The sequence below is a fragment of the Amaranthus tricolor genome, chromosome 3 (genome assembly GCF_026212465.1).
Source record: "Amaranthus tricolor cultivar Red isolate AtriRed21 chromosome 3, ASM2621246v1, whole genome shotgun sequence".
Classification (NCBI taxonomy): domain Eukaryota; kingdom Viridiplantae; phylum Streptophyta; class Magnoliopsida; order Caryophyllales; family Amaranthaceae; genus Amaranthus; species Amaranthus tricolor.
Window position 1 is genome coordinate 10,165,632 of NC_080049.1, and position 69,420 is coordinate 10,235,051.

A 69,420-nucleotide genomic window follows, 5' to 3' on the forward strand; every position below is an offset into this window, starting at 1 on the left:
ATCATCGCCTTCGTTGATCATAGCGTCTACAAGAAGACATGTATTAAAATTAAAAAAAGTGATGACAATATTAATAAATATAGAAATGTTTTAAAATAAAAGAGATGAATTAATAATAGAAATGTTAATTGCATAGGGATAGAAGGATTTTGTTCTTTTGTTATTCAATAAAATAAAATTGCTTCAAGGAATGCGCCAACATGAATTTTGTTGTCTACCCCACTTTCCCACATATCCATAATTTTTCTCTATAAATAATCGTCGTATTTTTTAATTGTGTCATTACTTTTTTTATAAATATACGAATTTTATTTGATGAGCCATATGGAGAGTTGTGTGGTACTTCTCTGGGTGTGTTACAATGCACCATGGACCAACACATTAAAAGAGTTTTTATTTCTGCATTTGTTGAAAGGTGGTAGCTAAATAACAAAACCTTTAACATGCCTTAGGGGAGAAGACAATAATGTTGCAAGAGGTGCAACGAATGCATGGGCTAACCATAAGTGGTTTTTTTCCTGCCGAGTCGATTGAAATATGAGCCTTGGATCTAGGAAGCCTTTTTGGAGAGCATACGAATCAGCTGCGCAGGACATGAATGTTTACCAATGGGAACATTAACGTTAGTGAAGTCCTCAACACGTATAACGTCACAATCCATATGGGTGCAATTTAGAGCCTATAACAAGGCTATTGTAGGGTCAACACTATTGGTCAACAAGACAAATATTGATATGAAGCCTCACTTTATTTTGGCTATTGAGGAAGACGAGGGTGAGATTTCTTGAGGTAGTTACTATGGCATACTTATATCGCAAACTAGGTACGACTAGCAGGTCTAGATGCAAGACAACTGGAAGATTTCTGACACTACAAACTTGCATCTATAGTACTTCTTGGCCTTTAGTCCACATCCGTAGAATCCTTAGACGTTGCCAGTCCCACTGATTGTATTTATTCAGTACTATATAATAGTGAATTTGTATTGTACATTGTAAAATACAATAAAAAATACAAAAAAGGCATTATACAAAAAATACAAAAAATGAATAAAATGCCTTGCCTGACTTCATAATATAACAATGAAAATCATTGTGATCTTCAATGATTTTTGCTACAATCACTACAACCATGAAAATAATTGAGAAACCTTATTACTTTTCTTTATTGTAGTGAAGTTTTCTGGTTGCGTGTTATTTTCTGGTTTCATGTTATGTACAAAATCACCAAGAGTACCGTTGAAATTCTAGTGACCCTTAACCAAAGAATTGCGCAACAAAAATTTTAAATCATTCAACCAGTGTAGAGTAAACCATAATTTTTTCAAATTAGTTTAATTTTGATCGACAATCAACAAGGCTAAAATACAACGACAAATAGGATTAATACTTATAGATGTTAAGTGTCAGCCGAATCTACTCGAGTTTAATCATTCTTTCGGCTGTCCAACTCAACTGGTTTTGTGTTCACATCTGTCATTGACGATTCAGCCTCTAAATGCTCCTGTAAAGTTCAAAGAAGGAATTCAAATTTTCGGACAATCAAACAAATAGCATGTACAAATCGCAGTTAGTAGAAATTGGATTCAAGTACACATCAACCAGAGAATCAATCATGTGCGGATTTTACACAATTGTGAATTTGGGCTGTAAACCATCCATCCAGCATGACTGATCAGGTCACAACCACCAAGTTTCCTTTCTTTTTGTTCCATCGTATAATGAATATCATCAACAAGTGAAACAAGCAAACAAACAATGGGAAAACATTAATCCCAACATATGGAGTGTTATATGAACAAAAACAATCCAACATGAGAGAATGTCGATAACAAATATCATAATTTATCAGGTATTGTATTACTATTTTCAAACTAACAAAATCAGTTTCAGTAATAATCCGCATATATTTCCTCATTCTTTCAATTTAGCTATTATCATTAAGATATGCTTTTATCCCAATTTTTCATTTGATTTTTCACTTTTGTCATCAAGTCATTTCATCCTATCCTTTTTTTCCTTCAATGTCGCTCAAAGTTTCAACATTCTACTCCACTAACTAGATCTTTGTACATAACCAAACCGACGTGAAGAAATCTCACTCAATTTTGTATTCAATATTTGCAACTAAGACTATCTTTCATTGTCCTCATTTTGAAGCTATTCATTAGGGTATATTCACTAATCCTTCTTTTGATACCTATTTCAACTAACCTCATTTTTCAACAATTATCTTCACGGAAACTCAAAATTCTGACCTATAGTAGTGCTAGTCTTGTGGCGATGAAATATTCCTTTAACCATAACGGCACACATTAATCATGTAACATTCTAGTTGCAACTCTTCATTTGAGCCACCACCATTAAATCATATACTTAATATTTTGATCAATATCTCTATTCTTGTGAAATTTTAGGCTAATGTACTAGAAGCACTCAGGAGTTTCTTCATAACTAAATTTACAACACCTCATGCATGATCACGCGTTCCAAAACAATATTCCATTTACTCCATCATACTTCGACACTTTTCTAACTTTTTTTATTCTAATGCCTATCTACACATCTATACTTAGCAATGACCCTGATCAACATGTTCCTTAGAATATAAAACTTCACCTTGAATAGGTCTTGCTATCTCATCTTGATAAAGAGGTAAAAGAAAAGGCTTGATGTAGACTAATCACGATTTAAAATCATTAGTAGCTCTTCCCATATTCTCATATTGGTTTGTACTTGCTCAAACATATCTTGCACTATATTGATATATTGATGTAGCAAACCCTTTTTTTGCCATAACCCACCAAAGTACCTTTGTTACTTTGTCATACAATTTCTATAGATATACATCATTTTTTGTCTACTATTTCATCTTGGCATAATCCAAATTCATTTTCAGAAACAAATTCACATGTTCCTAAGTGATGTTCTATCAATCTCATGCATAGCTTCACGTTGTGGCTCGTGAAGTCATCGGCTTATTACTCAATACTGAAACAATCTTGCAAATCCCTTATTTATAGGTATTATAGTGCTTATCCTCTTTTCTTTATTTATCACAATACTCTTTACATAAGTTAATAAATCGATTCAATCTCATCCAAATTAAGCCTTTCCACTCATCAATAGATCCTCGATGGTAACAGAGTCAAGATCAAATGGCTTTTTTAATTTATCTTCAAAGCTCCAACCTCAACATTGTCCAATTGTCTTATAAACTCCATGATCTCTTACTTTATTTTCGTCAAGATGTCTCATGTCATCCCTGTTTGACCTCCTTTAAGTCATCTTATAAGTATCTTTCTCCCCTTATTTATAGGAAATAACACTTAAAACTAACTTATTCCCCAAATTTCTCCTAATATAGCAATTACTATTTTACCCCTTCATAAGCCCAATAACAGGTCATTACAATACCGATCGCCTGAAGTTCCACCTTGCCCTCAAGGTGGATAAAAATTAGCTTGGCCTTCCACAGTAAAAATTCCCCAATTCGTCCAAAGTCGAGAGCTTAAATTGATTTGGCCCACTTTTAAAAAGAAATTAAAAAGCCCATCAAACACCCAATTTCTCCCAACCTTCCTATTCTCGTTGACATCACAAATGATGTCATCGTCAGTATCATATTCAAAAATACAACACAAATTTTCCTTTCCCATAATAAACCCTAAATACCCATTTGCCCATTCTCTCCTCTTAAAACCCAAGAACCCTACAAGTATATCAGTTCTTTCGCTCCCCTCCTTCATCACTGAAATTCCTCCCACACCTGTCTGATAGCCTCCTGCTCTCCCCCTGACGCAGGTGAACCCAACAACCCAAAATTCAAAACCCCTGTGAACTCCTCCTTTCTTCTTCACTTCCCATTCTCCCTCCATAAAACCCAAATACCCTAAAATGATGACCCTTTCACACCAAAACCCTAGAATTCACCCTTCCATCTCAGATTTTATGCCCACCGTCGCTGGTCTTTTTGCCCCTGTCACCGCCGGCCAACACCAATCTCCGATGACCAGTTCCACCAGCCAAGCGAGTATGAGCCCCCTTCTATCTCCTCTAAAAAAACCCATATGCAAAACTTCCCTCACAGACCTCTCTCTCGCCGGTCAACGTACAACAATTCCCGGCCACATCTACACCGGTCAACCTCCATTTCTTCTCTGTCTTCTTTTTGTTACCGACAGGCCAGCAAGATTTTCCGGCGTTAACTACCACCGCCCCTAGGCTGCCTCCCTTCTCTTTTCTCCTCATTTCTTCTTTTCCCATGCGCATCTCTTTCTCAAACAACTCCACTGCCTCAGCCGCCTCCTCCCTCATCTTCTAGGCACCCCCAGTGCTACCGCCTTCTCCGATATCAACCTTGAATTTCTCATCAAATTTCTCTTCCTTTCCTTCCTCTTTTTCTCGGGTATTTTAGCGTTGTTTCCCTCCACCGCCGAAGACCTGGACGACCACCACTACCGCCTACACAACGACCCGTGTACCCATATTTAGTATTTTTTCCGTGTCTTCGTAGGTGCGCCAGTCGCCACCGCTTCGCCAACCTGCCTCCACCAAGGCTCCCGCGCCTGTACCTCTACTTTCCCTTTCTTAGCTTCAATTTTGAATCTCCATTATTCTCTTTTTCTTTAACTTTTTCTTTTTGTTGTCCCCTTCTACTGTCCTTTTTCTCATTCTAAGTTTGCTCCCCTTTTCTCATATGTTAGTTGGTCCTCACCTTCATTCAGATTTTTAACCTCCTTTCCCTAATTGTCGTCGATGCTACCAACCCATTCTCTTTTCTGGTTTCTCTAGTTTCTTTATACTTCATTTTCTCTCCCAGAACTCCAACCTCCTCTTCATCTGCTTCATGTTTTGCCACTTCTGTTTTATCATGGTAAACAATTATCATCAATTCATCCTTCTACCTTTGATTGAAGATGAACATTGAATACTCCTTGTGGCTACAATCATGTACCGAAAGTTCGGTTCCCTTTAATTGTTCATCACAAAACTCACACACTCCCTTTCCCCAGCTTTCATATATCTCCTTTGTAGAAGTTGGTTTAAATGAGTGAATGACATTTTCTTAGACAGCCTTCTTGCAAATCTCTGAGGGTGAAAATTCAGCCCCAAAGCCCCCAAAATATTCATCTAGATCAGTTATCTTTGTATTTTCTGGACTTGTGACATCTCCGGCGAGATTCCGATCACCGGAATCGTACCGCTCTGATACCATGTTTGCTATGAACTGATAAGTTGGACTAAAACAATAAGATAGAAATTGAAATGATAAAATGACAAAACAGTTTTTATACTATCAAAATGATGATTAAAGAAAGATTACAAAATAACAAAAGATAGATCAAACAATTCGAGAAGCTTGAGATCTCCTAAAATGAGTAAAACCCATCCAACAAGTGTATTACAATTTTCATGATTATAATGACTCTCTAATTCCTCTTATTTATAGGAAAACTAACACTTAAAACTAACTTATTCCTCAAATTACTTCTAATATAGCAATTATTATTTTACCCCTTCGTAAGCCCAATAACAGGTCATTGCATAAAACTTAAGGACAAACTACAGACTACAGCTGAACAATTTCTCATCTATGGTGTGTTTTGGAGAGCCAATACCAATTTTAGAAGATATTTAATCCATTAAAAATATAATGTAAAGCTTTCATAAATAGCGGTGTTACAACAAAGAAAAAGAGATTAGCCCAGCAAAGGAAAAGGGCAATGCCAAAGACAAAGTATGGAAAAACTTCCATTTGGCATCTACATGGGATGTTTGTGTATGCTTATTTAAGAATTTCACTTCTACATATATCTTTCCATGTCTACCGTAAACTGAGAGTTTATCATGCCTCAGAAAGTTATATGAGAACAGCACACTAAATTGCACAAACAAAATTGTAATCTTTTCAAACACATATCATGAACATCATTCTGTCACACAGATAAAGTAGTCTAAGCTAAAATCTTGATATCACAAAGACATCCAAGCAACATAACAAGTTTTCAATGTCTTGAGTTTATAGGAAAATAATGACTAACGTCCTTACTCCTTCAAAATCTCCACATCTCCACCAAAGAAAATCAGAATAAATCATAACTATTGAGCAGCTTTGAGCTTTAATATCTGTATGTAATTACCGCTATAGACATAAGATCAAAAGTACTGATTTCCCATGTTTTTTTAATCCAATAAGATGGTGAATTATGCATAACACATGAACAAACACAGAAAGTTCGGGGTAGCTAACAGGCTACTAATGGCTCACAACCTCACCTAGCGTATAACCAAAGTACCATTTAAGCATCTGTCAATCTTGAATGGTTTTGTATACACACAAATTACCATGTGATGATCCCAAATCAAGATAAAAGTAACATTTATGGAGACCACTAATGGTTGTTGTGGCGTACCTTATCAATAATCAAATATGGCTAAGCCTAGTTGAATCAAGTTTCATGCTTAGATTCTTCATATGTTAAATATTATAGTCTTTTATCCTATCATCTTCATCAATCCATTAGTTTCTAATGAATTTCGTATCAATCAAGTACATCTACATTGATACACCCATATACATTTCTTTTCTAATCCACCCCAACGTACATCTACATTGTTTACTGGCGATGTAAGAGATGACTTATTGGTTCAAGTAGTTGACCCTAATATTTTGGGATTAATGTTTTGGCATTGTTGCTGTTTAATTATGCAAAAAGAAAAAAAAATATATAACTTCCAAACTCCTCAAAGACTCAAAACAAATTTCCAAACTAAGACACATGAGCATCATTCAATATCACAAAAAAAAAATATTGATTAAAAGATTACAATGATCATTGGTTCCAAAAAGATCATTGTTACTTTCAAACTTCAGCTATAGTCTATGATCAAACAAATGAAGAATTTATGTCCCAAGACTAGTTTAGGCACCTATTAACTATAATCAAAATATATTATAGAGATAATAATTGGTGTATTCAAGTGAATAAAAGCTATTTGCTAGAGAACATAACTAGTATAGTTGGACCAAATACGTTGGACAATAACTAAAATACCTACAAGGGTTTCCTTGTCGATAGTAACCTCATTCCTTCTATATGAAGAGGGTTAAGAGTTGATTATACAGATACAAAAAAAAAAAAAAGAAAACCAAAAAAAGAAATCGTGTTGCCCATTATTCATGAGTTGGGCTATCCCTAAGAGCAAAGGAAATCGTTCATTTTTTGGTACAAGCATATGTTAGATTATATGCAGACTGATTAAAGATGCTAAAATCGAACCACTAATATCCTATAATAGCACTAGTGCCTAGTGATACACAAGAATACGCTTTGGAAAGTTCAATCTCATCTACCCAATCAAGCATCAAAGATTTTGATGTCTAAACATCCTCTATAAAATTCATATATTATTATACATGAGATATGAAGCATATCATGTTAAACAAATTGTTACAAATTCTGCGACTGGCATCTATATCTATGAACATAAAAAAACACTTCATACTAAACCAAAAAGATTAAACTTACCCCCGGATCATTACTTTTGCTGGACGTTCCTGGTTTGTAGGGACAAGCTGGAGGAACCCTTTCAGGTTTGACGTACTCCCACCCAAACAATCGATACACTCTTGCCTACAAAAAACCCCAATTTTGACCCATCAAAATTATGAAAATTGCATCGATATTGACCACCCACAGAAAATTTTAAAAAAAATTGAAATTAGTAGATAAACTTACCATGATGATATGAAACAAGAGAGGAAGAGCGTTAACAACTGGGATCAAGAAAAGGGGTAACAGACATGCCAAACAGACCTATTGATATGATTCGGAAAATGAATAAATAAAAACTCAGCAATAATAAGATGAATAAATATCAATGAAATGGAGAAAATTGTAAGAATTTTGCGACTGAAACAAATCTAATCAAAAATGGAAGGAAGAGTAGAGATAAAATTACCATCTCTGCAAATTGTAAAGCTAAAATTAACGAAATCGAATCACCGATGAGTAATATTGGGTGTTTAGGTCTAGGGAGAAGATGGTTTAGACGAAGAACTTCAAAAATAAGAGTATAATTCTACTTGTATTTCTGTAGTCAGCCATCCAACTTTGACGAAATTTCCTTTCGCGTGTTCTGAAATTGTCCAAATTTTTTAACAAAGTAACGCCAAAAGTAGTCAAATTTACCGAATCATCTCCATTAAATTTTCAGGAATATAAATAAAATATCACATTTTGTTAAAAAATAGAGAAAATATAAAGAGAAAAGCAATAAAAAAGCTTAATATTAAATTGTTGAACTGATAATTCAAGCAAGCGTGTATATTTATAATACAATATGTAACTATTTATTATTAGAATATATCTTCATAATTCTTAGAATATGATGTCAATATTTTGATTATATGCAAAATCATTGTAATTATTTAGTTTCCATAACTTAGGAATATATCTTGTATATATTGCATATTGATTTAATGACAAATCAAGTGAAAATCATTTCCAATATAGTATCATTGCCTAGGTTGTAATTTCCTTTTTTCCTCCTCTTCTCTTGGTTGTGCCGCCACCTCTTGGTTGTGTCGCCTCCTTCATTTGCCTTCCTTCCCTTTCTCTTCTCATGGCTTCTTCCACAAAATTACACCCGGCTACCCTTGTTACTAACATCAAAACTTGTGTTCCTATTCAACTTGATGATGGACTTAATCACAATACTTGGGTTACTCTTTTTCAACTTCAGTGTCGAGGTAATCTTGTCGACAATCATATTACTTCCAAGGACTCATTAAACACATCGGATGCTAAGGATTCCGAGCGGCAACGTCTCAATGATATTGTTCGCACATGGATTTATAGCACTATTAGTCCTTCTCTTCTTCCCTCTATTGTTCGTCCCAAAGATAGTGCTCTTGATGCTTGGAATCGCCTTGAAAACAATTTTCAAAACAATAGAACTTCCCGTATCCTTCATCTTGAATCCCAATTCAATAATCTCTCCCTTTCTAACTTTCCTCATGTAAAATCCTATTGCAATGAGCTCCAAAACCTTGCTACAACCCTTACTAATCTTGGCACCACTATCTCGGACAATCGATTAGCCCTTTAACTCCTTCATGGTTTATCTTCCGATTACTGTCCTTTCAAGTCCATGGTTCAACACATGAAACCTTTTCCCTCTTTTGACGATCTCCGCTCTATGTTGGACTTAGAAGAGCATTCATATGTTAAGAATAAAATTCCTCCTCAAGATTCGGCCCTTATTTCACAAAATTTGGAGAAATTTGAAAAATTGGACTCCCGGGGCACCACCACCACCCCCCACCGTGGTGGCCGCCGGCAGCCCAGGCGTGGTGGTCGGACCAACCGCAGCTACCAGCAGCCCCATGGTAGCCGTGGCTCATTCCAGCAGCAGCAGGTTCCTTTTCAATCACCAAGATCTTTTAGATCAGGCCCAATACCTCCAGGCCCAAACTCCAATTCATAGGCTCAATTCCCTTATCAAGGCTGGTATCCTTCTTCTTGGGTTGTTCCACCTTGCCCTCATCCTACACAACAGCATGCTCCTATGTCACGCCATATGCCACGGCCCAAATCTCATTCTGAGTGTGGCATACTTGGTCCACATCCAGCACAAAGTTTTTGTTCGGGCTCTTGCTTTTCAAATGGGTATTGTGCTACCGATATTGACCATGCAATGCATACTCTTTCTCTATCTTCTCCGGATGAACAATTTTATATGGATACCGGTGCTACGTCTTACATGACACATTCACAAGGTATTTTCTCTCACTATTCTCCTTTAAAGCATCATTTTAATAATGCTATTATTGTCAGAAATGGTGATTTGATTCCTATTCTTGGTCACGGTCATGTATCTATCCCTTCCCCTACTCAACAATTAAACCTAACAAATGTCCTTCATGCTCCTAAACTTATCAAAAACTCATTTCAGTCTGCAAATTTACTCATGATAATAATGTTTCTGTTGAATTTGATCCCTTCGGGTTTTCTGTGAAGGATTTGGCCACAGGGAGCATCATTCTTCGATCTAATTGCACTGGTGATTTATATCCATTCCAATCAACACATGGACTTTCCTCTTCATCTACCCCTTCATTAGCTTTCTCTGTTTTGTCTTCTAGCATATGGCATTCTCGCTTGGGTCATCCGGGCAAAGGAGCTCTAGAATCTTTATTTTCTTCTAGTTTGATCAAATATAATAAAAATCCGTTTTTTTGTCATTCTTGTCCTTTAGGAAAACATGTTAGACTTTCCTTTCCTAATTCTACTCATGTTAGTTCTCATCCCTTTGAAAGACTACATAGTGATTTATGGACTTCTCCTGTTTCAAGTCCGTCGGGTTATAAGTATTATGTTTTATTTCTTGATAATTACACAAATTAATTATGGACTTTTCCTTTGCTTCGCAAATCCTAAGTTTATGACATATTTTTCAATTTTTATACCTTTGTTCAAACTCAATTCGAGCTTAACATCAAATCTTTTCAATGTGATCATGGGGGCGAATTCGATAACAAATTATTTCATAAATTTTGTCTTGATCGGGGTATTGTTCTTCGTTTTTCTTGTCCTCATACATCTTCTCAAAATGGCAAATCGGAACGCAAAATACGTTCCATCAATAATATTGTTTGTACTTTGTTATGCCATGTGTCTCTTCCTCCCTCTTTTTGGCCTAACGCCTTAAATAGCGCTACTTATCTTCTCAATATTCTACCTTCCAAATTACTCCACCATCTAACTCCAACCCATTTACTTTATCATCAAACCCCCTCTTATACGCGGGTTTTTGGTTGTCTATGTTTTCCCTTATTTCCCGCCACCACTATTCATAAATTACAACCCCGCTCATCTCCATGTGTCTTTTTAGGTTACCCGTCCTCACATCGTGGATACAAATGCTATGATATCTCCTCCAATAAAATCATCATTTCTCGTCATGTCCTTTTTGACGAATCCACCTTTCCTTTTTCTCGTTCATCTCCTCCTCGTTACCAAGATTATGCTTTTCTTGAAGAAGGCTTTCCTTTGATCATCCTCACTGACAACGCCCAGCCCACATATACTAAACCACCTTGCTCCAGCCCACCTCCTCTTCATGGATCAATGTCTGGCCTAGTTACACAACCCACAGAAACTCCCTGCCCACTCCTTCTCCTTGAGTATCACCCCCTCCCCCCCCCCCCCCCCCCCCCTCTCCCTCGTCTGGTCCTGCTCCAAGCCTAGTTCCCACATCCCCACCCCAACACAGCTGAGTATCCTCACCCGACACCCTACACATCCTAGTACCCTTATCCCCTATTCTCCCAAGTTCACATTCTGACCCGAACCCAGCAACTGGGCCAGCCTCTCACGCCCCACTTTCCCCTACTTCTAATTCTCCTATTCCTACACACCAATTATCTACCTATCAACCCGGCATGACTACTCGTAGTCAACATGGTATTTTCAAACCTAATCCCAGATATTCTCAAGCCTTGACCGTCACCACTATTTCCCCTTACCTAAAAACCCAATACATGCTCTCCGTGACCCGAATTAGAAAAAGGCCATGCAAGAGGAATATGATGCTTTAATTGCGAATCATACTTGGGATCTTGTGCCTTGTCTAGCTCATGCTAATATGATCCGTTCTTTATGGATTTTTCGTGTTAAGACTAATTTTGATGGTTCTTTTGAGCGTTATAAGGCGCGTCTTGTTAGGAATGGGAAGTCTCAGCAAGAAGGTGTTGATTGTGATGAAACTTTTAGTCTGTTGATTAAGCCTGCTTTGATTCGATTAGTTTTGAGTATTGCTTTGTCTAAGTCTTGGTCTATTCACCAGCTTGATGTTAAAAATGCTTTCTTACATGGTAATTTACATGAGACCGTTTATATGCATCAACCTTTGGGTTTCCGTGACCCTGTGCACCCTGATTATGTTTGTCTTCTCCGAAAATCTTTATATGGGCTTAAATAGGCCCCCCGTGCTTGGTATCAACGCTTTGCTGATTTTGTTACTACCATTGGTTTCCGAAATAGCATTTGTGATAATTCTTTATTTGTGTATTCTCATGGATCGGATCTTGCTTATCTCCTCTTATATGTTGATGATATTATTCTCACTGCCTCGTCTGATTCCCTCCGTCAATCTCTAATGTCTAAACTGAGTTCTGAGTTTGCTATGAAGGATTCGGGTCCTATTCGTTATTTTTTGGGTATTGGTGTTATTCGTACTTCTACGGGGCTCTTTCTTTCTCAACGCAAATATGCTTCTGCAATTCTTGAGAAGGCAGGTATGTCTGATTCCAAGCCTGCTCCCACTCTTGTGGCTACTACTAGTAAGCTCAGTAATCATTCTGGATCTCCTTATGATAATCCCACCTTGTATTGTTGTTTGGCTGGTGCTGACATTTACTCGACCTGACATTTCCTATGTTGCTCAACAAGTTAGCCTCTTTATGCATGATCCTAAAGTTGAACACATGGCCGTTCTTCATCGTATTCTTTGGTATGTTCGAGGTACTATTGATCATGGTTTACAGCTTTATCAGTCCTCTGTTTCTTCTCTTTTGTCTTATACGGATGCGAATTAGGGTGGTTGTCCGGATACTCGACGGTCCACTTCTGGATATTGTGTGTGTTTGAGTGATAACTTGATCTCTTGGTCGTCCAAGCGCCAACCCACCGTTTCTAAGTCGAGTGCTGAAGTCGAGTATCGCGGTGTTGCTAATGTTGTCTCTGAAACTTGCTGTCTTCGCAATTTGCTTCTCGAGTTGAATTGTCCTATTCCTACTGCCACTCTTGTGTATTGTGACAATTTTAGTGCAGTTTACCTTTCCGGCAATCCTGTTAATCATCAGCGCACTAAACACATTGAAATGGATATTCATTTTGTTCGAGAGAAGGTCGAACGTGGTGATGTTCGCGTTCTTCATGTTCTTTCTCGGTTTCAAATTGCAGATATTATCACCAAAGGCCTTCCTAAAATTTTATTTGATGATTCTCGATCCAGTCTCAAAGTCCGCAAGCCTCCTCATTCGGCTGCGGGGGCATATTAGAATAATATCTTCATGATTCTTAGAATATTATGTCAATATTTTGATTATATGTAAAATCATTGTAATTATTTAGTTTCCATAACTTAGGAATATATCTTGTATATATTGCATATTGATTTAATGACAAATCAAGTAAAAATCATTTCCAATAGTTATATATTATTCCATCACTATTTACAACTACTCCTAGAGATAATGTTTGCTCTAATTAATGCATTCATACATTTCTAACACTCCCTTTGAATTATAGTTGGCAAAAGCTGGCCTGACCTGCTAACCTGATTTGAAATCGATTCGAAATTAGCGGGTTTGGGTTTAGATTTTTGACCCAATTAATTAAATGGGTAAATCGACCTGATCTGTTTATTAAATTGGTTAGGTTCAGTTTGAATATTTATGTAACATTTGGAAATTAATATTTTAAGACGAGTAAGTTTAAGAGAATTGTCAGTGCGAGAATGATCTTAAATACACATGACAAGAAAATATTCTCAATTTAATTTCTCTTCTTTTCCTTTTCAATTAAAAATAAAATAAAATAAAATAAAATAAAATAAAATAAAATAAAATAAACAAAACACATACAAATACCCAAAACCTTTCTCCCTCACTCACGTCGACAACCTAGAGAAAACAAGCCAAGAGCACCTTCCCTTCACGACATTCCTCTTTGAATTTTCAAACCCATATTTCTCTAAATTTCTACGAAGAAAACGTCAATGGCTGCTAGGGCATGACTGTTCTTCTTCCCTCTGATCTTCGAAGGACCTGCGTGCGAAATCAAATCATCTGAAATTTCCCTTCCTTGATCTTGAATTCTACCGATTTGGGGAAGGAATCGGTGAGTTTTGGTCCTGTTGATTACAACATCAAATTCAAGCCAAAAACAAGCATTGAATCTATTCTTTCTCGTTTCTTGTTATTGCTAACAAAAGGAGGCGACGTCATCGAGGAACCTTTCTAGTTGAGAGCTGTGAATCGATCACGGCTCTTTGAAGCGTCTTGTTGCTTGTCCATAGATCGGAACCAGTCGGGAATAATGGATTAGTGAAGGTGATTAGAGGTTCCAAGGATGTATATTGAGCTGAGCACTTAGGAATTTATTGTTTTGTATTAGGAATTTTGGATAAATGTAATTTTGATTTGGCTGTGTTGGTTATATCAAACTTGTAGAGAATTGTATGATTATCCTTTGCTTTAGTTTGATGTTTGTTTTGAGACATAGCTGAGTTAGTTACGTTATAGAGCTGGTGAACCCTTTACTCAAGTTTTAGAAGTGTGATTTCAGTTTCTTGGGAAATGAACCCCGTGATGACCCTTTTTACTCAGTCAATGGTAAGTCGGGTTGTTATAGTTGGTATCAGAGCGAAACGTGAATTGAGGACCTTTGGATGGGTAATAAAGTTGTAGGATCTATGTGAGGAGGAGAAAAGACATTAGGTGTACATTATTGATTTGGGTAGAAGTTAGTTGATGGGGTAACGTGAAGCGGACATTTTATTCAAGTATCGTTTTATGGTGTTTCATACGCTCATGTTTGTATGTATCTTCATAAGTTATGTATTGCTGTTAATACGTAAGATCTTTATTTGTTTGTGCACGTGCAGAAATGGATGAGTATCGTATGCCTCGACCCGAGAGTCGTGGGGAGAAAGTACAATTTGGGAACTCCCATGACTATGAGCGTACGGTCACGTCACGTGAGGCATCTCATGCGCGATCTGACCCTACTGAGACCTCCACACCTGTCGTTCCGGCTGCTATCACAGTCAAACAGTTTGAAACTATGCTAAAGATGTTCTACACGCAGCAGCAACAAAACTTACTTCTGAAACAGCAAGTGCTTCAGACTCTTAATGTCGGTTCTTCAAAGGGTAGTTCTGGGCACGATCTAGGGGCATCACAGTAAAGGGTATTCAGAGGTTGGCCTCTAGAAAGTATGACGGTAAGGGTCCTCCTACTAGACTAGACGATTGGATTTGAGAGATGGAGAAGATATTCACGATACTGAAGACTCCCGAGGATATGAGGGTAGACTTAGCGGTACATTACCTAACCGGTGACGCTGATACTTGGTGGGTCACCCATAGAGACGCTCATTTACCAGTTTCTTCCGCCATTACATCGGAGCATCCTTCTACCGTACCTCCTCTTCCTTGGAGCTTGTTTCTGTCAGCACTCCGTGAAGAGTTTTTCCCTCTACATCTTCAGCGGAAGATGTTCGATGAGTATTCTCGGCTTACGCAGGGAACCCAGACCGTTCACCAGTACTACGTCCGATTTATGGAATTAGCTAAGTACGTGGACGACATGAAGATTGGGGAGAGATTTAGGGCTTAGAGGTTCTTATCAGGATTGAGTCTAGATATCCGGGAACATATGAGGAACTTGGGGCACGAACATGTTAGAGATGTGTACCGTGATGCATGTGAGCCTGAACGCCTATGGGATGAGCGGAAGGCCACTCAACGGCTAAAGCGAGGTAGGAAGGACACCCATGAGATATCACAGAGTGTTAGGGGTCGAAGATATTCAGCACCTACTCAGTCACACCGGAAGCACCGATCTAGTTTTGGGAAATCGACGTCGAGCACACCCCAGGGTAACAGAGTCACAGAATGTTTCCATTGTGGGAAGAAAGGGCACAAGAGGGCTGAATGCTTTACGTTTTTACAAGAGCAAGGATTGATGAGGACTTCTCAGGGTTCAACGCAGAGACCGACCGGTAGTCATGCTAGTGTGGCTCAGGATAGACGGCAGGGTCGACCGCAAGCATCTCTTGGGTACGGTTCGTAGAGTCAGAAGTCCGCAATGGGAGGCTCTTCCAGATCATCTATTGGTGCACCAATCAGTGGCACCAAGGTTACAAGGAAGCTTATGGCTCTTAAGAGAGATGAAGCCGAGGTTACACCAGGAGTTGTGACGGGTACGTTCTTGGTCAACAACAAACCGGTATATGTTTTATTTGATTCTGGAGCATCTTATTCTTTCATTGCATCTTCGTGTATATCAAAGTTGTTTTTGTCTAGTTCGCTTGAGATAAGTAGTGAGTTTGCCCAACCATCGGGCGAGAGAATCTTATGTTAGCGAGTGTATAGGGATATACACTTAGACTTTATGGGAATAGATTTACGCGTAGATTTGATAGAGTTTCCTTTGGAGAATTTTGATGTTATCTTGGGAATAGATTGGCTGAGGAAGTACAAGGCGAGCATTGATTGTTGGTTGAAGAAAGTGTCTGTACGAGGGTCTAAAGGGCAGAGAGTGACCTTTAAGGGTTTTATGCCAAAGAATCACACTAAGATCATATCTGTTATCAAGCTGAAAACATATTTGAGAAGGAATTACCCTATGATTCTATGTCACGTGGTAGACACGACGATGAGCACACCCGAGATAGGAGACATATGTGTAGTATGTGAGTTTGAGGTTGTCTTTTCTTCTGAGATACCTGGATTACCACCTCCGAGAGCAGTTGATCTGACAATTGATCTTGTACCGGGCACGAGTCCTATATCGAAGGCTCCCTATCGCATGGCACCTAGAGAGACAGTAGAGTTAAAGGTGCAATTGCAAGAGTTGTTAGATATGGGTTATATACGCCCAAGTGTGTCTCCTTGGGGCGCACCCGTTCTCTTCGTCAAGAAGAAAGATGGGACCTTTAGACTATGTGTAGATTATCGAGAGCTTAATCGTGTGATAGTGAAGAACAAATATCCACTTCCTAGAATTGATGACTTGTTCGATCAGCTTAGAGGTGCAACGGTGTTCTCTAAGATCGATTTGAGGTCTGGCTATCATCAGTTAAACATCTCGCCAGAGGACATTCCTAAGACAGCCTTCAGGACGCGATATGGGCATTATGAGTCTACGGTCATGCCCTTTGGTTTGACCAATGCACCAGCGGCGTTCATGGCTCTAATGAATAACATCTTTACCCCGTATCTTGACCAGTTCGTTGTAGTTTTCATCGACGACATCTTAGTTTATTCCAAAGATGAGGATCAACATGCCGAACATTTGAGAGTCATATTACAGATTTTGAGAAAGCATAAGTTGTACGCCAAATTCACAAAGTGCGAATTTTGGCTACACAAGGTTTCCTTTCTTGGGCACGTAGTGTCTAGTAAAGGTATATCGGTAGATCCGGCGAAGGAGGAGGCGATTTCGACTTGGGCCATTCCAAGCAACCACACTCAAATTTTTGGTAAGTTGAACGGATTCTTAAGGCCTACACATGAGATTGATGGATGTCGTAACTGCATATTATATTGGATACTTGACATGCAAACATCTATATGAAGGTCCTAAAGGAGTAAACTTACCAATAAAGAATATACCTAGAGAAATGTTTTCCATAAAATTAAGGAAAATTTAATTTAAAAAATCCCACTTTTTGCTTGTTGTCTTTTAAAAATCTCACCTTTCGATTATTTTTTTAAAATCCGACCTTTATACTGTGTTTTCTTTTAAAGTACTGACATCATTAAGTTACTTGCAAAATTCAGCAGTAAACAAATGAAAAACCAAAAGGTCTCATTTTTAAAAGAAAACGCAGTATAAAGGTCGGTTTTTTAAAAAATAATCGAAAGGTGAAATTTTTAAAAGACAACAAGCAAAAGTTGAGATTTTTAAAATTAAATTTTCCTTAATTTTATGGAAAACATTTCTCTAGGTATATTCTTTATTGTTAAGTTTACTCCTTTAGGACCTTCATATAGATGTTTGCATGTCAAGTATCAAATATAATATGCAGTTACGACATCCATCAATCTCATGTGTAGGCCTTGAGAACCGTTCAACTTACCAAAAATTTGAGTGTGGTTGCATCAATTACTGGGAAATATGTTTTTCTATAATTAATTCCTTGAGAACCCTGCTCAGCAACGAGTATTGGAAGACATGGCGGAGCAAATAAAGAATTTGCAGGAACGAATCGAACCCCATAACGAGATACTGAAATCCCATGAATCTCAGGATAGGAACTCGGGGATGTCACGTTCCAGCAGAAGAAATAAGAAAAGAAGGGAGAGATCGAGGACACATACAAGCCTCAACAGAAGCGAATTCCAAAACGGGGAATCCAAAACCGCCTCTCGAGATGCCCGTGCTTACCTGGAAAACAAGAAGCAGAGGGCGTTCGAAAGTGTTCAATCATTGGTGGACAATAGGAGGGAAGAAAGGAAGAAAGCGCAACTCACGGGATCTAGCCATCCCACCAGCCCCGTCATAATGCCGCGGAATGAGACCGGCAAGAGTAGCCTCCCCGAAGATCTTATGCCAATAATCTCTCCGCTGGCTTCGGAGATACTGAATACTCCCAACCCCGGGAAAATAAAGATCCCAAATATGGCGGCCTTCGATGGAACATTCTGCCCCGAGGAACACTTGATGGCATACAAAAACTTGATGTTGCTGTACACCACCAACCCAGCATTGTGGTGCAAATTCTTCCCAATTACTCTCACAGGAGTAGCCTTGACGTGGTACACCTCTCTTCCAGGGAGAAGTATCCACACCTTTGCCCAATTAGAGAGCAAATTCCTGGGTCACTTTGTGGCATCCAGAAGGCAGGAGAAATCAAACTTCCATTTGCTTAGCATAACGCAACTGGAAGGGGAATCCATATCATCGTATCTGAGGAAATTCCATGAGACAGTGCTGGAGGTAACGGATTTGGAAGAATCAGTCGCCTTAAACGCCCTAATCAACGGAATGAAGGCTCAAAGGCTCAAGTTCCAGTTGGTCGAGATTCAAGTGAAGACATACGCGGAGGCCATGAAGCAGTGTCAAAGCTACGTCACGGCTTCCGAGATATGTCAGGCACATGACCCCAAAAAACGAAGGTCAGAAAAAAAGGATCCAATATCCTCCAATCATTCCTCAAGGAACAGAGAGGAACATGCGCTGCGTCGTCCAGAACCTCCCTCAGACATGGGAGCTCCACGATCCAGACATGTATATGTCGCTAAAGGGGAGTCCAGGACGCGGAATTTGCTAGATGGAGGTAATGATCCGATGTTCAACAAGAACAGGAAGGACATATTCTTCGCCATCCGGGATGAGTTACCAACTCCACCTCCTACTACCACCCCTTCCAATCGACGCAACTACAATCTGTGGTGTGATTACCACAAAGAACACGGCCACACTTTGGCCCAATGTTGCGAACTCAAGCGTATCCTACATCAACTAGCCGACGAGGGGGAGCTATCAAGGTTCATCAATCGAAAAGACTATGGCACGAGAGGCGATGCGGAAAGAAGGCCTTGGAACCAGAAAAGAAACGAGGCTAGGCGCGAAAGTTTCAACACACAAGGAACCATCAATATGATTTTCAGCGGCTACACCGAGGAATATCCTACAATCCGCGCCGCGAAAGACAGCGTCCATACTCTGTTCAAACGACCCCTAAAAACCACCTCAAGTGGGCCGATCATGAGATTTGATGCCACTACTTCCCAACCGTTGCAACAACCACACACTGATCCTTTAGTGGTTATCATCAAGATTGGGTAAATGATGGTGAGGCGAGTATTGGTGGATACCGGAAGCACAGCCGATCTTATAACGATGGAATGCCTAAGAAAAATGAAATTCGAAGAAAAGCACCTGCAACCCCTTGATAAACCTTTCATTGGGTTTGGAGGAAACCAGGTCATTCCAATGGGAACAATCATACTCCCTGTGCGAGTAGGGGAAAGAAGCGGAAGCAGAATAATGCCCGTGCGATTCACAGTGGTAGATCTGACGTTCCCCTACAACGCCATCATGGGACTCCCACTCATCAACAAGATCAAAGCGGCAATCTTCCTTCACCAACTCTTGTTACAGTTTGAGCAGGACGACGGACAAGTGGGCATCCTCAAGGGAGACCAGGTAATGGCCCGCCAATGCCTCATCAACACCATGAAACGAGGAACTTCCGTCATCCCTTCTAAAAGAGGAAGGGGAGAAAAGTCTCCTTCCGTCATGAGTATAGATGGACAATAGCCCTCATTCATCAGTCTCAATTTCAACTAAAAGCAGCGTTAGTCGAATTAGACAATAGTTCTTATTTATCAGTTACAATCGTTTGTCCGTGACAATTTCAATTTCAATATAACAGAAGTTTCAACAATTTATTCATCATCCAACGTCAAGTTCCAAAGTTCCCAATTATTCGATGTTATATTCTACCTTCTCATAATTATCTAGTCTTCAAAATGTAGAGTGGTCGGACGTACTCGACATCCGTTCAAACAGCCTTAAGTTATCAAGTATCCGACGCCTAATGAAATTCCTTATTAAAAATCTTGTTAAAATCAGTGTTTTCCATAGACTCGGCGGCAATCACTAGCATCTGTAAAGTCGGATCCCAAAATAGGTCTTAAAAGCTAAAAACCTTGGGATAAATCCAAGTATGAAAGGATTGCTCATAATTCGTCCGACTTATAGACGTGACTAGTCAGTTGCCGTATCATCCATACTAGCTGTGGAATGTGATGAGGTCACGTCATCCTCGTTAACGTTGCACTTTATCACAATTCGTTCAAGCGCTGATCTAAGTCGCGACCAACATGGTAGGCACCAATGCGTCCAATCCGTGAAGTAGACAAATCGGGCCCCTTATATTTGCTAACGGAAGCGTTCACCACACATCCGCGGAAGTATTCTATTTTCCACGAAGTGCCCGACAATTGCAAAAAGTAGTTGAGGCTTCTGAATTGAATCTTTAAAACTTGCGGAAGATATCACGAAGGAGCCACGGTGGCTATAGAACTTCGAGAATATTGGTTGTGTCTTCAGAGTCTATAAGTCGGACTCTATATATGACCAACTTTCTTGCAATTTTTCTAAGTTATGAAAATTCCACAATGAGTCTATGCAGGTATTATTTATTCCGCGCAATGTTCTATATAGCTGAGTTCACTTGCCTTGGTGTTGCCCTACAATTCCTATAAGGCATGAAAAATTATTGTGGAAGATATCCGTGTCATGGATAAGTCGGACCCCCAATGAGGGGGAAATATGGAAAAAAATTTCTAAGTTATCAGGCTTCCTCATGGAGGATCGATAAGTCGGACCTTAATTTAGACCCTAAAAGGTAAAAACGTTGGGAAAAATCTAAGTATGAGGATTGTTCATTCTACCATCTGACTTATAGATGTGGCGAATCTTTTGCCGCGTCACTCGTGATAGCCGCGGAATAAAAATGAAGTCGCGTCATCCTCCTCAGCGTTACAAACCCCTACTTGATCAACTTCCAATTTTTCAAAGTTCCAATAAATCCGTGCTCATTGTGGAAAGATTTTCATATTGTCTGTATGGGTGAAGACGCGGACCATTACATTCATTCCGCGGCATAAAAAATATGAGGCTCGACAAGAAGAGAAATTTTTCAAAGTATTTGCTTATTTCGCGTCATAGAAGAATAAGGGGCTTGTTAAGACGAAGAGAAATTGCGAGTATTTTTATCGTTCCGCGATGTCGATAAGTCGAACACCCAAAAGAGTGAAAATATTGATAATTTCTCTAAGTTATCAAATTTCCTATCGACGCCGTAGAGTCGATAAGTCGGACCCTAAATTACACTCCAAGGGAAATATAAAAAATTCTAAGTATAGAGATTACCCATTCTACCGTCTGACTTATAAATCTTGCGAATCCTTATTCCGCGTTATCCAAGATAGCCACGGAATACAACAAGGCCGCGTCATCCTCCTTAGCGTCATATGAGCAACTTCCAATCTATCGAAGCATTCTTATCGATCTGCGATATAGATAAGTCGGACCCCCAGGTGCTCCCTACCATTTTTGAAATATTCTAAGTATGGAAGGATTTTCATATTGAATGTATAGTTGAAGACACGGACTATCAGTTCGCGTCATGATTAAATCGAAGACGCGGAAATATTCTGAGCGAAAGTCCAAGCCGCGTCGTCAGTTGCTCACGTGATTTATTACTCTGCTTTGAGACATATTTATGCCGCAGCATATTACCCTTCTAAGACTCCACGACATATAAATAGCGAGAAGGAAGATTTAACAATAAATTTGGTATCTTGTCCGTGGGGTCGACAAGTCGGACCCTCCTTGGTGGTAATTTCGCCCAAAAATATTTTAAGTCTTAGAGTTTCCGCGGCCTTAAATATTATATAATCTGAAACGAAAGGGAGGAAACCGTCACATTGTCCGTAAGATAGACAAGTCGGACCCCCCTTTGGTAAGAAAATTCCAAAAAAATTCTAAGTCATGGGATAGCCGCAAAATTAAAGTAGCACAAACTAGGATGGAAGCATCAGTTTAATAATAAATCCGTGCGGCTTATTACACATTAGCAAGGTTGTCTCAGTTGGTCTGAAGTGTTGCACATTATCCCAGAGGTTGCGGGATCAAACCCTTTTATTTGCCTTTTTGCTGCTAGCTGAGGGTACTCCGCTGCATGACATAATCCGCGGCTTGAGTTATTCTATTCGCTTTCCCCTTGGATTTATTAAAAAATATTTAAAAAAAATAAAAATAAATAATAATAATAATAATAATAATAATAATAATAATAATAATAATAATAATAATAATAATAATAATAATAATAATAATAATAATAATAATAATAATAAATAAAATTGGTGTGATCCACATAGTAGACAAGTCGGACCCCCATTGGGGGCGATCTTGTCCCAAAAAATTCTAAGTATTGGAGCTTCCGTGGCATTAAAGTGGAGCTTCCGTGGCATTAAAGTATCATAGGCTGGGCTGGAGGTGTTGAAATATAAAGAGCACGCGTGAATTGCTATACGTTGGTGATGCTGTCTCAGTTGGTTTTGAGTGCTGAATGTTGTACTCGAGGTCGCAGGATCAAAGCCGCGGGATGGGGCTACTCCGTGGCCTGCTTCAAAGCCGCGGCTCATTTAGCCTTATTCGTTTCTCTTGAACTCGGAGCGTTTCGCACGATCACTTTGAAAAGGTCATAACTTTTTCGTTACGATTCGGAATTCGACGTGTGAACAGTCAATTCGAAGCTTGCTAGCCCAATTTTCAGAATCCGCCCAAAGATCTGTCAAATTGTGGATATATTCATCTTCTTAAGGGTTCAAACGCTCTCTACTATCATATCCCTTCATAAATGCCAAGGTGTTTCGGTAGACGTTTACCGTTTCCCCACAAAGAAAGATACTTCGAGTCATCAGGGTTGCCTTTCTCATATCATCCTTCATGCGTGGGGCTAAATGTCATGGTATCACCTACCTAATTTATTTATTTATTTAAATTATTAACGACATATTATCTAAATACCCTTTGACCTTTTGCATTGACTTTGACTTTCGGTCAATGGGCCTTTTTCTGAATTCCCCATCTTCCCTGAATGGCCCATAGGCTAGTTACCTCCAAATACCCTAACCTCCCTCCAGGAAAGTAACCTCCAAATTGACCCAACTTCCCATTCATCCCTCATTGCTTGGTTCTCCTTCTTCCAAGGCTAGTAACCGCCCATTATTCCCATGTTCTTCAACCTCCTCTCTGAAGTAACTTCCTTCTTCACCATTATAAATAGAAACAACCATCAGAGGGGAGGAGATGATCTGAAAATAATCCTCTTAAGTATCCCTACTCATACTCCATTTCATTAGCCAACCCAAAATCCAGCAATATCAACCCCAACATCTTCTTGCATTCAGTTTATAGTCATCTACTCAATAATCTCATTTCAACGTTCTAACTTGAGCGTCGGAGGGGTTTTTCGGGAGATCAACCCCCGGACAAGGCTAACGTGTTGTTTTGCAAGAATTCAAGCCGCTTCCTTCCACGAATCGCCGCTCCTGATAACGCTTCCACTTACAGTATTTCAAGTGTTTTCCAATTCCTCGTTTCATTACCGAAACACAGTTATTTTTAAAATAATTAACATCTTAGTCCACTCAATACACCATTGTAAAATTATTTAAACGACATGTTTCAAATCCTTTATAAATAATTTTTACTTTCAAAGATTATATCGAAATATAAATACTGTTTTTATATAAATTTGATCTCGTTTCATTTTGTGTTTGGCTCCATCCCTCAATATAATATAAATTCATGAACTTATATTTACTTATTATCTCTATTATTAATGGAAAAATGTATGTTTTGCCACAAAAAATAAGACAATGGAAAAATTATATCCTTAACTGTTATTAAAATAAAAAAATGCTAACATCATCACTAATTAATATTGCTTACGTGTCATAACTTCAACAAAAATTTTCCTTCTAAAAGTTAATGATAATGTCATTGTTATTATGACTAATATTCATAACTTTCACTTTATCACTTTTTAACTATGACTACATTATTATTCATATTGATTTGATTTTATAATTTTTATGTCAAATCATTTAATGTATTAGAAAATCATGTATTTATTTTATTTATAAAATCTTATTAATTTTATTTATTAAATGAGTATTATTTAATTAGTGCATTGGATATTTTGAGATGGTTAAAAGAGGAGTAATATACTTTTATTAGGATTTTTTTATTTATACTATTGGTTATTTAAATGCAATGTTTTATTCTAATATGATTTAGGTTATGACTATCTTTATTCTTTATATAAGTCACTTATGTTTTTTAGGTTTATGACAAACAATATATTTTTTTGTTTAAACTGTTATAAAATAATTTTATATATTTTTATATTAAATTTGATTTTGAAGTGTGTTATTAATAGTTGTAACACTTTATATGAATTATGTAATATTTTATTTTTTTTAGCATAAATTGGCCGTATGTTATTTTTTTAATTAAAAATACTCATAATTTAGTATTGTATACTTTATGTACGAACCATTTACCCTTTTATATAAAAGAAACAAATAAGGGCAAAAATGTAATTATATTAAATGTATATATAAAAAAAATTTCTCTTTTGTTGTGATTTATTTGTCGTGGACTTAATTTTCGCAATCATTTGCACGGACAATGTAAAATATGATACAAATTATACAATGTATGTAATGTATACAACTACTTAAAGTGAAATGGGATATAACTATAATATAAAATTAATCTCTTAAAACTTTAATTTCTTAAATGATACAAATATATCGAAAAATTTAATAAAATCGTGCATCGCATGGGTATTATCTAGTAGTTTAGTAAGGTGGAATCATGTCTTTAGGGAGGTAAATGCAGGGGCAGACCTCAAGGGTGCATCGAGTGCTATGCTTTGCCACTTGAGTTAGGAAGCTTTATGTGTTATTACTATGGTTTTATTATTTAAGAGCATGTAAAATGGTACATCCTCTTAAATATTCATCTTTTTTTTTTCAATTTGACACATCATCATATCTTTCATCTACATCATGTTTTACTATATATTTTCATCTTTTTTCTCTTTAAATTTTTTCCAACATTCAAGCATCCTCTTATATCCTCTTTTTTTTTCTCTTTCCTATTTTATATATACAGCACCATACAAATTTTTAATATTTTCATATTTTTTTAATTTATTATATTAATTTTATAATATTAATTTGGTGATGTTAATTAATCTGTGGGTTCTCAATTATAAAATATATCGATAATTAATTGATTGCTAATAATAAACAATAAATGAAAAATTGACATTATCAATTGGTTATCAATAATAAAATGTAACGATAACTAATAATTAATTAAGACATTAAAAGATATTATCAAACAAGATATAAAAAATTGACAAAAACATTAAAATTTTAAAACGAAATTAGGAAACATGCCATGAAATTGAATTACGTAGAGATTTTAAAATACGGATTAGTCAGAATACGAGCTTTCGAAGTTTGCCACAAGTGTCGATCAAATCATTTTTCAAAGAAAAATGTGCTTGTCTATCACGAATCTCTTCTGTTGTAGCTAATAGTGTCGAAAAGTTGTGTTAATCATAGCGTCCTAGCATGATAGAAAATGTTATAGCATTACTGCTTGAAGATCCCATTACATTTTCAGGCTATTCTTGGGAGAACTCTTGGGGGTCTTTATAATTTTGTGTAAGTATCGCGCTCGTCTTCTACAATCATATTATGGATAATGATATATGCCATCATGATCTTCCATAACATAGTCGCACTCAATGCCAAAGCTGGTTTTCGAATAATTGCAAATCGAGCTTGTAGTACACCAAAGGCACGTTCAATATCCTTTTGTGCACTTTCTTGGTTTTGAGTGAATAACCTTTATTTATGGTTTGAGGAGCAGTTATGTCATCAATAAAGGTTGCCCATTTGGGATACATCCCTTTCCAACCAGCGGGACAATTTTTCCATTCCCAATGCATGCAGTCGATGCTTTCAATCATACCAGACTAGCCTCTATCTTCCCCTTCTCTGAGGAGACGTTGGAGATCGTCAAGTGTCAGCTTCCAAAGGTAAGTGGCTGAAAATTGTGCTATCACACCATCAACAAAATGAGCAAGACACTCCTTGAACGTAGTAGCACCAAGTTTCAAATACTCGTCGATTTGATCAACTGCACATCCATATGCTAACATTCTTATAGCTGTTGTGCACTTTTGAAGAGCTGTAGCACCTTGTCACTTACATGCATCTAGATGTTGCTGGAAGAAACGATCATGGACACTTAAGGTATCCACAATGCAAATAAATACGTGTTTCCTCATGCGAAACCTGCGCCGAAATGAGCACTCATCGTATAATGGTTGGTTACAAAAGTAATCAAGAACTAAACGTTCATTTGCCGATTCCAAATCTCTAAGAACGTAAGTTCTCATTTTTTGCTGATGTAGAACATGACTTCTATCTCTTTCTGCGGTGGAGTTGACTAAGTATCTTATTGCATCCTCCACTGCTTGCAATTCACAATTTTCTTTGATAAAATCCATTAACAAATACTCGTTGAGTTCATCGTCCCTAGAACTTGACGAACTGGAATCATATTTCAATTCCATTACTAATAATATAATTTTGTGATGAGGTAAAATAGTTTTATGATGATGATGGAATAAGAAATAAAAGTGTACAATTTATAGGCAATATACTTCATTAATGCAATTATATAATGTTTGAAGATAAGATTTTAAAATCCACACTTTTCAAAATATAAGGATAAGATATGTTAGAAGATAAGATTTTGAAATGCACACTTTACGAAATCTAGGGATAAGGTAAGGTAGAAGATAAGATTCTTGTAGGGATATTATTCAGTTCAGAAGATAAGATTCTTGCTGTGACAATATTGGGTTCAGAAGATAAGATTTCAGAAGATAAGATACTATTGAAATTACTAAAAGGCATATAAATTAAAAGAAATATTACATTGACTTAACATAATTAAAAGAAATATTACACTGACTACTTAACATAATTAAAAGAAATATTACAATGACTCATTAGTCGTTTTAAGCTCAAAGAAACTTATTGTTGAAATCCTCTCTCAACTTTCGATACATGTCCGCTTCAATATCATTAAGCATAGGTTTAGCCATCAACACACTTAACATCCTCATTTTTGTCGCATACTCGTTCTGCTTTCTTCTTTCTTCACCTTGTTCCTTTATCACGTTAAGCATGCGCTCTCCTAGATCTATCCTACGGTTTGAGACTTCTATAAAAGAAGAACTGAAAGATTCAAGGTTTACAAGTGACATTGAAGAGGTAGCAACTTCGTTACCCTTGCGCTTTGTCTTCTTTATCCCATCAGATCTAGTTGGTGTAGCACCCATCCCTTCCTCGTATAGTGTATCAGGGCATGAAGTTTTGTTACTTCCTTCACTTTCAGAAGGGAGTTGAAATATTTCAGGATTCCATTTAGGAAATGTTCTCATAATTTCAAAACAATGCATCAATTGGAATGACTTATTTTTATTTGCTTTTTGGAAAGCTACATATGCATGATTTTCAAAATTCAAAGTTGAGTCTCCACTCTTTTTGTGGCGTAGCTCATACCCATAAATATCCACTCATCTCGAAATCGTAGAGTTGATGTGATCCCAACGTAGTTGCATGGACTTTTGGGACATTTCACGTATCTTATTGGGGTTCTCTTGCGATGCTAACTCGTAATATTTAACTATATCATATCATTCCATAAGCCAACCTTTCTAGTGTTAGTGTTTCGTTCTATATCTCCTCCTGCATTAATGTAGCTCGAAACAATTGCTTTATCTTCAGGTATGCTCCAACTCGCCCGATCACCAGTCGTTCGAGTCGTAGTTGTCTTTTTAGCTGTGGTAAAGACTTATTAAGGAACCACTTCAACATCTTCCTCATGTATTTCTTCGAGATGTCTTGTTTTCCTCATTCCCGAAGTCAGAGTACCATTATAAGAATCCTCCCCCCTTAGAGATTGCTCCATTTGCTGAGTTAAATGATCAAAAACGGGGAACGATGAAGGATATTGATTAAAAGATTGTTGAAATGGAGTAAAAAGTAGGACATTTTGATTTAGAGGGGTGTAACTTTGATTAGTTGGTCTCGGTTGATGTCCAAACGACTGTAAAGCAGCTTGAAATTGAGGATTATTGAGGATATTTGGATCAAAAGGGCCAACATTTGAGTTACTTTGAGAGTTTGGATAACTAGGAAAATTAAAATTTCCATGATTTGGGTTATTTGGATTCATAATTATTATTATGATAATATAAAAAATTAGTATGAGAAAATAAGCTCTAATATGAGATAATTATACTAATTATATGTAGTGAGAGAAAATGAAAAAATTTAATGTGAATGTAAAATATGCAAATTCAGAGGTTATAAGAGGACATAAAAGGACAAAAAAAAAATAGGCCATTGTACATGCTCTAAGACTTGTACATTTCAACTCAATTATGATTGATGTTGTTTCCTAATTTTTTTTTATATTTTAACTTAGGTAATTTGATTCTATAATTTATCTTATTTATAAATATTTTTTACGTATAACCAGATTTTTGTTTACAGAATTATTATAATTTTGGGTAGAATTTTGTGTGGGCTAATTTTTTCTTTAAATATATTGAATTTTGCAAGAACTTGTTTAAATAGTGTTGAATTTTTCAAGTTAGATTCTTTATGTGTTATTGCTTTAGTTGGATTTATTATTATAATTACAAATATTGAACCTCCAACGATCATTCCTCCATGCCCACGACCCGCAACTGAAGCCAACACTAATCTTTTATATATCTTTTAGATAATTACATTTTTATGTTGAATTTTATGTTTTTGAGAGACATCTCTAATTTGACCCATCCAATTAATGAAAAAAGAAAATAAATTTTAACTTTAAAAAACATAAATCAAGCTTGTTTTTCTCTGTCTTCTTCATCAAACCATCAATAACTTTTCTTCCTCTTCTCTATTTTAAGGACTTTCTCCATTATTAAACATTGAACAATTTGAACCTTTAATTTACAATTGTGAGAGTGTTTATTATCCAAATTGAATTTCGTTTCTTTCTTCATTCTTGATTTTTCATTCTGCTCAGTTTGATTTGATTTTTATTCATTTATTTCTCACTTAGGCATTTTGTATTTCATCAGCCAATGTCTTACTTCTCGATTTTGATTTTTATTGACATACTCTAAACCCCTACTTGGTATAGTATAAACCCTTACTTGACAGACTCTAAACTCATTCTTGACATACCATAAATTTCTATTTGACATACCATAAACCCTTACTTGACATACCATACCCTAAATTACTACTTCATATATCATAAGCTCCTACTTAACATATCGTAAACATCTACTTAACATACCATAAACTCCTACTTGACATACATAAATCGCTACTTATCTCATTAAAATACCTATTATGACTCATTAAGTTGCATACTTCTATTGATAAAAACTTTTACTATAAACAATTATGGTGCCTATTTGTATATGTAAAATACTAATTGTGAACCATTATAATACATACTTTTATCAGTAAAAAAACAACTACTATAACTCATCAAAGTACCTACGTCTATTGATTAAAGAATCTACTATATTTATGATAGATAATATATAGGTTCTTAGTATGTGTAGTAGGTGTTTGTGATATGTCAAGTAAAGGTTTGTGATTTGTCAAGTAGGTGTTTTTAGTATGTAAAGTAGATGTTTTTGATATCTAAAGTAGGTGTCAATAATTTGTGAAGTAGGAAGTTTCAATATGTGAAGTAGGAGTTTTTATTATCTAAAGTAAGCTTTTATGGTTTGAAAAACAGGTGTTTATGATATGTGAAGTATCTTATTAGTTTGTGACGTGGAGATTTTTAATATGTGAATTACATATTTAATATAGGAAAAATTACCGTGTATCATACAACCTTTCGTTAACTTTCCTATACTAATACCAACTTTTGATTAACCATGAATAACACCAACTTATGAGGTATTTTCCTAGAATAATACCAATTTTAGTTTATTGTCTAATTTACCAATTTTTTGTCATTTCTTAAAAACTTATTTAATCTCCTATAATACCCAAAGTTGGTATTATTCATGGTTAATAAAAAACTTATATTATTGGAGGAAAATAAGCAATATGTTGTATTATTCTCGGTAATTTTTTCTTTAATAAAGAAAAATAAAAATAGTGAGCATCAATAAAGTATTATACTTGCATTGCCATTTATATTGTGTTTGAATTGCTTTTGAGATTTAAAATTATTAAATTCAAGCATTAAATTTTCATTTCTTTCTGGTTTTTGAATTTAAAGATATTGAAGAAGTTATTTTACGATAAGTGGAGAAATCGATTTATTTTTTCTAAATCGTGCAGCAAAATTTGTTTTTTTTTAATGGAAAAATGGACTAGGTATGTGGAGACATCTCTTAAAAAGATTGTTTCTCACCAGAGGAATATTTGAAATAAATAAGTTTTTTTTAATACAAAAAATTTTAAAAACTAAGTTTAATTCTAAACTAATTTTCAAAATAAGCGTGTCTAAGCCTAAGATCGCTGTTACTAACAATGAATAATAAAATAATGTGTTAAAAGTCAGAAAAAATTTACAACGATTTTTCGTTATTAGTAACAGCAAACAAAAAGATGACAAATTTATAATTTTTAAAATAAAAAAATAAAGGAAGTAGAGTAGATAACTTTGTTATCCTTTTGTTTGATGTTACTAATAGCAAACTTATTTAATAATTTCTTTCTAGTTTTCGAATTTAGAGATATTGAAGAAAGTTATTTTACGATAAGTGGAGAAATCGATTTATTTTTTCTAAAATCGTGCAACAATAATTGTTTTTTAATGTAAAAACGGACTAGGCTTGTGGATACGTCTCTTAAAAAGATCGTTTCTTATCAGAGGAATATTTGAAATAAATAAGTTTTTTTAATACAAAAATTAAAAAAATAAGTTTAATTCTAAACTAATTCTCAAAATAAGCGTGTCCAAGCCTAAGATCGCTGTTACTAAGAGCGAATAATAAAAGAATATGTTAAAAGTAAAAAAAAATTTACCACGATTTTTCGCTATTAGTAACAATAAACAAAAAGATGACAAATTTATAATTTTTAAAATAACAAAATAAAAGGAGTAGAGGAGATAACTTTGTTATCCTTTATTCTGCTCTTATTTACTATTAGTAGGCATGGCCACGGTCCGGGTTGGTCCGGTTCCGTTCCGGTTCCATCCGGTTCCGGTTCCATATGGAACCTGTCGCGAACGGTTCCGGTTCCGGTTCCGGTTTCGGGCGGTTCCAAACGGTTCCTTGGCGGTTCATGAGGCGGTTCCGGCGGTTCCAACTCACGGGACGGGCGGGTCGGACCATCGGTTCTATTTTTATTTTTTCTTTAAATATTTGTATAATAAAAAAATACTATAATATCGCGGACGTACCTTTGATGATTACTTGATTATTAGCGAAATTCATTGCATGTCAAGTTGTCATCGTTATTGAAATATTTACTAAAAAGAATGGAAAAAAATAAATTAATAAGAAACGAATCAATGATAATGTCGATAAAGATGATTAATAAAAAAAGAGGGAGAAAATGGACTTGAACCTAGTACCCAAATGAATACTAAGCTGCCTACGTATCCTGAAGGAATCAAAGCCCACGTAGTTCTTTGTCATACCTTTTATTTATAGTTGTTGAATGTTGATTTATCGTTGTCGCTTGTCGGATTGATCCTATTCGTCTTCGTCATCATCATGTGGTTGGTTAGATGCTTCCGCTGACTCTCCTCCTGACGATGATGCAGATGTATCCATCATCATCCATGGATCATCATCGTCGTCTTGATCATCATCATTCCTTAGTCCTTGTGTTCGAATCTCCGCTTGATCCAATCTTTCTTGCAAACACATATTTGAATACTATGTGGAGCATGACGAGATCGCTTTTCGTCCAAAACTCTTCTACCTGCACTAAAAGCAGACTCCGACGCAATTGTTGACGCGGGAATTGCAAGGATATCCTTTGCAATTCTCGATAAAATGGGAAATTTTACAGATTTTTCTTTCCACCACTCCAAAATATTATAGATAATTTGGTCTATTTCAAAGTGGTGTTTAAGATAACTATCTAGTTCTAAATATGAGGTCGAGGAAGAAGAAGATGATCCTACAAAACTATCATCTTGACTCATTATGTTAGCTATTACCGAATTATAGTAAGAGGGACGTGCCGAAACGCTAGCACGCCTAGACATATCGCGTTTCGGGTTATATACACTAGCGTAAAAATCATAGAGTTCTGCTAAATATTTTTTACATGTTCCTACATAATTATGTACATCAGTAGACGGGCGATCTAACGATTGGTAATAAAATCCTATTACTTTAGTAAGGACCTCAGTTTTAAAACGTGGGTCCAAAATGGTTGCGATTCCATAAATATAAGGAAAATCGGTAAAATATGTCTTCCATTTTTCCATCATATCTGCAAGAATCGGCCTCAATTTTGGGTTAGTATCTTCATGTGTATATTTAAGGAGATGATAAAAAATAGTAATACATTCACTTATTACTAAGTGAACGTTCGATTCATAAACATAAGAAAAAATCTTAGTCGCGTGGTCATACGCTTCTAATATGTTATGTACACCTATAGCTAATTCCCAAGTGTCATCAGCTATGAAACTATCTGTACACTCACTATATAGTTGTGTTATTACTGGACGATATGCAATCGCCTTTCTTAATAAATCGTTGGTTGAGCCCCAACGTGTAGGAGTATCTAATGACCAATACACTTTTTTAAGTTGGTATTGGTCACATAATTGTTTATATCGTCTTTTTATCTTTCCGATCCTAAGCCACTTCACTATATCCCTAATTGGTTCTAATAAATCACTTAATTGTTTTATGTCTGCTTGGCAAGATAAGTTAACTATATGCGCACAACAACGTATGTGTAATAAGCTACCCCTAAGGATTAAACTAAAAGCAGGTTCGTTAAACAAAAGTTCTATACATTTAATGTTCGCGGTTGCATTATCAGTTGAACAACAAAATATTTTATCTAATAAGTTCCATTCTCTACATATCTCTACTAATCTATATTTTATGTTTTCACCGGTATGTCTTTCTGGCATTGTCTCAAAAGCAATTATTCTTTTTTGAATAATCCAATTTCGATCTATCCAGTGTGCTGTTACACACATATAAGGTTCTAAATGTGGGGGAGCAGACCAAATGTCAGTTGTTATGCTAACCCTACCATTAAACGATTTAAACATTTCAACTAATTCATAGCGCATTGATTCGTATAATTTAATTGTGCGTCTTTTAAGAGTGCTCCTAGGGATTGCTCTATATTGTGGTTGCAAAGTTTTTCTAGTGAGACGCTCGTATGCCCTACTTTTCACCGTGGTTAAAAGGCAATTCATCACAAATTACATACCTAGAAAATTCATCAATCATGTCATTACGATTATATCTAAAAGGCATACCTGTGCTGGGAATGTCCCATTGTGTCTGTCGGCTTCCACTTGTGGTCCCGCTGCCGCTTGCTGCATGAGTTTCTTTTGTGATTCCATGCTTCTTTGCCAAATGTTTGTTAAAAGATCCCGTACCACCACCTAACACGTATTCACAAAACACAATAAATAAATGTTTATAAAATATGAATATATAATGTATGAATGTATTATGTATGTATAAAAAACTTAAAAAGTATTTACCTCTGGCGAAACTGTATGAAACTAAGGGCTTTACTCCTTGACTTTCACAAATTTGACAAGTGCATAAGAAAATATCTGGATTCTCGGTTGGTTCTTTTGTGAAATACGACGACACATGTGAAACAGCTCTACCACTAGGAGGTGGCATTGCCGGAAAAGGTTGTCTTACTGGTTCATCTTCATCTAAATAAATAATTTAAAATTATAAAACTATAATTAAATAAATAAATAATTTAAAGTTTAATTAATTTGAAGAATAAAATTATAAAACTAACCGATAGTTTGGAAATTGACTCGTTTACCACGAGCTTGTCTTTGTTGTTGTTGTTCTCCTTGTTCTTCATGTGCTCTTGTTGATGACTGTCGAGATATATGTATCCCAATTGGGGTCGTTGGTTCCTCTTCTTGTTCTTCTTCTTCATCAATTTGTATTTCTCTTTCCACTTCTTCTGCATAATTATGTAACTTTGGGTCGTACCCTTCCGGATAATTATGTTCATAATTATAATTACTAATGGAAGGTGTTGTTGATACCGACGGAGTAGAAGTGGCCTTTCTTTTGGAGGAACTGGAACCTCCCAATGATTTTGCCACTTTAGTAACTTTTTTTGTGGCTTTTTTCAAAAATGAAGACATGATTGATAATATTGAAGTAATAATAGAAATATAGAATTAAGAAATAAATAAATAATTAATTATGTAACTAACTAAATTAAGAAATAATTAAAAGACTAATTATGTAATTAAGAGAATAATTGCGTAATTAAAGAATTAAGTAGAGAGAGTAGGAGAAGAGATGAGTTGTGAATGAAAGTGATGAGTATATATAGAGGAGAATGCAACGGCTAGTTAACGGTAACAAACGGTCATATTTTGGCGAACCGGTTCCACGGAACCGTTGAGCCGGTTCAACCGGTTCACGACGGTTTTTTCCGGCGGTTTCACGGTTTCGCGGTTCGGGGCGGTTCGGAATCTGTCGCAAACGGATCCGGTTCCAAGCGGTTCGGGACCGGTTCGGTTCCGGGTAACCCGCCCCGTGGCCATGCCTAACTATTAGTAACAAAAAACTTGGACTTGAAAGACAAAAACACTTATTTTAAAAATTACTTTAAAACCAATCTTATTTTATATAATTCTTTTATTAAAAATATTTTCTATTTGAATATCCGTCTCCAGATTTGCTCTTGATGCGATTACCACGGTGCCTCACAAAGAAGAGGCATTTATGATGGGCCCTTGAAGACTACTGCTATGGACTTTACTCTGTAGACTGTAGTCATGTAAGAAACCAACTTCTTTGAACTTTGAAGGGACTCCACAAAAATACTAATTCAGAAAAAATGAAAAATAAATAAAAAAAACTAATAAGATGCCTTATGTGATCTACATCTACCAATTTTGGAAATATCCTTTCAGATCGAACTTTATTAAAAAAAATTAAAAAGATTCCTTTTGTGTGTTAGGCAATAACTTCTTAGTTGTTTTTTAATTTTTTAACTATTTAAATAGTAAAAAATTTTAGAAATTAATGTGACTAATTTTTTATTTGCTCTTACATAACTTTTACTTTCAAACCGAACAATTAAAAGTCAATTCTAATAGCTAATCAAACAAGTAAATTATAAATGAGCGAAAAAAAAACAATTAACATTTATCAACCAATCGCTAAAACTCCCCTATTTATAAATATAAATAACAATAAAATAAAACACTTACATAATTGACTTTCTAAGTAGTATTTGCCCACAATCTTATTATTAATTTTTTTTCCCTCCAATTGATATAATCATTGACTTTTTAGTATTGTAAATAATCAATATATTTTATTAAATATAGCTCATTATTTTACTATTAAATTAATATTAATTCAAATAAATAAATAAAATCATGAATTGACAAATTCCTGTTCCGGCCCGCTAAAATAATAATATTTAGGATTTTTAGCTAAAGTTTTTAACTTAAATGTTGTAAAACAAGTGGCGAAGAAGAGTAGAAGTTAAGTCATGTTTAGTTTGCCTTAAAATATTATAAAATTAGTTACAATCTGAAAAAAAAAAAAGTTTTAATCAGTAAAAATAAGTCACAATTAATAAAAATTGATTATGATCACTAAAAATTAATTTTAATTATTTTAAAAAAATCAATTGAATTACTCCCTTCGTAATCTAATGAAGTTTCCGCAAGAAATGCTCACGAGAATTAAGAAAAATAGAATATTATAAATAGTGGATATATTATTTTATTAAATAATAAATTTGATGGAAAAAAAGTGAGGACCACAAACATTTAAAAAATATTAAAAGAAACTTAGTGAAAAAATATGGAAATCACAACTAATAAAAAAATATTTTTTATAAAGTTAGTGAGTAACATGTGAAGACCATAAATAATATAAAATGTTAAAATGAAATTAGTGGAAGATACAGTGGTGACCCTAAGCATTGAGAATGTATAAGGTTATTTTCTTTTCCAAAATTAATGACATAAATAGAAAAATTCTCTATGAGAATAACAAATAAAACATCCAAAATGATAAGTAGAAACTTCTTTAAGAAAAAAATAGAGTATTAAAAATCATTTGAAGCAAACATTTACCTCACAAGTCTATTACTCCCCTGCCTTTTTACTCCCACCGTCCCCTTTAGTTTACCGTATTTTTCATTTTTGATTCGTCCTATTTGATTTATATTATTTTTATTTTTGGATTATGACTCACTACTTCATTTTAATATCAATTATATATTTTAACTTTTTTATAATTTCATTTACATAATTTATTTGCTCTCTTCATTTATTATCGTTATCCCCCTTTATCTTAGAAAACAAACATCTTCTCTTTGATGCAAATTATACAAGATAAAGGGAGTAATATGCAAATTGTTGTGATAGAAGGTCTCTCCAAAAGACGTATTGAATATATAGACTAAATAATTCAATTAACACAAATTAAGAAAAAATAAAAAATATTAATTTTTTATTTTAAAGTTACAAGAGTACGAGACTAATTTTGTTTTTGTTTTTATAAACGAAGAAATAAAAAAGGAAGCATCCTTAAAATCAATCTCCTATCCCATTTCGTTTCTCCTCATTTTGGTTCACCTTTTTCACAAACCAAAACCCGCTTCAGAAACCTTGTGTCTCCTCCATTTCTCGCTGTAAAATCTTTAAAATGAGAACTCAAATGTTAAGATCTGTTCAATCAGCTGCTAAAAGAAGCAATCATGGAACCCGGCATTATGCATCTGCATCAAATCCAGAGCGTAAAGTAACCATTCTCGGTGCTGCTGGTGGGATTGGACAACCTTTATCTATGTTGATGAAACTGAATCCTCTTGTTTCCACACTTTCTCTTTATGATCTTGCTGGTACTCCTGGTGTTGCTGCGGATTGTAGCCACATCAATACCAGAGCTCAGGTCTTCTTTTTTTTCCTCCTTCTGATCTCCGTTTTTTAATTGGCCAATTGGGTTGAAGTTGTTTATGATAATGTTGTATTGGATTGCATTCGTTTCTGATCTGTTGCTGAGTTTTTGTTTTTTACTCATTGATTCTTAACTTTTTCTGGGTTTTTGTAATGTGGGTTTTTTGTTTATCTGCTTTTGTAGAAATGCGTATTTGTGTGAAGTTTTTTTTTTTTTTTTTTTTTTTTTTGGTGTGTGTTTATTGGGCTTGGCTTTATTTTTATTACTTTATATTGACATTTAGATGTATGGTTAGACAATCCTTACTTATGTGGTAGGAATTCAGGGTTGGGTGTGCCTAGATCATGGTGTGGGTCACCGATGTAAAACCCTATTACTATTTACTTTATTGAATAATTGTGTAAGAAGTAACATAAAAGAATGAAAGTCAAGCTGATTTCAAATCAATGTTCGCCTACACTACTAATATTTTAAATCTGCCATTGACTTGTGGAGTGTTATAATTCATATTTTGGAGACAATTATTAGATCATAGTATGAGTAGTTAGAAATAAAGGTCGAGCTTAGCTGCTTGTTGGGTACTTTGTTTGTTTAAGGAAAACAGAAGAAGGGAGTATAATTGAAAAAAATGATTCAAGTTTCCATTTTCCAATGGTGGTTTTGTTAAAAATACTCACATGTATGGTAAGTATCAATAATTTCGAAGAATACTAAGTGTAAATTTGGAGAGATTGATTAGAACTTCACATAGAGAAGTGATGATTTGGTGATTTTTGTAGGATTTTTTGTCCATCCTTCTTTATGTTACTTATGAAATCCCATATATTTTCCTTTCCAAACATGGGAAATCACTTAATTTCTTCCGTTTCCTTTCCTCTCAATTCATGTATTCCCTACTCAAAGAGCAGTGCGAGTAAATTACATGTTAGAGGTTGATAACTTTGATATACATGTCTAATTGTCTATGTTTTCTTTACTGAAAATACGTTGGTTGACCAGATTTCGTTCTGCTTTACCATATTCTTTGAGTTGGAATGAATATAGGGCAAATGGAGATTCCTTGTGTAATTGTGTGACAATATTTCTTTTATTTGATTGATTTTTGGCCATGGTTTCACGCCTCAAACTGATATGCGTAAATTCTGATTGTTGTGTCTGCAATTGGCAGGACTGTACACATACATTCTGGCATGCTAAATTACTGATTTTAGATCTTACTGGTTTACAATTGAAATCTCCTGCCCTATTATGTTACTACTAACCGTATTTGCTTTTGTTTCCGTGATTCATTGATCATGCAGGTTTTTGGTTATGCTGAGGATTCGAATTTGGGGAAGGCTCTTGAAGGATCAGATGTTGTAATAATTCCTGCTGGTGTGCCTAGGAAGCCTGGTATGACACGTGATGATCTCTTTAACATTAACGCTGGCATTGTGAAAAACCTCTGCACTGCTGTCGCCAAGTACTGTCCTAATGTGAGTGAAAATTCATTCTTTTGGTCTTTTTAATTAATAATTACCTTTTCGTGACTTGCATAATAAATGATGCATCCTTTTTTTGATTGTGGGATGAATGTGGATTAGGCTCTTGTCAACATGATCAGCAACCCTGTGAACTCAACAGTGCCTATTGCCTCCGAAGTTTTCAAGAAAGCTGGAACTTATGATCCTAAAAGGCTGTTTGGTGTGACTACTCTTGATGTAGTTAGGGCTAAGACTTTCTATGCTAATAAAGCTGGCCTTCCACTTGAAGGTATGCCATCAAAATCACAGCTTAAATATGTGTCAAGCTAAGGTGTATTTGACTTTGAGTGTTGTGTGTTAGTATAATTTTTGCAGATCTACATTATTATGGGAGCTATTGACATTATATTGATCTTCTGCATTTGAGTGGCCTGTTTCACAGCGGTGTAGTCTTGCTAATTACCTTTCTGTTTGCTCTTGCTTGCAGAGGTCAATGTGCCTGTTGTTGGAGGACATGCTGGCATAACCATCCTCCCATTATTTTCTCAAGTATATTTCATGGACCTTGTTCTCTCTCATCTCCCCCTCCCAAAAATTGTGCCCATTAAATATTTTTTGGGTCAGTAATGTTGGTTTGATTTGTCTCTTTCATTTTATTATTTCTGAGTGTACATTCTCTCTTGTAGGCTCACCCACAAGCCAATCTCTCACAGTCTGACATTGAGAAACTTACAAAGCGAACACAAGATGGAGGAACGGAGGTTGTTGAGGCCAAGGCAGGAAAGGGTTCAGCAACATTGTCGATGGCGTAAGTGTTGATATAAATTCAGAATTTTTCACTGTTATATCAACAATATATGAGGCTGCCTTTATCTTACACTAAAAGCTCTTGCTTGATTTCTGAGGAACTGTAACTTTAGCTAACTTGTTACATTCTTGGCCATGAGGAACTGTAATTTTTAATTGTGTATTGCAGTTATGCTGGAGCACTTTTTGCTGATGCCTGCTTAAAGGGACTGAATGGTGTTCCTGATGTCGTGGAGTGTTCATTCGTAGAATCAAATGTGACTGAACTTCCCTTCTTTGCTTCTAAGGTATGAATGTAATACAATCTTCACAACTATTGCAGTGCAAATTCCTTATGCTTTTCTTGTTATGTTCAATGACAGAAGTTCATCTCTTTACTCTGGAATATCTTCTATCCTTATGACTTATTAATTTCTGAACTGCTTACTTGTGCTCCCTTTGGCTTCATTAGTTCAACAAATTTCCTGCATTAGGATATTGAAATTGTTGTATAAACTAATTGTCTGATTCTCATAATGAAATTTTCACTGAGGGTGCTCTTCGTAAATGCTGTTTGTCCTGTATCATTTGCATCTTAACATTTCATTATTTTCTGCTTGTGTAGAGAATCTTTATCCATACATAGTAGATAGTATCTAGAAAACATGGTACTTGCTTTATCAGATCAAGAAAGACATTGTTCTCGACTTCTTGTTTTAGCTTGTAGTTTGTGGGGAGTTTTTCGGGCATAGTGATTTTATGTTCTACATTGCCCTGCTGTTATTTTTACGGTTGAGATTGGTTGGTTGCATCAATTAGCTGTGTGTTTTTATCTTAAAGGATTGTGATATCTTCACTAAACATAGAGTGGGTAGAGCAATCTGTGGTTAGAGGTTCAACAAATTTTATTAATATGCGATTATTATGCAATTTAGTTGTGTTACGAATGGTGCTACGCTGTTCTACGTGCAGGTGAAATTGGGGAAGAATGGAGTGGAAGAAATCTTCGGGTTGGGCACGTTGTCTGATTTCGAGCAACAGGGTCTGGAAGCACTCAAGTCTGAGCTCAAATCATCCATTGAAAAGGGTATTGATTTTGCAAACAAGAACTGAGAATCTTTCTTGATATAATGAGTTCCAACTTTTAGGAATTGAACTTAATAATAATGTTAGTTCCGGCATCTGGCACCTGTAATTGCCAATTTCTACGTTGTACCTTTAGGACACTATTGCTCAAAGTTTTGCATCGCTTGGATTCAAATGTCAATAAGATACAATTTTGTGGTATACATTATTATACCACATGGTTATTATTTATTTATTTGAAGTTGCAAATAATGCTTATTTTCACAAGTTATTTAAAAATTTGGAAACTCATCGTTAATATGTACCAATTTAATCAATCTAATCGTAGAACTTCATAAGTGGTAATAGGTGAAATTGATAATTCACTATAGAGAAGAAAAATTAACAAACTTTATCATAAACTTGGTAAGTAATTTGATTTAACTTCCTATATAATACATAATTTGGAGTATCATTTACCGGAACAGAAAATGTTCAGGTCTCGTACTATCATATATTTCTATTAATAGCTATATTTTCCTCAAAAAGCTCTCATAAAATGGAAAAATAAAGCTATCAAAAAGAAGCAGAAGATAATATTATCAGAGTATAATTGGAACACCAAAACGTCCAGTATGCCTTTAGTAATCTTGTTTTTACCAACACTAAACAGCGCACATTCTAGTGATTGTCTAATCCTACTCGCAAGATGAGATGGTGCACATCAATAGACAATAATCATAATAAGGAATTCATTCCACCATCACATCTAGAGAATCTAACGCCCATTCAGAGGACGGACAAAACCAGTAAAAAAACACAGCTCAACCGCCATACAATATAGAGAAGAAAAGTTACCGACATCCAGGGATGCGTGAATTGTAGGGCAGGCGTAAGCAGAGGGGGGCAAATTCCATTGGATGATCATGGTACATTCAACTCAGAACCAACATTGCCAAACAATCTAAGCATCAAAAGAATTACACCTATCCTTCTATAACACAATTAAACTATACAAAGCTAGAAGCTAATTTCAACATAAATCCAACCCTAACCCACTTACATATTACAAGCCTACCGAAACTACTGATCTCCCTATATGTACGCCACTGATAATCAAGTGTATCATGTCGCCTACCATTAAAATACTTGCACAGAAAGTGTGAGTAGCATCTACGGCAAAAAATGTACAATTACCACACAGCATTCTGAAACGAGCAAGTTAAGAAACAAAATCTGTGTTATGTAGCCACTAAAGTGAATAACGGTCTCTACTTATGAAGATGGCCAGCTGAAAGCCACCAAGCTGAGCAGCCACATCAACGAGAGATAAACCGCCCTAAAAAACACTTCACAATGCAAAGGCAATTCAGCATCATCAAGTGCAGCACACACCATTGCATCTAACAACCTAATACTGCCAAGACCCAAAACAAAGCTCACATCAGATCAGATTTACCAAAAAAAGCTGCTGCTAAATTGATAATTAAATCAAATTGAAGTGGAAGACACTAACACCCATGTTTTCTGATCATTTCTTTGGCAGAAAAGATCACACTTTCACATTAAAACATTAAAAGCACAAATGGAACAAAGATGTCAAACATAAGGATGACAGCATATATGATTTATTAAGGAAGAAATGCACACATAGAAGAAATGCATGTTCACCGGTACATATATTCCCATAAAATGTATAATGAGAAAGCGTTTCTTTATTAAGGGTTCAAAGAGATCCCAAATTAATTTACATGTAGACATAGTCAAACAGCTGTAACAAGCATGGATATCATAGTTGCAAGCAAACCAAATCAGCATCTCAAAATGCAAAATTGAGCTGTTTGACAGGATACTAGTATAATTTAGAACTCAAGAATTGATACCCACCTTTGAAACAATAAGATCCTATGTTTAACCTCCATCTGAATCAGAAGCGGAAGAGCTATCACTATCTGAATCTGTAAGAGAACAATCAGGTGTAAAATGAAAAGTTCTTTTACACTTTTTCATAGATGAAGGAAAGAAATCTGGCATTCACAGCTTAAAATGAATATTTTTACCGCTAGAAGAGGATCCAGAATCACTGCTAGAGCTGCTTGAGCTACTTGAATCACTATCATTATCACTATGCCTTTCTGGTTGAGCACGGGGAGAAGTGGCAACATTTGTTTCATCTAGCACAGATTCAACCAGGTCAATGAATCAAGGAGAACAATTAATTTGGTAGAAGAGATCTGAAAAATTCCTTTTTCTAAAGCAAATTACCTGCTGTTGTATCTCTAGGCGCTTCGGTATATGCAGGAGCTGGAATCTGCAACAAGTGAACACAAAAATCAACCAAAAAGCTCAAAGATAAGGGCATATGTAAATTAAGAATCATAGAAAAATACTCACTGTTTCTTGAGCAGCCTGAGCAGCTGCTGCTCTAGCTTGAGCAATTTCAGCTTTCCTCTTATGCTTGCTCAAGGTCTTCTTGTAATTTGTTACAAATCTATCCAGGTCCCAAAGTGTCTCAACATCAAGCGTTTCAAAATCCAATTCAATCTCATTATCTTTTTGTGATACATATGAATTCCTCTTTTTAACGATTTGAATAAGAGTATCAACTTTCTCTGCAGGCAAATTCTGAAGATTAGTGCCAAGCTTTTGTTTCTCCTCAGAAGTCATGTTTCTTTTATGGGGATCCTTAGCTTTAGGTTTCGTTAGAGCAGGCTTCCTTCCAACTGAATATGTAGGCTTTGGCGTCGATTCTTGTCGAACAGGCATTGAATATGATCTCTCGAAGTTTCTCGCATCATGAAATGGAGTGGGTTGTAGACGAGGAGGTGGAGCAAACGATCTGGGAGTCAATACAGGAACATGGGAATAAATCTTTCTCGACGTTGGAGTTGGGACCCCCATATCACGAAGCATTTCACTCCTCAAGTTTCGATCATAATCAGTTTCAATAGCAGGCCACCTCGCTTCAAACATCCTATACAACTCTTGGGCCATGATATGAACATCTTGCCCGGGAGAATTATAGGTCAATGCATTATGAAAAGTAAGTCTTACATCCTCAGCAAACTCCCTAGGGGTTTTGTACCAATTCTTGGTCAACCTAGACTTGATTGTACCCAAATCCATTGGATGCTTTATAATATCAAAATAATCATGCAGACCAAGCGTCTTCACGTCCACAGGTTGATTAAACACCCATCCATGCTTGTGGTTCATTAACTTCTGAAGTAAAGTACTACATTTGCTAAAACATTTCTTATCAATTCTGAATCCATAATCAAAATTTGACCCACCATGCTTCTTACTTCCACTAGATTTTGTCTTCCTATTGTTCTCCGGCGGGAGCTTATCCATACCCAAAAGAAACTCGGATTTTCGATACAATTGATTTGCCTTAGGAGTCCGCTTGTCCCTCTCAATAATGTCACCAACTCCATGATACTGATTGTTATTTATCACAGAAACTGAAAGTTGCCTAAATGGCCTTGATTTATTGAAAGAAACCAAACCCATTTCAGAACCCATCCTCATACCACTACCCACCATCTCATTTCCACCATTTACAGGATATTGCAAGTGCCCATCAACAGGAATTAAACTTCCATTACCCGTAATACTAGAATACCTACTAATCTCAATCTCCTTAGCTTCAAGCTTTTTAGCCATGTTCCTAACTTGATCAAGTTCATCCTCTAACTTCCTTTTCAAATCTCTAACTTCCTCCATTGAACTAGCTGCTGACACATTAATGGTCAACCTATCACCTACCTGAGTAACCAACGGTCTTGACACTAACCTATTATTCAAATCCCCACCAAATCCATGTGGAAGAAATGCCTCAGCTCGATTAAGACTTGAAGAATCCCCCGAAACCACTACCTTTGACAAATTCTGTTGCAATCGCAAAGAATTGGCTTCTTCAACAGCCTCTACTGGTGACAAATTCTGCTGCAATTTCAAAGAATTAGCTTCTTCAACAGCCTCTACATGCGACAAATTCTGCTGCAATTGCAAAGAATTGGCTTCTTCAACAACCTTCATTTGTGATAAATTCTGCTGCAATTGCAAAGAATTGGCTTCTTCAACAGCCTCTACCTGTGACAAATTCTGCTGCAATTGCAAAGAATTGGCTTCTTCAACAGCCTCTACCTGTGACAAATTCCGCTGGAATTGCAAAGAATTGGCTTCTTCAACAGCCTCTACCTGTGACAAATTCCGCTGCAATTGCAAAGAATTGGCTTCTTCAACAGCCTCTACCTGTGACAAATTCTGCTGCAATTGCAAAGAATTGGCTTCTTCAACGGCCTCTACCTGTGACAAATTCTGCTGCAATTGCAAAGAATTGGCTTCTTCAACAGCCTCTACCTGTGACAAATTCTGCCGCAATTGCAAAGAATTGGCTTCTTCAACAGCCTCTACCTGTGACAAATTTCGCTGCAATTGCAAAGAATTGGCTTCTTCAACAGCCTCTACCTGTGACAAATTCTGCTGCAATTGAAAAGAATTGGCTTCTTCAACAGCCTCTACCTGTGACAAATTCTGCTCCAATTGCAAAGACTTAGCTTCTTCAACAGCATCCTTTGGCGGGGAAGATGAATTTGGTAGGTTTTGCAGATCATCCTCGGTATTATCCTTCTCATGCTCAAGGTTGACGTTGTTATTGACAGTAGCAGTGACACCATTAACAGCATGATGATTATTTGGAACATTGCTTTCCTTCAAAGAATTGCTCTTGTCAGAACTGGCACTGTTGTTTTCATTTTCAGAGGCTTTTGAAGTGGTTGTGGTTGTGGCAGCAGCTATGGTGGTTAAAGGATCATGATTTTTGACAACGTCAATGATCTTTCTGTGAATTCTGCGAGTATAAACTTTACAATTCTCACTCCATAAATATTTCTCCTTGGGAAGCTTATCAGCTCCTGAAGTCTCCGAAGCCATACATGTACGGTCTTCTTTCAATTCCAAAAACCCTAAAACCAATCCCTTAAAAAACCCTAAATTATCGAGACCATCAGCCAAAGTTTTATTGGGAGTCGAAAACTAGGGTTTTGGATCAGAACCCAAAATTTCATAAGACAATAGATCTGATAAAACCCTAATCCAACAAAAAATCACAGAATAAAAAGACAAAAGATTTATATTCTAACAAGTAACAACAAGGGAATAAAGAACAGATCTTTCAAGATTTCTCACTCTTTAAAAAATCAAAATCCTAACGTATGAGAAAGAAAGAAAGCCAGAAAACAAGGCAAAATGACAAATCAAATTGAAGATGATCCGCAAACCTTAAATGTTAGGTGGTTCTGGAAACATCTAGAGAGTAGGAGATAGATGGGTGGTGAGTGGAGAAATTGGGGGTATTGTTTACAGAGAAAGGAGAGAGAAAGTGGAAAGCAAAGAGGCGTCGAGGAGAGAGAAACTAAAATTAGGGTTTGAGATGAGCGAATTTGGGAGAATTTGCAAAAGAGGGCTTCCGATAAACGGAAATTCCGAAATTGTTTTACAAGAGGCAATTGATCCGAATTTCGAACCCAGCTATGTCTCTCTTCATTCGTCCGTCGTTAAACCAAATCAAATACTAACTCCGACAAATCACATTCATAGAAATTATAATAGAATGTGGTATGTATGCCTGAAGATGAAATAAAGATCGTGGATAATATCTTTGTTATAACGACGTTAAGACCAAAGAGACATTTAACTCAAAAAGGATCGTGCATGATACTGTATTCTATTATAGAAATTATAATATATAGTATTCGTGTCTAAAGAGGAAAGGAAGATGGTAGATGATATTCTTATTATAAATATGTTAAGACCGAAGAGACATTTGACTCGAGGAATACTTGCAAATTCTAATTCATCAAAATTAACCCAAAATTGATGAGTTGTGTAAATCGAATAATAACTTATTGTATTTTTTTTAAGCATTAAAAGTGATATTGATTTTTAGTTAAGAAATGTTTTATTAAAACATTTGAAAAATTAGTGATGAGAAATTTCTTTTAAAAGCATTGATCCATCAATTGTAATCAAAAACAACCCACCTCAAAAATAAACCAACTAAAATATAGTTGACCTGACTCGGAAATAAACCGATTCAAAATGAGTAACTCAAAGTTCGACTAACTGAAATTTTTGACAAATCTGTGACCATCACTATTCACTATGTATTTATTTATACTTTCTCATTCTTTTTAAAATTGCACTATTTTTGTTTTTTATGCAGTTTAATGTACATAATTTCTAATTAATATCTTAATTCCTATATAATACTCCCCCATTTTCATATGTTCTTTTAAAATAGAATTTACAAATTTTAGTGTCAAACTTTAACTATGATTTCTCATCAATCTATAAAAAATAATATATTCACTTGAGATTTTGATAGATTCGTCTCAATATATACTTTCTAAATATCAACTATTTAGAATTTTTAAAAACTCAAAATTTAAATTAATTGACCTTTTAATTTTCATTGGAATTTACGAAAAAAATAAACGAGAAGAACAAATGAAAACATAGAGAGTAATAGAATTATTATAAGTTCATAATAAGATTAGACTAATCAAATAAAATCTTGAGTTTACTTATATCTTACATAAATAACAACATATTAAGTAAGATTGAATGATGTATAATGATTATTATAAAAATAAAAAAGAAATCAAAGAAAATATTGATAAAAGTTTCCTTTAATCTTCATTTCATACTAATTGCAAAATTTTGTGTTGACATAAATATTAATATAAATGATTGGTTGATAGGAAAATATCATTATTATTTTTAAATAAAACAAAAATGTATTATCATTATTATTTTTAAATAAAACAAAAATGTATAAGTTTATATTGTAAAATAGATGAAAATATAAACTATTCCAAATATGAGAGAATAGATGATGCGAATATGGGATGGAATGCTTCAAGAACCCATTTAATCCCTTCAAGAATGATGCCAAGAACACTCTTGACACAACGAAGAACACATACAAGCCTTCTGTTTGTATGAAACAGAAGGTGACAAGAACAATGCCTTGGAATGGTTCTATGTCGTGGATAGAGACAATTGACCTTCACTCAGCCACTGGCCTCTTCCTCACACTCAAATTAAGATTCACTCTCTTAATTCTCGTGGAAACAACTGAATACCCTCTTTGCTTCACTCACAAAGACAACACTCAGGTTTGTAATTGCACACAATTACTTTGAATGAAAATTCATTAACCAAAATCTGAATCAATGATACAATGAGGGGGTCCCTTTATATAGGACTCTAACGGCTAGTTTGGGGTGTTTTAACAAACATAACTAACCCGTGCCTATTTATTCAAGCGCGTGTAATACATGGAAACTAAAACAGAAACATAAATTAGCCTATTTATATTGCCATCAGCCGTTGTCAAATAACTGGCGAACACACGACCTTGTAGCAGTTCTCGTGGGTTCCGTGAGGGTTAGCACCTTCATCCTTGGGTCTAGGCTTTTTGTCTCATGTATGAAGATGCCTTCCTTGGAATTTCCACGCCCATACATGCTCCAGACTAGGCTCTCCATGGCTCGCAAGGTAGGTTGACAGACAGCTTGATGCCCTGCTTGTTCTGCTGCTTGCTGTCTTGGGAACATGCTTCTGTTCTTGTTCTCTTTGATGGTTGTTGGGAGACATCCTCTTGTTCCTTCTTGGCCTTGCCATGTTTTCATGTTCATGTGAAGTTCTTTTTGAAGATGACCTTTCTTATCCTCCAAACAAAAGTCAGCAAGTTCCATAGGTTCAATAGGTTAAGCAAGTGTAATAATATAATTATGTTTTTCTTTCTTTGCCTTGGATTGTGGGCTATTCATAATTGCATCAATAGAGTAAATACTTGTAGGAGTAACTTCTAAGTAGCTGTCACCGACAAGTGTGTAATAGAATGAACCAAAGATTGTGTTGGAGAAGTCACGAGAAAGTGGCAAACTCTCTTTCTTGGCTGATGAATTAGTAACCTTAATTAAATGGGAAATCATGATCACATAATAACTTTGAATTTTGTCAATTTTATTAAGCGTAGATTTCACCTATGTAGTATTGAATTTATTCTATATAGATTCCCGTGTAAAAAATAATATTATTTTATGAAATTAATTCATTTACCACATAAACTTGATTATTAAGTCTTTGTATTTGTTATGATATTATATTAAAATATATACTAATAGTAATTATTGCTATTTGAGACGAATAAAATTTAAAGTCTTCAATTATGATAGATAGGAGGGAGGATTTAGTTGAAAAAATAGCCAAATTAGTTAGGTTATTTATTATTAAAAGATTTACATGTATATTATTTTCTGGTTATATAAGGAATTATAGTATTTCAATAGATCATTACATATAATTATAGTCAATCAACAAATATTACATGTTTTAATGAGTTAATAGTTTCCCTAAATATCAAGTTAAATATCAAAATTTTCCTGTCAATAATAGAAAAAGTGAGACACATGTTTTACATCGTTTCGTCATTAGTATATTTGATTGGTTGGTGAGTTCTTTAAAAAAAAGTTTAATTGATCGTTAATAAGTGGTGGTTTCATGAAATTTTCTCCATCAATTTGAAATTTATTGAATTAAATAATTTATACACAGTATATAGTCCAAAATTTCATATTTCATTTAATAAGTATAATACGAATAATGACGTAACATGTAAAATTCATTCTTCAAAGTGACGAATTTATATTTATATAATCCAATCTATCTATCTATTAGACGTGATCAAACATCGGGCCCGGCCGGGTGGAAAATAGCCCATTGATGCGGGCCGGCCCGGGCCAAAGTGCGGGCCTAAAAGTTCTTGCCCAAACCCGTAATATGTGGGCTTACGGGCTTAGGGACCTATGTTATATATTATTTATACATAATTAAAAATACAAATTACAAATAATTGAAATAAACAAATACAATTGTTACATATTATACATAATTTAAAACACAAATTACAAATAACTCAAATAAACAAATACAAAATAATCAAATAATGTAACTAATTAGTGATTTGACAATCGTCATCTTCACGATCTACCTCTTCTTCCTCCTCTTCAACGTTAAAAATGGTGGACCGACTTTGATGCAATATGGAAAAAAAGTGTTAGCATATGAAATAATCAAAATATGTAACTAATTGGACCAACTTAGCTCCTTTCGGGCCGGGCCGCGGACCAAACACCAATCCCAAACCCGTCCCAAAAAAATTTGGGCCACTTATTTTCTACCCAAACCCGCCCATCGGGCCATATTTTGGTACCCAAACCCTCACTTTTTCGGGCCGAGCCGCCCATGATCAGGTCTACTATCTATCTATCTCTATCTATCTATCTTCTATACAATATACTAATGAAGAAACGATTAGGACACATGTCAACTTCACAATAAAAATTTTTCCGTTCTTTTCATGTTCTTATTATTAGGCAAATATTTTTTTAGCATATCATGTTGTATCTTTCTGATGAGATTTATTTAATAAAGAGATATTATCAATAGTACCCCTGTACTATAGCAAAATAACAATGGTACCCCAGCTAATTTCAATGGTACCCCCCCAAGTATATGCTAATTACAACCGTGACACTATGAATGATTTTTCCGTTAAATGTCCGTTAAATCTTGAATGATCTAACCATGGTTAGTTTCCCTCTCCTCTTCCTTCTCTCCTTCCATGGCTGCTTCACCTGAATACCATATTGTTTACTATTTCAAGCTCTCAAACAACTCGACCAATATAAGGAATAGAATCATTTGTATGTTCTAAAGAATCTATTTTCATTTGTATTGCTTATAAACATGTATTCAAAGCTCATATCTTTCTTTTGATCTCTTTCTTTTAAACTTTTAGTCTTTTTGCAGGTTTGAATTTCTGTGTTTTGGATCTTTAATTGCCACTTAATTTTTTGTGAGTTTTGGATTTTGGAACGATTAATTTTCTTTAATTGCTTTCATTATTTCTGGGTTTTTGTTTAATTTTGGATCAGAGTTTTGATTTGATTTGTTATGGTATTGTTTTCTCTTATGTTTCTTTATTTAATTTAAATTTTGTCTCTGGTAGTTTAAAATGCTGTTTTTTGGGATGAAAAAGATTTTATTGCTCCTGCAATTTGTAATTCATGGCTTGTAATTTGAAAGCTTTTTCTTAATTTTTTCTTGAATTCTGAAGTTTTTGGGTGAGATAGGGTTTAATACTGGAGCACGTCTTAAAGGTTTGAAGAATGGAGAATCTGTCTCTTAGATTCCATACTAAGCAGCCATGGAAGGAAAGCAGGAAAAGGAAAGGGAAAAAGGAAAGAAGAAGAAGAAACTAACGGACATTTAACGGAAAAATTATTCATAGTGTCACGGTTGTAATTAGCATATACTTGGGGGGTACCATTGAAATTAGCTGGGGTACCATTGTTATTTTGCTATAGTACAGGGGTACCATTGATAATATCCCTTTAATAAATTAGTAAAAAAAGATTTAAAAACTATATCTTATTTACTAATTTTTGCCATATACAATCAATTACGATATGTAGTATCTTTTGATTACAATGAACAATTATCGGATAACATATTTATTATTTATGTAAAAAACTTATTTTCATTAAAATTTTTTTGTAATAAATTAAGAAAAAAAAATAGTTTTGAAATAGTTTTTTTTTTTTTTTTTTTTTTTTTTTTTTTTTTTTTTTTTTAATAGATAATCATTTACACTACTTACATGGCTATATTAAAAAAAAAACTACACAAATTAAATATATTATACATTAGTTATTTAAGTAAATAATAAGAAAAAGATGTTGGTGAAATAAATTTCAAATGATAATTCTATCACCTATGTTTCACAAAGTTATAACACATAAATAAATAAATTAGGTTATAAGTTGATTATTATAGTAAAATAATACTCCTTCTGTTTCTTAATGAAGCTCATACAAGGAATGTTCACGAAAATTAAGAAAAATAAAATCTTTTAAATATTAATGGACATAATATTTTATTAAATAATAAATTTAATGGAGGAAAAGTGGAGATCATAAACATTACAAAAACATTAAATAAAAGTTAGTAGAAAAAATATAGGGACCATAACTAATAAAAAATATTTTATAAAGTTAGTAGAATATATATAGGGACCATAAAAAATATAAAAGTGTTAAAATGAATAAGGTTATTTTTGTTCAAAGTTTGTGACATAAACAAAAAGATTCTTTATGGAACAACTAATGGAACATCTAAAATGGCAAATGGTGGGAACTTCTTTAAGGATTGGAGGGAGTATGTTTTTTAGGCTGAAAACTTATTTTAAGGTTTTACAAATACATTAAACATTTAAATTATTATTTATATTATTTTTTTATGTGTTAAAATTTTCTATTATTTTTATATAATTACTTATAATCTACATTGTTTAGTGCGAGATTTTATGATTATGTTTTATATATATTAGTAATATATATCTCAATTTAATAGTAGTACTTTTACAACTTTTTAAAACAAATTAATTTATAACTTCTATATGATTTAAGAGTCATATAATAACTCAATTACTTATATAAAATTTTTACTTTTTATCTAATATAAACTATGTTTGACACAGAAATCTATCTAGTTATATTTAATATTTTAAACCCTTGTTCTCTATTTAGTCATGATGTTCGAAAGTTTAATTCATAATCTAAGCTCTAAACATGTCAAACTATTGGTCTATTATTTATTGATGTCATTCGTTCCATTATTAATTGATGTTATTCATTTCATTCTTACACTATATATATATATATATATATATATATATATATATATATATATATATATATATATATATATATATATATATATATATATATATATATATATATATATATATATATATATATATATATATATATATATATATATATATATATTGGTTAAGTTCTTTTTAAATTGTCTATTAGATGGTATTATTACCATTATCCTTGGTATAGGTGACTTATGACCTATATTGTATATACTTGCTCACGCAGACGTCAATCTAATAACATGGATGAAACACCCGACCAATTGGCTGCTCATTTAAGGGTATTGGAACAATTATCCTAAAACTTTGGCCTTTTCCTCTAAAATCAACTTAACAACAACCAAGGAGGTAAAGATCAACAAGGAATGATGTGAAAAATAATTTCCAACTTGAAGCCGGCAATCTTCATTGGTACACCTGAGAATTAGAAAGTTTATCAAGCAACTTTTTATCTTCGGGAGGATGCTGATTGTTGGTAGGAAACTCAAGGACCAACAATCCGTGCAAAACCCAACTTCAGTTGGGCAGATTTTAAAGTCGCTATGAGAGACCGCTTCTTCCCTGACCACATTAGGTGACAAAAGTGTAGTGAATTCACTAGGTTTAATCAAAGACCTAATATGAGTGTAGAAGAATACACCCAAAAGTTCATGGAGTACTCTAGGTTTTGCCCTAACATAGTTCCTGATAATGCTATAATGACTCAAAAGTATGAAGATGTACTAAGCGTTAAGATCCAAAAGAAGCTTGGTGGCGGTACCTTTTCAACTCTTTTAGAAGCCTATGCAAAGGCAAGTAACATGGAAAGAATTCTAAAAAGAGAAGAGGTAATTTTGGCAGAAAAAAAGGAGGACCATGGAGGAAATTCTCAAACCCAAGGTCAAGACAAAAGGGTTCGCTATAATGGAGGGAACTACCAAAACAACTGCAACAATAACTCTAACAATAACCAGGCTCGTCAAAGTGATATCAACAAGAAACCTTTTGTTTGCAAGCGCTGCAATAAGAGTCACTCAGGGTTCAATTGTGAAGGAGAGAAGATAAGATATTATGAGTGTTGTGAACCAGAACACAAGTCCAATCAGTATCCAAAGGGAATTAGCACACAAAAAGGACATAATGGGGGCTTCAACAACAATGGAGGCCACAATGGCAACAGAGGTAGAACCAGGAACCATCAATTTCCACATCAACATAACAATGGTCAAGAACATGGCAATAATGGGGGTCCTACTGGAACTAACTCCAATAACAACATCAATGGAAATGGAGCAAGACCCACCAATGGCAGGATTCATGTAATGAGTCGTTCTGAAGCAAGCAACATAGATGTTGTGACCTGTACTTTACTTGTAAACTCTTACCCTACTTTTGTACTTTTTGACTCTAGAGCGTCATATTCTTTTATCTCAAAAACCTTCGTTAAGAAACATCCCTTGAAACCCAAGGTCGCATGTTTAGCAAATATAACCATGTCCACAGGAGAGAGTGTTCCTTCTAATAGTATCTTTCAAAATATCCCCATCACCATCGCCGGAACGCAACTTCCTAGTAATCTTTACCTATTTCTTTGGAGGATTTTGACATAATCTTAGAGAAGGACTGGTTATGTAAGTATCAAGCAAATATTGAGTGTCATAAGCAAAAAGTTACCTTAAGAGGACCCTTGGGGAATATAATATCTTACCAAAACTGCCTATTTGAATCCAGAATAAAAATCATCTCAGCCCTAAAACTTCACAACGACCTTAGAAAAGGTCATACCATTTGTCAATGCAACATCAAGGATGTAAGTAAGGAGGATAAGGATATTGGGGAACAAGTCAAAATAGAAAAACTCACATTGGGTTTAGGGATAATCAGGCTCGAACTGATGACTTTCACCACGTCAAGCTAACACTCTACCGTTGAGTTATATCTCTTCCCTGCCCCGATCGGGAAATAGAATTGACTAATCCTAAGGCAAAGGGTCGAGAAACTCAACGCCACTATTCTACTATTCTTGTCTTGAACAACTTGAAGTCGATACTTCTTTTTACACTATTAGGATACAAAAATAATGGGGAAGTTTGGATTCAATTGTCAACTGCTCCTATCAGAAATCGGATTGACGACGGATTTGAGCTATAGCACATGCTTTCATATTGATATAGGTAGGAGAAGAACCCGACTCGGTATTAAAAAATGCATATCCCTATTGTTAGAGAGTCCCAGATGTTGTTCCCGAGGATATACCAGAGATGACACCCGAGAGAGAAGTTAGCTTTAAGATCAATATAGTCTTGGGCTCAGGCCCTATTTCCAAAGCACCTTATAGGATGGCACCCGCGGAATTGAAGGAATTGAAGGTTCAATTAAAAGAATTATTAGAGAAAGGTTACATAAGACCGAGTGTCTCTCCGTGGGGAGCCTCGGTACTATTTGTTAAATAGAAGGATGGCTCCTTAAGATTATGCATTGATTACAGAGTATTAAACAATGTGACCATCAAGAATAGGTATCCTTTGCCTAGAATTGAAGACTTATTTGATCTAAGATCAGGGTATCATCAGCTATGAATTTCAGAAGATGATATACCCAATACAGCCTTTCGAACTAGATATGGTCGTTATGAGTTCACAGTCATGCCTTTCGGACTTACTAATGCACCTGCAGCCTTCATGGATCTCACGAATAGAACCTTCAAACCTTACTTAGATAAGTTTGTGATTGTATTCATCAATGATATATTAGGAATTCTTCGTGAAAATAAGCTTCATGCAAAATACTCCAAGTGTGAATTTTGGCTTGAGAAAATTGCATTTTTGGGACATGTAGTATCAAAAGATGGAGTCTCTGTTCAATCCTCAAAGATACAAGCAATCACGGATTGGTCAACCCCAATAAATGTCACAAAAATAAGGAGTTTTCTAGGATTCACTAAATACTACAGAAGATTTGTAGAGTGTTTCTCAAAGGTTACTTAACCTCTTACCAATTTGATGAAGAAAACTACTAGGTTTAAATGGGATGACAAGTGTGAGGAGGCATTCCAGGAATTGAAGAAGCGACTCGCAACTGCACCCATTTTAACCCTACCTTATAGAACTGATGGATTTGATGTTTTTAGAGACGCCTCAAGGCATGGATTTGGATTTTTACTAATACAACATGGGAAAGTAGTAGTCTATGCATCAAGACAACTTAAGTCATATGAACAAAACTACCCAACGTATGATTTGGAGTTAGGGGCCGGGCAATTGTTTTTACATTTAAGATTTGGAGGCACTATTTGTATAAAGTAAAGTGTACCATTCGGACAGATCATAAAAGTTTAAGCTTCTTATACACAAAAAAAAGATCTCAACATGAGGCAAATACGATGGTTGGAACTCATAAGTCATTACAATTTGGATATCGTATATCACGAAGGAAAGGCAAACAAGGTGGACGATGGAAGAGTTGTCATACATTGAAATGTGATAATCACAGCAGATGAAATATGTAAGGATCTAAAGAAAATGAATCTTGAAATTGTGGAGCATGGTTTTGTTGACCTATACTTAAACAGTGTCACTTTAGAGCCTGCTATATTTGAGGAAATTAGGGAAAATCAATCATCAGACACCTGGTTAACCAAGTTAAGAGGGATGAAAGAGGCAGGCTAAGCACTAGAATTTGAAATTGATGAAAGTGGGACAATAAGGTACAAGAAACATTGGTGTGTGTTTAATGATGAGAATGTCAACAAGAAGATATTGAAGGAAGCACACAACTCAAATTACTCAATACACCCTGGTGGAGATAAGCTTTACAAGGACCTTAAAGAATATTTTTTGTGGCCTAGGATGAAACAAGATGTGGTAAACTTTGTTGCAAAATGTTTAATCTTTCAAAAGGTTAAATTCAATATATGAAACCTGGTGGGAAACTTCAACCTCTATTGGTACCTGGATGGAAATGGGAGTCTTTATCAATGGATTTTATCATGGCTTTACCAAAAACAAAAACTGGGAAGAATGCAGTTTGGGTTATAGTAGACCGGTTAACAAAAACCGCAAGATTTGTAGCAATGAAGGATACTTAGTCAATACAACAACTAGCAAACGCCTACCAAATGAAGTGACAAGATTATATGTAGTTCCAAAGGACATTGTATCAGATAGGGATTTTAGAGTCTTGTCAAATTTTTGGAAAAAGCTTCAAGAAGCCATGGGGACTATACTTAAGTTTAGACTATACTTAAGTTTAGCACAGCCTTTCACCCCGCAACAGAAGGAAAGATAGAAAGAACCATCAAACCCTTGAGGATACGTTAAGAGCTTGTGTGATTGATTTCAGTGGAGTGTGGTAAGAACACCATATGTACATAGACTTCTCATACAATAATAGCTATTATGCGAGCATAGGAATAGCACCAAATGAGGCATTATACGGGAGAAAGTGTAGAAGCTCTATTTATTTGGATCATGTCAATAAATAATTGAAAGTATGGCTCGAAATGGTAGAGGAAACTATGGAGAAGGTGAAGCTTATTCAAGAGCGAATGAAGGCAGCTCAAGATCGACAAAAGTCATATGTAGACTCAAGGAGAAAGGAGTTAGAGTTTGAAGTTGGGGAAAAAGTGTTACTAAAAGTATCACCAACAAAAGGGGGTAATGCGATTTGGGAAAAAAGGAAAATCGAGTCCTACATAGGACTATATGAGATATTGGAGAGTTGGAGAAGTCGCATATAGGTTAACGTTACCTATGGATCTAGCCAAAGTCCACAACGTGTTTCATGTATCCCAACTCCGAAAATACGTTCATGATCCTTTCCATATTATCAACCTAAAACCGTTGAGTTATACAAAAACCTCACCTTTGAGGAGCACCCGATCAAAATCCTAGACACAAAAACCAGAAACACTCATAATGAAACCATCAAACTGATCAAAGTATTATGGTCGAATCAGAAGCGAGAGGAAGCGACGTGGGAGAATGAGGATGCCATAAAAAAAAATTACCCTGAACTTTTTGACCAGGTAAGGTCTAGTTTCGAGGATGAAACTCTCTAAAACTGAGGAAGAATGTGACACTCCTAGAAACCAAACCTTTGAGTCTTTTGTTTCTTTCGTTTCTTTCGTTTTGAGAGCTTATCTATAAGTTTGAGGACGAACGTTTTTAGGAGAGGTAGATATAATGCTCCAATATTTTCAGCAAAGTAAATAAAATAAAATAAAATAAAATAAAATCAATTGTTATTTCTGAAATGGAAGGTTTTCAAATTCTCCCAATCAGTTATCCCGTTTAATATCCCGATTAATATCCCATTCAATCAGTCATAATTTCAGTATTTCTCCCAAAATCCCTCCATCAATTATTCCCTTAAATTCCTTTCTAAATTAATCAATAATTTGTCCTATAAATTGAGCCAATTTCTAAACCCTAGACACACAAATCATCCCTCCATCTCTAAGACTTGGTTAGAAACCAAAATCCCAAAAATATCTATTTTTTTGTCAAACCCTAATTTCATTTTTTTTTGTCAGAAAATTTTGATGTAAGATGAACAAGATGAATGAAAAAGCTACGTTGAATGCATGGTAGACTAAATTTCGATCCCTTCTTCTTCCTTCTCTTCCTTCTTTCTTCTTCCTTGGTTTCCATGTCCTCCATTTTAATGTCTAAGTATTTTTTTTCCAAGAATATTCTCTCTCCTCCTCTTTCCTCTGTCTTCATAAAAGCATTTCTTATTTTTCACTTCTTTTTCTAATTTCCACGTGATGTTTTCTTTAAAAACCCTTTCTTTGTTTTCTTTTAAATCTTATTTTACCTTTAAATTTTTCTTTGCATTATTTAGAGGAGAAATGTGAACGTTAGTCCCAACTTTCCACAAATCCAACATGATTTGTCGGATAGTGTGGTCTTTGCGGATTTTCCCTTTTGGGATGAGTTACTGTGTTAGCCTTTTCACTTTCCTCCTTGATAGGATGTACTTTTTTCAACCATGTTTATGGATTAGATATTGGGATTCTTAGGTCCCCTGCTCTCTTGAGCCCTTATACTCACTTCAATTTAAAGATGAATACCTAGTTGGTTGATATTTATTTCTTCCCTTTTATGCTTGAGAGCCTTCTTAACATCTCTCCAATAGTATGTTAGTTTATCAATTATACTCAACACAACAAACACTTCATCCATATTAATTTTATGGTGTTTTAAATTAGATTATATGGGTTGCATCTCATGGAATTGATCCATGATGGGCCAGGAGTCAACAAACTTATAATCATTAAAGCTACTAATAAGAAATTTCTTACTTGATGCGTCCTCTACCATGTATTTACCTTCAAGAATATTCCACAACTCCTTGGCGGACTCCAACAATTGATAAACATCAAATAAATAATCAACCATACCATTTAATATATGACCACAACATATTAAAACATCGCCGTCCCATTTGTTTTTATTTTTTTTAGGTGTCTCCTTTACCGTTCCATTCTCCTTCTCCTACGGCGTTGGTGGAGATATGACATATGCCAAGTTGAGAGTGGTTAGCAAAAACAACATCTTCTTTTTCCACCTTCAAAAATCAACCCCCACAAATCTTTTAGATTGTAATATGTTTTATAGACGTAAAAGTTGAAGAGATTACAAGCACTGAATCGAAATTACAAGTCTTTTCAACCTAAACATAATCTAGGAATTGAAATTATAACGAATTGAATAACTTGATATAAAACTTACTATAAATCGAAGATTCTTTGAGACAATACGTTCTACAGAAACTTGATACCAAACCGAGGAACTATCTAGTTTTCCTAAAAGGTTTGTTCCGCTTACTTTATGCTTAGGTTTAAAAGCTTGGAATACACTTTCTAGATTCATTGATTTGCAATCAACTATAAGAACTATATAATTAATTAATGAGAAGAATACGAGCTTTGCTGAACTACTTATAAATATAATGATTGAGTATGCAGGATTTTTTCACTTTCATGAACATGTAGAGAATGAACTTAGGGAGAGAATAATAAAAAGCTACAACAAAGTTTTTTGGTGTTTTTGAATCTATTCTAAGGCCTTCCTTTCAAAGGAGACGGTTTACTACCTACTAGCCCATGATCCTCATTCCATAAACATATCATTAGGAAGTTACTTAAGGCTTACTTAAGGTTTACTTAAGGCTTAAGCAAAATAACTGCCAAATACTATAGAAAACACTCACGAACTTTGGCCCAGAATAAAAAGCCGACTTGGCTGTCTTAAGGCCTAACCTCAAGCCGAATCGACTTTAGGTTTTGGAACAAAAAAAATTTTCTAGAGGAAAAGCCGACTCGGCTTTTTCATGGACTCCTCTAAAGCAGATTCAACTTTTAGTGATGTTTTTAAGGTGTTTTTAACACACAAAGTCGATTCGGCTATAGCCCATTCAACCAAAAGCCGACTCGGCTTTTGGTACTATTTTCGTTTATATACTTTAATTTTTACTTGACTTTGGACAAATGAAAATACCCTTTTGTCCTTATTTTGCCATGGACCTTTCACTTATTATACTTATACTATAGTACAATTAGCATACTTATAACTTATACTTTTATACCTTAGTATACTTAGTATATTTAAGACTTTTATATATTTATACTCTAAATTATCCAACAAGTTAGAGAAATTCTATAGTGGTTTATATTTAAACCCAACCCCTATAATTGTGCATGCAACCTCAAACATTGATTATTCAATTATGACATCTAAGCCATTAAATTTTCTTATAATAAACAATTGTTTAGGATATTCATAAAAGAAAAAATTACCTACAGTAATCCAATCTTTTGTCAATTTCCCAAGAATAATCTCAACTTTAAATTAACCCAGAATAATCTGATCTATGAATTTCGTTGCCTAAGGATGTTGTTCTTTTACCAGTTACTTGTTATTCCCAAATTTTTTTTATTAATGATAGATTGATGTTCTTGTTCTTGATCTTTAAACATGAATTGATTATCATGATGATCTGGATTGTACTCATTATCATCATTTTGATCTTAACATTATAAAAACTCATTATTTAGTTTTCTTCCCCTTCCCCTGTCATCTCTTTCTCAATCCCCACCTTCAGGTATGTTTTTATTTTTAAACACATTTTCTGAATTCTTTGACTTTTTATTTCTCATACCTTTAAATACTAAGTTTTTAAATTAATCTTATGGATTTTATATTCCCTTGATTTTACCTTAATTTGTATTGGAATTGAAATTATCCATATGGATTTTGGGTAGAATTTGTGTATATTGTAGGTCCACATTGTTAGTACAAAGATAGGCAAGAAACAATTGACATTAGTTTAAGAAGATTGAGTGAGAAGGGCCTAAAAAGAACAGTATGATATATTTTGGGTGGAATGTATTGACATTGGCTACAAAATTTCCCCACTAGGGTTGGGTCGCCCACCGATACAAGAGTATCGATTGTGACTTTGGACCATCTTCCGCTGTGGAGCATTATATATGATCACAAGTAAGGAAAGGAGTTTTGTCAGAAGCTAATAATTATGTTTATGTAACCATCGATTATGTCAAACTTAAAATATAACATTTGATAAATTTGCATTTCATTTAATTTATTCTAAATGGTTGTGTCCAATATTAGGACTAAAAATAATTTGCAACAATCAGCTATAAGTGTGCCCATCACCAAGATTTGGGACCGATTGCAAAATACGTTTATAGATATGCCCATCACCAGGACTAAGGACAGATTGCAAAATGCGTTTATTGATATGCCCATCACAAGGGCTAGGGGAAAATTGTAAAATACGTTTATAGATATGCCCAGCACCAGGACTAGGGACAGATCGCAAAAGACGTTTATAGGTATGCCCATCATCAGGACTAGGGACAAAATGCAAAATACGTTTATTGATATGCCCACCACCAGAACTAAGGATAAATTGCAACATACGTTTATAGATATGCCCATCACCAGGACTTGGGACAGATTGCAAAATACGTTTATAGATATGCCCATCACTAAGATTGGGAGTAGATTTTAATATACATTCATATATGTGCCCATGATCGTTTTCAGGAAGGGCAAAATTGCGAGTTAGACTTTTAGTGATTACACTTCCGTCCGAACCATCCTTAATATAATGGGTATTTTGGTTTTCCTTTATTAACACTCTTGTTGCTTGAATAGGAGAAATAAACAATAATAGCCCTATAACAAGTGCATAAGTAAGGGTGATAAGAGTTGCACTAGATATCATGGCTAGTTTTGAGTACAAGTAAGAAGAATATATTAAACTTTTTATAATGTATGTGTTTTTTAATAATGAAAAATGGTAATGAGCCTTGATCTTTGGAATATGAGTTGCACAAGTTCTTTTAAAGGATTACTTCATCTAATGAAATTGCAATAACAATTAAGAATTCACAATAATGGAGGAAACTCTTTATTTGTTATGATAATTGGAAAACAACTATAAGTTCTATATACATGAGGAGAATCATCTCAATCCTTGAGTCAATCCTAAACATCAGGGAATAAATTATTCATCCAATCAAAATATTGACAAACTTGAGAAAGAAGTTATGTTTTTCCAATTTAAAAGATATGCAATATAATATCTCTATCCTATCTACAAGATATGCAATATAATATCTCTATCCTATCTACAAGATATGCAATATAATATCTCTATCCTATCTACAAGATATGTAGTACATTTAATTATTAATCCTATCTACAAGATATGCTATATTCAAATTTCTTTTATAGGAGTATCACATAACAATTATTTTTCATTTAGTTTTCTCAATTATATATTCCTAAGTCCATATGCATTTCAATTACACCCAAGTAAAGTAAAATTTCTTTGTTGTCTAAGTGTGATTAAAATGTGGTATCTTATTTTTTTCATTTAATTAAAGTTAGCTACCATTAAAAAAAATGAAAACGAGGAAATATTTGAAATAAAAAATCCTACATATATAATATCAATTAGTTTTTTATATCTAAAACTATCCATTAAAAATACAAACTAAGGTTATTAAATCAAAAATGATTTATTTTTTTCTAAATTATTATACAAACAAACATTATTACCAATTTTAAGTTGAGATAAATAACGCAATTCCTAAAACTCACCACCCTTTTCATTTCTAAAATGCCATTGAATCTATTTTTAATTATAATATAATAAATTATTATTATGAAACTATAATTATTAATAACATTTAAATTAAAATAAGAACTATGAATTATAAAAAAAAAATAAAATCGGAAAATAAACCTAGTCACACGTTTTGTACTGAAAATTCATACATATTCACCCTATTAGCCATAATTTTTGATAGAAAATTCACATTAGTGCAACGTTTGCAGCATTAGAAACTAGAATTTAAGAGCTTTCTAATGATATATTATATACCTACTTATGATAACCGAGCTAGAAATGACTATCGTTTAAATTTTGCTTGTGTTGAAATTTGATAAATATTTACTCTTTTGGCCATAACATTTGATAGGGAAATCGCATTATTGCAAGGTTTGTGGCATTAGAAACTAGACTTCAAAAGTTTTCCAAAGATATATTATATGCCTAATTTTGATAACTGAGTGAGAAATGACGACCGTTTAAAGTTCACACAGATTTTTAGTACACCCAGTCGCACAATACACGCGACTAGACCGTGGCTGAGTCACGTGTTTTACGTGACTTCACCGTTGTCCAGTCACGCGAATTGTGCGATTGGATGTATTAAAAATCAGTGCAAACTTTAAACGATCGTCATATCTCGTTCGGTTATCAAAATTAGGCATATAATATATCGTGGGAAAGATCTTGAATTCTAGTTTCTAATGCTGCAACTTTGCATTAATGAGAGCTTCCTATGATAAGTTATACACAAAAGATTCAATATATATCAAATTTGAGTAAAAGAAAACGTTAAACGATTGTCATTTCTCGCTCAATTATCAGAATTGGGCATATAATATACCATTGGAAAGATCTTGAAGTCTAGTTTTTAATGCCGCAAACATAACATTAATGTGATTTCTCTATCAAAAATTATGATCAAAAGAGTGAACATGTATCAAATTTCAGCACTAACATTTTTTTTTTGAAATTGACGATCATTATCGATGCTTACCGAATCCTTTTGGGGTTCATTTTCATTTGCCAGAGTGTTTCGATATTGAATTTTAGTGCATAGAGTTTTTTAGAGAGAAGTTAGAGAGATTAATTTATGAAATTTTTGTTTTTGGAAGAAGAAGATTTTCCATTAAATGAACAAAAATGTTTACAAGAGACGTGCCCAGACAATCCCAGCTACATTCTAGGAAGGGTTTCCTAATCGCATTCTTCATGTGCAAAGAAGATAAGAGGAAAACATTAAATAAGAAAGGATTCCATAGTAGTAACACATAAAACAACAAAACTATACATCATATATAGTCCTATACAGCCAACTAGTATCTCTATCATTTTCTTTGATATAGATAATATAAGAGTGGGCCTTCAATTCCATCTTAATAGTCTTCTTGATACTCTAAGTGGACTTGAATTTAGCTTGCCAAATAGCTTTGTTTCGGGTTTTCCATATCTAATATACCAAGCAGCTCAAAGTGATCCACACACTTTTTCCTTGAGAACATACATTCTCTATTTTTTTAAACCTTGATTGCTAAGCGCGGAGATTTTGAATTAAAGCCAAGCCAAGATAAAACAACATCAAGACAATTTTTACTATACCTGTAGGTGAAGAAAAGGTGGTTGATTGATTCACTCTCATTTTCACACAGTGGACATGAGCCATTAGGAGTTACACCCATCTTGAAAAGTCGATCTTTGTTCTTCAGTTTATTGAGGAACGCAAGCCACATGATGAATCTTGTCGTAGGGGGAGCAAGCCTAACCAAACAAAATTTTCCAATTCACCTTACCTTGTGGATTGTAAAGTTTTCGATATGCCTCACTTATGGAATACTTTACTCGTTCCATCCAGGCCAAAAGCTTATCTTTAACATTGCATATCTTCTTAAAAGCCTATCTAGAGGTAATAGACGGGTTAAACAATTTCCACTTACCCCCTTTCATATAGACCTCGTAAGTCCGCTTGACCCATAGTGAGTCCTGCTTCATGCTGATATGCCAGGAAATTTACCCACCGTTGCAAGGTTCCACACTTCAAGATTCCTAACACCAATCCCCCCGGATTTCTTTTGGGTGCACACTTGTGTCCAACTTACATTCCCAAGAGAGTTATTTTTGGCATCTCCATACCATAGATTAGCACAACATACATTATAGGACCTTCTTTGGTAGGATGAACATCTGACACTAGTAGCTGTATATACTCATGAGCACTTCATTCACCAATTGAAGCCTAGCTATAGATAAGGTATTTAGCATGCCATGTTCTAATTGTTGTCGTCATCTTGTTAACAAGGATGTAGCGATCAGTAGTAGATATGCACTTCAAGGAGAGAGGCACATCCAAATACTTAACTAGGAGGGTCGCAAGGGTGAATTGAAATTCTCCAGCCATGGTCTGCTTTTGGGTACTACACATGCCTTCCAGGAACATATCGTATTTTTTATAGTTAGCAGTGAGGCTTGAGGCAAGGGAGAAACGATTGATGCTATCAATAAGGACTTGAATGGAGGGAGATTCAATTTTAAACTGCTATATCTGCTGGAAGCTTTTAGGATTCTTGACAGGTATGCTATCCCGATGACAAAGATAAGGGGAGACATTGGGTCTCCTTGCCAAATACCTCGCTTGGACTAGAACAACTTTGACAGTTGTGCATTCAACATGATTACAAATTAGGCAGTTGATATGCAAGTGTAGACAATTCTAACAAAGTTATCTGGAAAGTTGAGTGCTATCATCATATCTTTAAAGAAATCCCAATCAAGCATATCGTAAGCTTTGCGGAGATCAATTTTAAGTAAGTAGCTAGTTGGACAGTTCTTCCATTCGTAATGTTTCACAATGTCTTAACGTAGGTAAATATTGTGGAGGATGTTGCGACCTGCGACAATAGCCCCCTGCAAACTGCAAAAGATATCATTCAAAACCAATTTCAGCCTGTCACACAATAATTTAGAAATACAATTATTGATAACATGGCAACAAGAGATTGAGTTGAAGTCCCCAGGATCATTAGGGCAAGCAATCTTCGGGAAGAGTGATTGCCGTCACATTCCAAGCTTTGAGGAGGATACCAGTATCAAAGAAATTTTGGACTACCTCCACAATGTCATTTCCAACAATATCCCATACTGCTTTGAAGAAGCCACTATTATAGCCATCTAAACTCGGGGCTTTATTCTTAGGAATACTCCACATCGCAATTTAAGCTTATTTTTCAAATTATTTGGACAAATGAGTGCAACCTCAAAGTGTTTGGAAAAATAAGCTTCAAAAAAAACACTGTCAAAGATAATGTTTTTATACCCTAATGGGCTAAAAGTCGGGGTTTGGATCAACAGAGGAAAAACGTTGTTCAATATTCAAGAAAAACGCTATTTAGAACATCGTTTTTCACATACTTCTATTGCCCCACTTTAAAAGAAAGAAGAGGCGAAAATTCATTATTTTTTGTGATATTATCAATGGTACCCCTGTACTATCGCAAAATATCAATAGTACCCCAGTTAATTTCAACGGTACCCCCCAACTATATGCTAATTACAACCGTGACACTATTAATCAATTTTCCATTAAGTTGCCGTTAAATCTCGAATGATCTAACTATGGTTAGTTTCCCTCTCCTCTTCCTTCTCTCCTTCCATGGCTGCTTCACCTCAATACCATATTATTTACTATTTCAAGCTCTCGAACAACTTGACCAATATAAGGAACAAAATCATTTGTATGTTCTAAAGAAAGTCTATTTTCATTAGGTGAATCATCAGCACTACTAGAATCATCCAAAGATAAAGATCTATGATTAGAATGTTCATCAAATAACACCAAAGAATGCCTATTTTCTTGATTAGACATATTTTTCTCACAACCCAGTTCAAGCAATGAAATTACCGACATAATTCAACAATTTAAAACCAAAAAATTGAACTCAATTGCTCCTGCTTATAAACATGCATTCAAAGCTTATATCTTTCTTTTGATCTCTTTCTTTTAAACTTTTAGTCTTTTTGCAGTTTTGAATTTCTGGGTTTTGGATCTTTAATTGCCGCTTAATTTTTTGTGGGTTTTGGGTTTTGGAATGATTATTTTTTCTTTAAATGCTTTTATTATTTCTGGGTTTTTGTTTAATTTTGGATCAGAGTTTTGATTTGATTTGTTATGGTATTGTTTTCTCTTATATTTCTTTATTTAATGATTATTTGGCTTTTGGAAAGATTTTATTGCTCCTGCAATTTGTAATTCATGGCTTGTAATTTGAAAGCTTTTTCTTAATTTTTTTCTTGAATTATGAAGTTTTTGGGTGAGATAATTGGGGGATTTAATACTGGAGCTCGTCTTAAAGGTTTGGAGAATGGAGGATCTGTCTCTTAGACTCCATACTAAGCAGCCATGGAAGGAGAGCAGGAAAAGGAAAGGGAAAAGGGAAGAAGAAGAAACTAACCATGGTTAGGTTAAATTCAAAATTTAACGGACATTTAACGGAAAAATCATTCATAGTGTCACGGTTGTAATTAGCATATACTTGGGGGTGCCATTGAAATTAGTTGGGGTACCATTGTTATTTTGCTATGGTACAGGGGTACCATTGATAATATCCCTTATTTTTTCTTCCTTCACTTCCTCTTTCTCTCTCCTTCTTTCCTGGTTTTAACATACTCCTAAATTGCTATTTTTGTTCCTTTTGAACTTTCAAATCTCACATTAATGGCTTATTAATCCTCAATAAAAACCAAGATTCTACTGTTTCTTCGTCCGATCAACTGCAATGCACTGATTTTTCGGTGATTGAAACCGATTCTTCAAGCGCCCGAGTTCGTTTGGAAGAAGACGAATCTTTCTCCACTAGATTCTCTAAATTACCCATTTGTTGGTCTTACTTTCTGGGTTGAAAGAATGGGTTTAGAAGAAGAGAAATAAAATTTAATTTTGTTGGTTTTTAATAGGTTTTATTTTTAGATTGATTTTAATATTTGAGTTCTTAAAGTTTCTGAATTTTGGTATATTTTTTTGATGTTACATGCTGTAATTTATACTTTTTCCCATCTTTTATGTGTTTTTTAATGCAAAATTAAAAAAAATATATTTTTTGGATTGTTAGGAAGTATAATGCTTGTTTGTTCTTGATATTGACTATTATCATATGCTCCTTCCATTTGATCTATTTCTCAAAAAAAAAAAACTAAATAAGCTTATTCAACCGAACTATTGAGGAACGAGATTTATTTTCTGTCAAATTAGTTAAAGTTGTGTATCAAATTAGTTAAAGATAAAACCCAATTCAAGAAAGCAATTTCCTGCAATCAATTTGGGTTTGTATCAAAAAAATAGTTTTGAGCTTTTTGAATTTGTATTCATGGTGCCTTAAATGGGTTCTCTTGAGAATGAGATTTGGTTGAAGAAATACTAACAACAAAACCATAATAGCATTGTTGTTTTCTTTGTTTTCTCGGATTTTTTTCAAGCTTTTTTTTATCAGATTCATTGATGGTAAGATAAATTATGTGCCAACTTAGGATATACAGTGACAATTGAAAGAATAGATGATATCCATGAATGGGAAGATGAAAAAAAAAGTTAAAGTCAAGGAAAACGCTGTAGCTTACAACGTTTGAAGCTTTTGGTAAAAACGCCCCTGCAATCAACGTCTTTCATCCACCTATCCCAAAACCCAATTTTTTAGCCCATTAGGGTATAAAACGCTGTCCTTGATAGCGTTTAGGATAGCGTTTTTCCTATAACCTTATTTTTACGAATATTTTGAAGTGACACTCATTTTTCTAAATATTTTGAAAAATAAGCTTTAAAAAAGTTCATTAAGGACTCTATGGTGATTATTTAGTGTTGGAACGTCCTTGATGTTCATGTTGATTTTCTACCAGTTGTCAAGCTTGCCACATAAGATTCCTTTGAAATGTTGCATGAAGGCTTGCTGACTTTTTCCTTGGTCTGTAATTCTAATGTTATCGACTTGGATTGTACGAATGATGTTGGCATTTCTTCTATTGTTTGATGCTATTGTGGAATAGCTTGGTGTTATAATCTCAAAACTCAAGCCAATTTAACTTAGCTCTTTGACTAATATACAAGGCAAAATCCTTCTTAACTTTCCTTAATTTTTCCATAGCTAGTTTTTCATGTGTGCTCATGAACTCATTTTTCAAGACTATTTTCAGCATCTGCTTTTTCTTCAGGATCTGGAAATTCAGGGTTCCGCAAATATTAACATTCCAAACATCTTTTACAATTACCAGGAAGTCTTCTTCTTTCCCCAATGGTTGTAGAACTTGAATGGCCTTTTGGCTTTAATAAGGTTGAAGAAGCAAGCACGCATAAGGGTGTGATCGAAGTCCCCTTCTGAATGGTAGGTGACCTCCATATTAGGATAGGCCTCTGCCCAAAGTTCATTGCCCATGACTCTATCTATCTTGCTCATGACTCGAGAATGCCCAGCTTGTTGGTTATTCAATGTGAAGAATCTACCATTTCTTTTCAGGTCGTACAGCCCACAAGTCTCCGTGTAGTGTCTTAGAGGAAATGTTTCAAATAGCTTAGGGGTGCTACCAATTCTCGATACAATTGAAATCACCTAGGATTATCCAAGGCATATCAATCTTTT

General features: G+C 34.9%; 7 protein-coding genes across 7 annotated transcripts; 3 read left to right on the forward strand and 4 right to left on the reverse strand.

Moving 5' to 3' along the window:
- Positions 1 to 1,046: 1,046 nt before the first annotated feature.
- LOC130809514 (uncharacterized) lies at positions 1,047 to 8,132 on the reverse strand. Its single transcript, XM_057675324.1, has 4 exons — positions 7,965 to 8,132; positions 7,742 to 7,819; positions 7,532 to 7,636; positions 1,047 to 1,503 (listed from the first exon to the last, which is right to left on the reverse strand). The coding sequence occupies exons 1-4, from the start codon at positions 7,965 to 7,967 to the stop codon at positions 1,426 to 1,428; spliced, it is 264 nt and encodes an 87-aa protein (XP_057531307.1). The 5' UTR covers positions 7,968 to 8,132; the 3' UTR covers positions 1,047 to 1,425.
- Positions 8,133 to 8,627: 495 nt separating this feature from the next.
- On the forward strand, positions 8,628 to 9,113 carry LOC130808330 (uncharacterized). Its single transcript, XM_057673808.1, has one exon. It carries the CDS (start codon positions 8,628 to 8,630, stop codon positions 9,111 to 9,113), a length of 486 nt encoding a protein of 161 aa, XP_057529791.1.
- Positions 9,114 to 18,417: 9,304 nt separating this feature from the next.
- On the forward strand, positions 18,418 to 19,587 carry LOC130808331 (uncharacterized). The gene is made up of 2 exons (XM_057673809.1): positions 18,418 to 18,735; positions 18,892 to 19,587. Exons 1-2 carry the CDS (start codon positions 18,418 to 18,420, stop codon positions 19,585 to 19,587), a joined length of 1,014 nt encoding a protein of 337 aa, XP_057529792.1.
- Positions 19,588 to 26,377: 6,790 nt separating this feature from the next.
- Positions 26,378 to 26,980, reverse strand: LOC130808332 (uncharacterized). The gene is made up of 2 exons (XM_057673810.1): positions 26,614 to 26,980; positions 26,378 to 26,541 (listed from the first exon to the last, which is right to left on the reverse strand). Exons 1-2 carry the CDS (start codon positions 26,978 to 26,980, stop codon positions 26,378 to 26,380), a joined length of 531 nt encoding a protein of 176 aa, XP_057529793.1.
- Positions 26,981 to 33,358: 6,378 nt separating this feature from the next.
- Positions 33,359 to 34,914, reverse strand: LOC130809515 (uncharacterized). Its single transcript, XM_057675325.1, has 3 exons — positions 34,419 to 34,914; positions 34,144 to 34,326; positions 33,359 to 34,041 (listed from the first exon to the last, which is right to left on the reverse strand). Exons 1-3 carry the CDS (start codon positions 34,777 to 34,779, stop codon positions 33,818 to 33,820), a joined length of 768 nt encoding a protein of 255 aa, XP_057531308.1. The 5' UTR covers positions 34,780 to 34,914; the 3' UTR covers positions 33,359 to 33,817.
- A 2,228-nt stretch (positions 34,915 to 37,142) lies between these two features.
- LOC130807353 (malate dehydrogenase, mitochondrial-like) lies at positions 37,143 to 41,151 on the forward strand. The gene is made up of 7 exons (XM_057672537.1): positions 37,143 to 37,558; positions 38,866 to 39,039; positions 39,148 to 39,316; positions 39,515 to 39,576; positions 39,714 to 39,835; positions 40,004 to 40,121; positions 40,786 to 41,151. The coding sequence occupies exons 1-7, from the start codon at positions 37,313 to 37,315 to the stop codon at positions 40,924 to 40,926; spliced, it is 1,032 nt and encodes a 343-aa protein (XP_057528520.1). The 5' UTR covers positions 37,143 to 37,312; the 3' UTR covers positions 40,927 to 41,151.
- A 457-nt stretch (positions 41,152 to 41,608) lies between these two features.
- Positions 41,609 to 46,581, reverse strand: LOC130807351 (transcription factor GTE4-like). The gene is made up of 5 exons (XM_057672536.1): positions 43,273 to 46,581; positions 43,144 to 43,189; positions 42,939 to 43,052; positions 42,766 to 42,836; positions 41,609 to 42,295 (listed from the first exon to the last, which is right to left on the reverse strand). The coding sequence occupies exons 1-4, from the start codon at positions 45,814 to 45,816 to the stop codon at positions 42,790 to 42,792; spliced, it is 2,751 nt and encodes a 916-aa protein (XP_057528519.1). The 5' UTR covers positions 45,817 to 46,581; the 3' UTR covers positions 41,609 to 42,295; positions 42,766 to 42,789.
- Positions 46,582 to 69,420: the final 22,839 nt, after the last annotated feature.

Excerpts from the sequence above, each read along its gene's own strand:
- LOC130809515 (XM_057675325.1), bottom strand. The coding sequence starts at position 34,779 with ATGTCTTCATTTTTGAAAAAAGCCACAAAAAAAGTTACTAAAGTGGCA. Across the intron at positions 34,327-34,418 it reads AGTCAATTTCCAAACTATCG|ATGAAGATGAACCAGTAAGA; the intron begins GTTAGTTTTATA and ends TTATTTATTTAG. Across the intron at positions 34,042-34,143 it reads TTCATACAGTTTCGCCAGAG|GTGGTGGTACGGGATCTTTT; the intron begins GTAAATACTTTT and ends AATACGTGTTAG.
- LOC130807351 (XM_057672536.1), bottom strand. The coding sequence starts at position 45,816 with ATGGCTTCGGAGACTTCAGGAGCTGATAAGCTTCCCAAGGAGAAATAT. Across the intron at positions 43,190-43,272 it reads CTCAGGCTGCTCAAGAAACA|ATTCCAGCTCCTGCATATAC; the intron begins GTGAGTATTTTT and ends CACTTGTTGCAG. Across the intron at positions 43,053-43,143 it reads GCCTAGAGATACAACAGCAG|ATGAAACAAATGTTGCCACT; the intron begins GTAATTTGCTTT and ends AATCTGTGCTAG.
- LOC130808332 (XM_057673810.1), bottom strand. The coding sequence starts at position 26,980 with ATGGAATTGAAATATGATTCCAGTTCGTCAAGTTCTAGGGACGATGAA. Across the intron at positions 26,542-26,613 it reads CCAGCAACATCTAGATGCAT|TTGATCAAATCGACGAGTAT; the intron begins GTAAGTGACAAG and ends ATGGATGTGCAG.
- LOC130807353 (XM_057672537.1), top strand. The coding sequence starts at position 37,313 with ATGAGAACTCAAATGTTAAGATCTGTTCAATCAGCTGCTAAAAGAAGC. Across the intron at positions 39,040-39,147 it reads TCGCCAAGTACTGTCCTAAT|GCTCTTGTCAACATGATCAG; the intron begins GTGAGTGAAAAT and ends AATGTGGATTAG. Across the intron at positions 39,577-39,713 it reads TCCTCCCATTATTTTCTCAA|GCTCACCCACAAGCCAATCT; the intron begins GTATATTTCATG and ends TCTCTCTTGTAG.
- LOC130809514 (XM_057675324.1), bottom strand. Across the intron at positions 7,637-7,741 it reads TCTTGTTTCATATCATCATG|GCAAGAGTGTATCGATTGTT; the intron begins GTAAGTTTATCT and ends GGTTTTTTGTAG. Across the intron at positions 1,504-7,531 it reads GCAAAAGTAATGATCCGGGG|GAGCATTTAGAGGCTGAATC; the intron begins GTAAGTTTAATC and ends TGAACTTTACAG.
- LOC130808330 (XM_057673808.1), top strand. The coding sequence starts at position 8,628 with ATGGCTTCTTCCACAAAATTACACCCGGCTACCCTTGTTACTAACATC.
- LOC130808331 (XM_057673809.1), top strand. The coding sequence starts at position 18,418 with ATGGCGGCCTTCGATGGAACATTCTGCCCCGAGGAACACTTGATGGCA. Across the intron at positions 18,736-18,891 it reads TCCATGAGACAGTGCTGGAG|GCACATGACCCCAAAAAACG; the intron begins GTAACGGATTTG and ends GAGATATGTCAG.